The following is a 72,089-nucleotide window of genomic DNA, read 5'->3' as shown; positions in this document are numbered from 1 at the left end:
ATGTGTGCCAATGAGTGAATTCTTTCTCTGATGTAGAACTCAAAATGGTTTTGCTTCTATTAGGAGTTAGGAAATTAAGGCAACTGGTTGCTTCTCTTTTTTTGTTAATGTTTTCTAAGAACTGCCCACAGGCTGCCTGAGGCACTTTCCACTATCATCTTCTGCACCTTATATCGGAATGGTGGAGTCATGAGTTTTCTGGCTGCGTAACTTTTACAAGAATAGTTCTGAATTTTCTCACACTTGATTATCATCCAGAGTCTTCTCATTATTCCTGAATTATCTTCATTTACTTGAAAACCTGTGGACAGTTTTATTTTGCTTAGATCAGGCTTTATTCAATACAAAAACATATGTTTGTACTGTAATAACTCCAGGAGTCCCAGTCAAGATCAGCACCCCTCCATGCTGTTACCGTAAAAGGGTCCTTTCCCTAAAGAGCTTACGTTCTAAACTGACAACAGATAAAATAGTTGAAGCAGAATACAGTATATGAGAAAGGGATCAAGGTGATAGGAGGTGCACATCTTGTTAATTCAGTCTTTCCCTCCTTATCCTCTTCAAGAGAAGCAACATCTCAAATTAGAGGAGAGGGATATAAACAAAATATGCACAATTTTTCATACGCATATATATACTTAAGAAACATATTTTATGTACCTTGTATGGCTTTTTTGTTATCATATTTATCCAACAGTAGATCCAGGCGAATACATTAGTGGGGGGCAGGGGTGGTTTCCAGTGGACATTTTGAGGGGTGGGGGGGAGTTGGGAAATTCATTCAGATCAAACCAAATTTGAAAATTATGAAAAAAACTGGCAAATTGAAAAAGTCAGTTTCAGGTTGAAAGAAACGTTTTGTTTCACCTGAAACATTTTGTTTCCAGGTGTTTTTAAAGGCATAGATTCACAAAACAAGAAGTAGAAAGGAGAAGGTGGTGGTGATAGCTCCCTTTATAAGCTTTAGCCCTCATGATTAGGAGACACAGCTGGGATGTACAAGACAATGAGTTCAAATCCCCTTTCCCTCTCTTCTGCCCCTGCCCCCCTCGATGGAGAGAACTGATTTTAACTTGGGTTTCCCACATGTCAGAACAGTTCCCTTACCCCTTGGATACAGAGTAGTCTGAGGTTGGGCTTTCTCAGTCTCTCCTGTTTAAGTTATTCCACCCTGTATAAGTAATTAAAGAGTCAGAGAGACAGACCCTCAAAGAGAGGTTGTGTTTCCTGTCAACCTTTTCCCCCCTTTGAAATAGAGTTCTATAATGTGTATTTCCTGTTATAACTTTTTGTGTGTGTGCTGCCTACCATTTTGTATGTAAAGTGCATGTCTAAGGTGAAATCATTGGATTCTGAAGGTTTCTTCCAGTGACTTTTTTTTTTGAAAATCCAAGAAGGGTGAAGAAAGGCCTGTGATCTAATGAACTCCACATCCATTAATTACATGTAAAGTCCTCTGCACACCCAAGTTGCTGCAACTGATGCATTTATTCATTCCATCTTGAGTGCATCATTGCTCTATTTCTATTAGGTCTTTGGAGATTAAAGCAATTTAACTGTTCACTGATGTTGATGTTACCAAAGATCAGGTCCGGTCCCCAGCTACTACCATTGTCTCTGCTTTGTTACGATATTGGACCAAATACATGGAAACATCAGGAGCTCTTTTATCTCAGTAATCCCATGCCCTCTGGATGTAATCCTCTGTTCATACAGATGTCCATGAAGGAGCTTTGTGAATGGTTGTATAACATGAGCCAAATTGAATTATGAATTTTTCATGTACAGGATCGTTCCTACAATTTTCTGTACTCCTGAAATCTCTCAACACGCCTATCTTGACTACAGGAAGCTTAGTCCCATTCACAGTGATAATCTAATTTTTGCTCCTATCATGGCTCTGCCCTACCCAGGGATTGCTCATGGCAGGGGACTCCCCTTCTGCACCTTTAGGGATCTGACCTTTTCTGTAGTCTTATGGAAACCTGAAACTTTCTGTAAGTTTTGAAATCTTCCAGTCCAACCAATGCAGCTTTCTGCGTTTGTACAATTTAATTTCTATGGGGCTATTAGCAGGGATACCCTTGCCATAGATATTCCCCCCCCCTCATTCTCTGGGTCCTTTCCAAGTTTTGTTGTTGTAGTTGTAGTATCATCATAGGTCAGCTCTTGGAATGTTTCTTCTCTTTCCTGACTGCTCTGGAGATGCTCTCAGTATTCCCAGACTGCAGATGCACTTTGTTTCCTGTTTCCCCTTTGAGTCTTTTTTTTCCTTTTTCATTTGCTGCCTTTTGTTATCTCTTTGTGTAACTCATGCCTGCTCGGTGTGGCACTAATTCCCCTCTACTGACATCAAGACAAGCTAGAGATTGATGAGCCTGCTACAGCCTTGGTTAAAAGAGTAGAGGCTCATGCATTAACCTACAGAAGTCCCAGGTTTGATCCCAGCTGACAACAACCAGGGTTTGTCGGGATTACATTTGCTCTACCTTTTCTTGTGGGACAGGGAGGTACTTCTTGCCTTCTACATTCGCATGCATTTTGCGCTTAATTTTCTAAAGTGACTGGCTGCAGCACTCAGGTGCTTCAATCACACTCTGGCTCTCCCTTCCTACCCTCTCTCCTTTGACTCCTTTACTTCCATAGCTATCGGGTATTTTGTGAGTGGGCCCAGAAAATGGGGCTCTCACCCCTGCAAGATCAACTGGCTCCCCTATCATTCCCCACAAGCTGCACTGAGTCCCCTCCCCTGCTTGGTTTGAGGGTAGGTTCCAGCTCCTCATTCCACCTCTCACTCTTCCTCCCACACTTACGCAGGGCTCCCTCAGTCAGCTGCAGGCAACCACTATGCTTTGTGCACACAGCAAAGGAGCACTGAGCCCTGGCTTGGCACCTCCCCCTCTGCTCGTGCATATACATACTGGGGGAGGAAATAAAATCATGTGTCTCATTTTTGTTACCCCACAATTCCTCCTCCTCCTCCTCTTTGTTTTGAGGGAAGGGAATGAAGAATCTGTTTCTCTCCTAGCTGCCTGGAGGAGAGAGATGAGCGGGTTCCCTCATAACAAAAAGGAGGAGGAGGAATTGTGTGGTAACAAAAATGAGACTCATGATTTTATTCACCCTCATTCACCTCCATCTGGCACTCCTGCTGCCTGACAGAGGAGACTAGTGTTGCCCTCCCTGACACCTACACTCCACCTCCTGCTCTGAGGGAGAAAGGGTATGATTACTCCCTGTCACAGGCTGATTGCCCTTTTAAGGGGAGTTGGGGTCAAACTTGCAGTGACATAGAAGATATCCCCAAGCTGATCATGATCTGGACTCAATTACTGTTAGTGAGCCCAGCTGTAGAAGGGTCAGGGTGAACTGGACAGATGGAAGAGAACTCTGTGAGGGAAGAGACCTAGGAGGGAGGAACAAGGTAAGTCCCTGCGCTCTTTGAAAAGGATCTGGTGAAGGTAGGCTCGAGAGGACCACAGTAGGCTCTTATGGGAGGCCCTGAAAGAGGGCCTGTCAGAAGCAGGGAGATCCCTGTGGCCAACTGCCAAAGTCCATGCGGAGGGAAGGCAGAGAGGAAAACTGCTGGAAAGAAGCAGCATAGAAGAATTCTGAAGGACCCAAGAGTAAAGAGAGAGAGCAGAGAACTTCAGTATAGCCCAAGAGGGGCAGTAGAATTATTGGTCTGGGTATTTATTTGGATTTACAATTGAATTTTTGTCACCCCAGAAGAAGTCTGAACTTGGGGTGATCTGGCTGAAGGGCCAGGCCATGGAAGATGCAGAAAGAGATGGGAATTTGCAGAGCTAAAGAATTGGAGAGAGGTGGGTGCTAGAGACGGACCCCTGCAACATCATGGTCTGACTCCAGGGCTTGCTGTGGTGGTGAGTTCAACCACTTACACACTCTCTCCCAGATACACAATAGCACCTCCCAGCTCCTCACCGATTAGTGCCTGCAGGAGGGAAGTGACCATCATCACTCCATGCCTCTTTCCATTTCCTGAGGGGTGGGCAATGAAGGTTCCTCACCACCCTCTTCCTCCTTCTTGCCCCTTTCCCAGCTGGTAGGAAGGGAGTGATGGTTTCCCTGTCTCATTCTTTCCAGTCCCCTCCTTCCACTTCCCCGCAGTCTAGGGAACAAGATTAGTGATTTCCCTCTGCTGTCTCATCCCCTCACTGCTTCCTTGTGGAGACAAACATATTACCTTTTGCTTCCCCCAGCTTCCCTTATTATTTCACGGGGAAATGGGTAGAGATCCTCGCCGAGATGCCGTGCTTCTTCCCTGTTCTGGTTCTTACCACTTACTCTTCCATTTCCTCACTATTTGGAGAAGAGTGATATTTGCCTGCATGTTGCTCTCATTTTCTGCAGGTGGGCAGTAAAGATTCCCAGTACCAACCTTAGTGAAATTCCACCTATCTCCTTAGCCTCTCCTCCCTCTTTCTTATGGATAGGAGGGAGGAGTGAAGATTCAGTATCTGGTCCACTTCCCCGCATTCTCCCTGCAACCTTATAAAAGGGAGTGATTCCCTTCTCACTTAATCCTCTACTTTTTCTTGTCTAAACAATGATTCTCCCTCTTGCCACTTCCCATCTACTGAATCAGTGTATTGAAGTAGTGATGTGAAGATCCCCCTTGTCTTTTGATGCTGAGGGTTTAAGATTTCCCCCTCCCCTGATCTGTTCCTTCTATGAGCTGGGGGGAAACAGGATCCAGTGGCCTTCCCTCTGAAGAACATTAGCAAGTAGCCACTGTGGGTGGAAGTGGGACAGGAAAGTAGGGGGCAAAATTGGATGAATTGGAGAGTAGAAAGCCTGGGATATTGCTTTCTCCAGTTAACTAATAAATTGACGATACTCCTGCCCTTGAGCGGGGGGAGAAGATTCCTCACCCCCATTCTATGGACCATAGTGCCTTTGCAGTGATAGCGGTCTCTTACACTCCTTTTTTGACTGCACTTTTGTTTGCTAGACAGAAATGGGTTTTCTTGTTTTGTCCTTAATTTATTTTCTTCAGTTCTTAGTGGTTATGAACTCTAGTTTCCTGCTGCCAAATATATCTCCCCAGGCCAACATTCCACCTGGAGACCTACACAATCAGTTTTTGAAATGAAAGAGGACTTCTGGCCTCATCACTCTGATCTATGTAGGATTTTGTGGGTGTCTTGTGTTAACTTCCCTGAGGGGTGGAATATCTAATTATCCCAGTTCTTCCCAGGCTTCTGACTAGACCCTCAGCTTTCTACTATTTCACAATTTGATTTTGATTTGGATTGCCTTGGGACAGGAAATTTGGAATCTGAATCACCCATGCAGGTGACATTCAGAAATGGAATATAGAGGGTGGAGAAAGATATGGGGTGCTGTGTGCTGCAGTCATACAGATATTTTCAGGCAAGCACATGGCATCTAGGAAATAACTCTTGTGACAAATGGACTTAGGTTGTTGAGGATGTGACCTCTGCATTTTGTGGCCTCCGATCACAATAACCTCACTCATGAGAACTCACCTTCCTGCTTGAAAACCGAGCTTGCAGCAGAATCTATTCTGACGTCACTCAATTCCACTCCTGAAGTCTTGCCATGCCTGTTGCTATAGCAACATAACATTATATTTGTTTCTGATGTTACAAAGGTGCCACTGTTTTGAAATTAAGCGCAAACTGAATATTGTAAATTGTTGCACTAATATTTACATGTCTTTGATAGTACAATCCCCATTATTTTTAGAAACAAACTCTCTTGCAGAAAATGTATCTTTTGCTTTGTTGCATTTCTTAATCTTTTATACCTGTCATCCTCTTCTTTAGTCCCCATGTCTCTGGGTTTTAATGGCTCTCCAATGGAACTTTTAAAGGGCAATGACAGTTGGGCCAAATCTACTAGTGAGAACTCTTGATACACTAGTGGTCTATTCAGGCTGCTCCTATTCTATCATGTGAGTTAGCTCTAGAGGGAGGGTCATGATTTGTCGAATTCTCTCTGATATCACAATGCATTCAGTAAAGACCTGAACTGTTGACCTGGCCCTCCCTATAGTCTGTGTGATCATAACAATTAAATATAATTGCTAATAATGTAATTCTGTTGAAGTACGAAATGTCCAGGTTATTTCATTACTAATACCATTCAGGACAAAAAAAAATAATTACACCCAAACCCACAATTCTTAATTCATATTAATTCATAACTTAACTAATGGATTTACTTGTAAAGTCTCTGAAAATTCAGACTCAGAGTAAGTACTGTAATTATGAATATATGCACTCTATTATTCCTAAGTAACACTGAGAGTTTAAACTCTGCATTGACAGCAAAACTCAGCTCAGTCTTAACCAAAAAGTTCTGACCAGAATGCTTTTGAGAGAGTGAGTGCAATGATGAGTAACTGTTTAAGAAATAAATTAATTATAGTTATTATAGAGTGATGGAGACTCTGACTGGCTGGTCAAGAAGACTGGAACAAGGATTAGAAGCCTGAGGAGTGGAGACTGGGGGTAGGTAGGTAAGGAGAGTGGGATGGGATTGAGCAGTGAAGGGAAAAGACAAAATCTATCTACATAGAGGGATGCCACTGCTATCAGTTACTCCATTAGCTTAAGTGGCAGATATCTGCACACTGGATCTAAAGATTCCAAACTTACTGATGACATAAGTGGGTGTCAATATGATGCTATATAATAGAATTTCTGTTTTTGTTTTCAATTAGTTTTTTTAAAAGCATAGGAAACTTAAGTTTAAAGAATATTATTCAGTTTGCAAATTTAAGAAATGTCAGAATTAAGGTTGCAATGCCAGTACAAGTTTAATTCAGTCACTGCAAGCATGCATTATGATACAATCTTAATTTACTACTTCTCAGCAGATCCAGCACACTACTTTTGTCCTTCCTCCCTCAGAGCTACGAGTCCTGTGTTGCACTCCCCTAGGGTGGATTCTTTTCTGGTAGCAGACCAGAGGGGTGCTGAGGAGGATGGGAAGTGATGGGAGCTGGCTATAGCCTGAGTGGGAGGGAACATGACTCATTTTGCTGTATCAAGCCAGCCTTGAGCAACCTGGGAGGACTCCCACTTATGTTCCATCTATATTGATACAGAAGTCATCAGGGGGCTTCTCTTAGAGCCATCCTGTACTTTCATTGTCTTGTAGGTGTCACAAATGCTCCTTTTCCTCCTATGCACCTTCTGAAGGTGGACTAATGCTACATCCTGACCACAGGGCAAGTGTTTTAGCCATCAGAACAGAAAAGAATGTGTGATATGATTTGTGTTTAGGAAGATGCATCAGGAATTGTGCAACAGCCTTGATGTTACTTCCTCTTGCAGCAGAAACGGCCCTTCTTAAATTATTTAACTTTAAATTGCCTTGGTTTTAGAGATGCAAATGGTGTGAGCATGGCTCAGATATAATTTACAGTTGCAGCTTTGGGAAAGGCCCAATAGAATATTAGGAATGAGGTGTACTGGGAAAGCTGCTCAGTGAAGCTTTATGATTAATTTCTCCACACTACCGGAACAAAGCTCTCATATTAATAAGGGGGAAATGTCGTGTTAGTTCATGTGCAAAGTTAGAACTTTGAGAATGAAATAAATCAATTAAGCATCATAAAGTACTAGTTAACTTGCCAGATTTCTTTTCAACCTCATGAGATCTTCCTCCCCCCCCCCGCAACATCTGTGGTTTTAGAGAACTTGGGTTTTAGGATCATTAGGAAGATGGTTTTGCTTTCTGCTAAACATATACAAAGTGTTTGTGTGAAGGAGTGGACCATTAAGGGACAGGCAGGAGGTCACAAGTAAAACAGCCTGGATGTAATCAAGGAGACTACCTGCTCCGTTCTGGGGCTGGGCTACACAATGGGTGGTTGTCTCTCGCAGGCCCCAGGACATCTGCCTGACTGGGTCCAGAGACTTTGTGGATGTCAAATGTGGGGAGCTCTGAACCAGGTCATGAGGTGAAGGCTTTTTGGATAGCTCTTACAGCTGTTCCTTCCCTGAGACCTTACTAAAGGGGACATACTTAGTTTGCTTTTTGGTTTCTTCTTACTTGGATCCTTTACAGTTTGTGTAAATTTGTAGTGGAACTGTGTTTGAAATCCATGGGTAGAGAAGCACGAGTACCTGGGTCTCACAAAAGAAAATATCAGGTAGATTAGTTGATTGTAGGGAAAAAGTTATAGACTCAGAGTGAAAGCCAGGCTTATACAGTTAGTCACAACCTTGCATAATGAGGGATTTCCATCTCTTCATAAGAAGTTATCCATGGACTTTTCTGGTGATTAGGTAAAATAATACACACAGTACAGAACAATTAAAACTACAGGACATGGCTTAATGCACACTGAAATCAATAGGAAGGTTCAGATTGATTTTTACCAGGATGTGGATCAGGTCCAAAAATCCAAATGGGTTTATTTGGCTGTGATGTGTTGGAACTTAAGTTAGGAGAAGATGATCATCCTCTCCAACCTGTGGCAGTTTGGATATAAAGTTTGATGCTTTCATTTTCTTTTCTCACTCAAAAAGGTGTTTACAATTTCTTTACTGAAATCAATCCTCCTCAGGTGTACTTCTAAAGTAATTGGGAAGATCAATAGATTATACAGCTGCAACTGCTGCTAAAGAGAACTGTACTCTTTGAACAGCACTGATCATTGTTGTGTGTTTTCTTCTTCTGTTGTACAGAAAGAAACTGTACAATATTAGCTCAGAGTCAGACACACAAGATTGTCTACTAAAAAGGTAAAAGGATTAATGTATTTCCTGATTTATCTCAAACAACACAGAACAAAGACTGGATTGATTTACAAAGAAAAATAATTTTTTAAAAGCCTGAGCATGTTTCTATAGTCCATTACCTCTTCATGGGAGCTTTTATTGAGTAGGTGGTGTATGTCCATTTTAAAAAGATCATGATATCTGATTCCTTTTGTGTGAAACTCTGTTAAAATTGTATTTGTATAAAACTTCTGACTATGAAAGAGCTGGTGGAAAATGTAAATTTTTGTGAGTGTGGAGTTTATTGAATAAATATATTTTGTCAGATTGGAAGACCTGGGTTTAATAACTATTTAGGGGATAATTCATCAAGGAATATGTAATGTACTGAATAGCTCAGCATGGATTTTCAGCTTAATGAATATTCTCTGGTTGTGAGATTACCTTATTTCTAAACAAATCATCTCTGAAATACAGTAAATTCCTATTTCTTAACTCACCTTTGTATTAATATAGGAGACAATCATCACAAGAGATTTACATTAAATATGTAGGATTAGGTTGAATCTTTATCATGGTGTTTCCAGGTTATTTAAATGTATTTGCCATATAATAGTTTTATATGGAGTATGTGGACAACACAAATCTTTTCACAGAATGTAACAAATCCCGGCCCTGGGGAAAACTAACCTGTTTAGTAGGACAGCCTGAGACAGAAGGCTGTTAGAGCAAAAAAGGAAAAGAAAAGGAGTCTGTATTTGTCTAAAAGACGCAAATCCAACAGAAAGGTGGAGAACTTGTGTAAATGAGCTTCTCTACACCATAGCCCACAATGCTGAACAGGTGAAAATTGCAAACCTCCCAACTTTGGCTGTTCAGTTAATTTTAAAGATCTAAGAATTACTGAAACATGAGGCTGGTATCAGTCATCTACATTACTGCAAAAAAAGAGGACAATTTGTCTTACCAGTTTTTACAACAAAAATAATCCCCTATTTTTGTTTCAAAACAGTGGTTGGGTAAGGCAGTAGGATTGTGGAATCTCCTCACACATCTACAAATTTGGATTCATTATTTATTATTGTTTATTTATTTGTATTGAGGTAGCTTCTAGGAGCCCTAGTCATGGACCAGGAGCCCATTGTGTTAAGTGCTTTACAAACCCAGAAGAAAAAATGGTCCCCGCCCCAAAAAGTTAACAACCTAATTTAAAATATTAGATTAACTCAAAATGAACATAAGTTTAATGGTCCCAGTCTAGACTTCCATTTTTTCACTCTGAGGTTCAGATGTCTGGGCAGCACTTTGTGAGGAAGCTGGTATGGCTCCTATCTGTGCTGTAGGTGTGATTCTGCAATCACTTCTGCTGGATTTAGTGCTTACTACCATGAATAGTCCCACTGATGTTACAAAGCCCAGCTTTGGGGTAGCGTGGGGGACTAACCTACTTATTTTAAATATATCATAAATCTGACTTCAGAGCCAATGGTATTTAAGCACATTCTTAAAGTCAAGCATGTGCTTGAGTGGTATCCTGAACAGTGATGCTCTCCTGAATTGGGACATAATCCATATAAGAAGTGTTTGCAGGCATGTGCTTGAGTGGTGTCCTGAACAGTGATGCTTTCCTGAATTGGGACATAATCCATATAAGAAGTGTTTGCAGGCATGTGCTTGAGTGGTGTCCTGAACAGTGATGCTTTCCTGAATTGGGACATAATCCATATAAGAAGTGTTTGCAGGCCTGTGTCCATAGCACACATAGGAGTCATACCAGCTATCCCACAAAATGCTAACTAATCATCTCTAACCTAGTCTGAACAATGGAGAACAACTTGTTCAAATCACCAGCTGGACTACACGCTATTAAGCACTGCACTCTTAATCCTGGAAGGTGCTGGGAACATCAACCTGGATTGAGCAATTTTGTGCCCTTAAACATGTGCTTAACTTGAGGCATGTGAAGTTCCATTGGAGCCATGCCTCAGAGGAAGTGTTTGCAGAGTTAGGTTCTGTGTTTGCTCTAGATAGTGCCATTAATCTTCTGAAAGACAAGGGGAGTGAGGTAATCTTTTACTGGACCAAATTCTGTTGGTGAGAGAGGTAAGCTTTCGAGCTTACACAGAGTTGTTCTTCAGGTATGTGTAAACTCAAAAGCTTGCCTCTCTCACCAACAGAATCTGGTCCAGTAAAAGATATTACTTCACACACCTTTTCTCTCTAATATCCTGGGACCTACCCAGCTACAACAACACTCCATTCTATTAATCCTTTGTTATTTATTCACACAAAATTGATAGAAGATAAAAATAGTTGTAATGGAGGATCTATTGGAGGATTTCATGCTCATCAATAGGCAGGATTTTGTTTGTTTTTAGTCTTTTGGCTGTGGCCCCCTTTTTGTTCTGCCTTGAGTGAGTGGTCCCCTGTTTCTAACGTTCAGCAGAAGTAGTTGTGTGTAACAGGCCTTTCTTTCTACCTCCCCTCCTACACTAGAGAAGAGAGGTTGGCATCAGGAAAAGGTCCATGTCAGGACATCTGAGTTCTCCTTGAAATGCTTAGTGGGTCCCCTGACATTACTGTCAAGAGCCAGTTGCACAAAGAGGCTGACCTTGCTTTCCAAAGCTGCCAAAAAGGAGGCAATTAAAAAATTCCCCATGAAGAACTGGGATTAGCTTTCAGAGTTTTTGATCTGTTGTTGCCTAGAAACCATAGACGAGGCCAGTTATTAATCAAACCGTTAGATATAATAATTTTGTGAATATTAAATACCGCCCTCTTTAGATGTTGGGATGTGAGCTGACTGGTATTAGCAATTAAAGAAAAACACTTTGTGGCAGAAACAACAAGGAGTCCGGTGGCACCTTAAAGACTAACAGATTTATTTGAGCATAAGCTTTCGTGGGTAAAAACCCCACTTCTTCAGTGGCAGGTGTTCAATATGGCTATTTAAACTTCCAAGTGCCCTGCATCACAACAGTCTTATACAGCATTTCAGTGTCATTTATGATTGCCCCAATTTCTATTACTATACGAGGTAGTTAAATGGGAGTTAGTTCTACTGCCCTTGTTAGATTCCAATTGGAGTAATTTTTGTGTGGTTTCTCTATATAAATTGTTGTTGTATTTTCAATCTGGGACTAAATACTGCTCACCTTATTTAAGAAATTACTATAATTGAAATGGCCAAATGGAATGGCCAAATGGCCAAATCCTGGAGCTTCTGTTCCATTTTGAAATATTCATATTAATAATAAATTAAATCCATGCACAATGAAAAGTAATCTGCTATCAGTATGTTTGAGAGGCAACTTGAATCACTGATGTGTCCATCACTTTTCTTATTGATTGGCCTTTTTTTTTTTGTATAGTATATTTCTTTGTTTTCATTTCCATTGAATTCCATTTTCATATTGCACAGAAAATCCCTAGGAATATTATTCCTACTCTTTTTTTTCTAAAAGAGTGCACACAATACATGGTGCAATACTGTGTAATGAAGATAATTTTCTGAAGTAAATGTTCACTGTAATTTTCTTTTTTGTTCAGTTACTTTAAGAGGACTCTAGGCATCTTCTGACATGAAGTAAAGTTATGCGATCTGCCAACAGATACACTACATGTTTTCTTTAAAAAGGCTAGATATCTCTCCACTGACAGCTGCATTGACTTGAGGTATGTATATTTATGTCACATTTCAGAGTTTAAGATCCTAATTCTAATTATTATTTATTATTCTACAGCATCTCTGGTATTGGAGATGTACAACTGATTTTTCTCAAAGAAGGGCAAATGCATGACTTGTTGATGTGAAAAGTTATTTTGGGGATTTATGGTATATCATTGGATCTTACATCACAGCTAAATCTTATGACAATAAATGTATTTTGTAATCATAGTTAATTACAGAAACCAACAGAACACTGAGAATTGACATTTCTCCCCTTGGCTGTTAGAGAATCAAGATTTCCAACTCAGGGCACTATACAAAAAATGGTTTTGCTGATGAATTTGAGCAGAACTGCAGCAGAGTCCTGAAGCCAGTTAGGTTAATCAGAGAAAATGTTATTACTTTTTCCCCCCAGGATGCCATTAATTTAACATTGACAAACCATCATTAGAGCTGCGTGAAATTACTGATATTTCCTCATGAGGTGTTTGCATATGAGATGTGGGGTTTTCCACGAGCATTCACAAGCATATGTGAATCGTGGGTGACATTTTGGCTGACATTGCCAGCAAAAAGAGCTTCTTTTCTGTGAACTTTGAGATACTTCACTTTGTGTCAGAATTGTAGCCATAAAATTAAAGAAAAAGCAAACTGAACCAAACTTCTTTAAACCTCCATGAAGAGTAAGACCCATATGGTCTGAAGTATGCATACGCTTCTGTGCACCCTAAACTTCCACACCTGTAGCACACTGGTACTCACAAGCTGAAAATCTGGGCCTCGTTTAAGATTTGGTTCTAGTTGTGGCCAACTCTTTGGGTCAGTTCTCCTATTATCCAGATTGATTTCCAGGTCGAGTTCCCATTGTGAAGGGCTCTGAGTCTCCAAGGTGAACATTTGACCCCAGGTTTTCATCGTTGCCTTCCTGACGTACTGTTATATTCTGCAGAGCTCCCTCGCTCTACTGCATACAGCACCTTCTCTGAAGGACTCAACAGGACGGAGATTCAAGTGCTGTACCTGCACTAGCAGACTAGTGCCAGCAGGGGTAACCTAGAAGGAATTAAAGACCATTCTTTGGGGATTGGGGAAGAGCCTTCCTCTTTTAATGTATAAGTGGCAACTGGAAATAAATGGAGCAAAAACTTTCAGTACCTATGGGGAAGTTCCCTTCAAGCCCTATTTGAAAGCTTAAGGACTTATGTGACACACAAGCTTTGGTCTGATCCTCAGCCCAGAGGCTATCAAGAGCCATCTCAATAAAATTAAAATATCAAGGACAAATTAAAAAAATTACACCTTAATCTGTTTTTAAAGGATTTATGGGATTTTTCCCTTTAGGTGATAGCAGATTCTCCCAGCCTTCCAGGAGTCCTGTTGTAGGAATAAAGTACTACACAGTGTGAGTACAGCTGGCAGAATATGTTGCTTTTTGTTCTATGGGAGATATCCTGTTTCTATTGAAGTCAATGAGACTTTTGTCATAGATTTCAATAGAGTCAGGATTCCATCTTTCATATATTTCTGTAATTTAAAATCTGAAATAGTTTGTTTTTTAAAACATTGCTGCTAACCTTTAATTCTTCAAGCAAAGTAATACAATATTGAGATTTAATATTTATTATAAATAGTGACATAATACATTAACTGTTTAATTCAGAGTGGTTATTTTTCAAAGCTGTACATAAGGATTTATGTGCACAATTTTAATAATAAATTCCCAAGTGAAGCTTTAACAATGTACCCCCGAGCACTAGTTCAACACTGCAAATCTGTAATTTACTTAAGGTCTTAATTTCCTGGGATTCAAAATTGCTTGACATTTATATTGAAAAATAATTCTTCTTTTCATAACTTTGAGTTACTCCCACAGATGTATAACTTTAAAACACTTGTGCTTTTTTGATTAACAGAAAAAATAACATGGGTAACTACAGCACGATATGACAGAGGTAGTAATTACCTTATTAATCTAAGGAGAAAATGTTTTCTTGCTCCTGCTAAGCTCATAAAATTACAAAATAACCTCCTACTGTTAAATATGGTATGAAAGAAATCATCAATGCACACTGAATAATTAAACATACATTTTAGCTCATAAAATTATTTTACCCAGTAATAGATTATAGAACCAGCAATGAGTGAGTATTTTTATTTTAATACACTATATGGCTTTGCTAAATAATTATAGATTTTTTTAAAGTGACACAGAAAGAATTTTTTTCTTTTTGTGAAACTTCGGTACAATGTACGAATACTTGTCTTTGCAATTATGAATGTATCTATGGCATGACAAAGAAAGTACAGGTGTAAAAATTCAGTCTTGACCCAGTGGAGATTGGTTTCTAGTCATGGAAATCAAGATCTCTTAATGTATAAAACTATATGAAAGATGAGAATTAGGTCACTCAATGAAGCATTCTTTACTTGGGTACAGAATTTTGTGAAGTTTAGATAAACAACCAAATGTCTCCGAAGTCTAACTGAAATATTCATGTGTAACAGTCTCCACTTCAGATTGATAGCAAAGTTTAAATGTGAGACTTTGAGCACCAAAACACAAGCTGTTACCAATTCAGCTAAAGAAATGACTCCACGCCTGGCAGCAGCAGTAGGCTGTTATCTCTGTGTGGGTCAGCCACTAGAGGGAAAGGGAAACCACGCTTTTAATTTGGGGTTGCTACTCATATGAAACTTTGTCATGAAATATCAGGTGATCTGACCTCTGGCCGGGTTGAAGGTGCTGAGAGACATTAGCTATTCTTGTGGTATGGTGGCATTTGCCCCTCGGGAACCAGAAAGTTAAGACTCACTTAAGAATAAATTTTTGAAATGAGCAAAATGTTTCAGACAAACAATTTACTTGGGGAGGAGGGGGAAGTACAGTTTCAAGTTGACCAAAACGATTGGCAAATTAGACATGAATTCACCAAATAGTTTGGCCAAAAATTATCTTTCAAGCTAGATTTGTAAGGGGACTTAAGTGCCATTAAAAAAACAAAACAAAACACTTGAGGAGAGGGCAATGCTTTAACAGGAGAAACCCACCGCTGAATGCCCCATGGCCCAATAGTGAGTTCACTCACTTGCAATGTGAGTGAACCAAGTTCAAATTCTTGCTCTGCATCAGGCTGAGTGGGTGTTTGAACCCAGGTTGCCTTCATCCTAGGTGAGTGCTTAAACCACAGGCCTCCAGCATATAAGAGGGATACTATCAGCCCCTGTTTTGTGAATGACATTTCCAAATTTCCTTTGTTTTTAATTTTAAATATCAGTTGAACATGCCTGAAATCTTGACAAAATTATTTTTGTTTGCTTTGCCAAGAAAACAGAAGAATTTCTGTTTCCAGTTGATCCCAAACCATTTCCCCCCCGATTTGACCAGCAAACCAAAAAGTTGTTTGTTCACATAGCTCTACTGAATTATAATAGGGAAGAAAACATAAAATTTTCAAACTGAAAAGGTTCATTTTGGATTAGATTAAAGTTTAGGATGATTGTTCAGGCCATTTCTTACACTGTTTGCCCACCTCCCTAGAAGAATAGTAATAGATATTAATTTAAACTAAAAATAAAGAATATATATTTTCTGAAAAAAATCTAGGATGAAACAGTGAATCACTGGAATAAAATCCTGGTTAGTGTGCTTGGGATGAGACTGGTGGAGAAGGAGAAAGGACAGGAGTAAAACACAGAGGAGATGAGAAGAGGGAGGGGGAAATGATTTTTAGTCTTTCTCTTCCTCTCTCCTTAGCCGCTGACAACTTATTCTCCCTCCCACCTGAGGATTTCCTCTCCCTATCCTGTGGTCGCAGAGTCCTGATAAATTATCTTCCAGCTAGAGTAGGCAGGGAGAGAGTACCAAAGACATTTTCACCCTGTTTCAGAGTAACAGCCATGTTAGTCCGTATTCGCAAAAAGAAAAGGAGTACTTGTGGCACCTTAGAGACTAACCAATTTATTTGAGCATAAGCTTTCATGAGCTACAGCTCACTTCATCGGATGCATCCTGTGACTGTCTTGGGACAATGCAAGTAAATCTCTCCTTTCTTCCTCCCAGCAGTCCAGGTAATGATGCACAGAGGTTCCGTAACAGTAGGTCTTACTAGGTTAGGAAAGCACCCAACTTTCCCATTCTGTTGGACACACACATTCTGCGACTGATGTTCCTGAAGTATTTCACTGACCTGAAAATAATCTTGCAAAGGAATCTGAATTGGACTGACTCCTGGTTCTCTCTCTCCAGACTGGAAATTCATTCTGGTGATGACTGAGTTTTTGACCATACTTGTCACAGTTCTTGTGACTATATTAGTAGCTGCAACCAGTCTTCTGAGCAAGTAGAGTAGTTTTCAGAAACATGCATATATGTGTGTTTGCATGTGATATAAATGTCCTATTCAAATATCTCCATGCATAGCAGTTTGTGCACGAGTTTTGTTTTTTATATGTGGAAAGAGTATACAACATTGGAGGAATATAAGGCTATCACATTCTTTTGCCATGCAAGTTTTCCTTTTCTTTCTGTGATTATTTTGTCTTATTCTCTACACTTCCTCAGGATTCAGAGAATTAAACGAGGGTCATACCAATCACAGCAGTTCATTTAGACTTCCACAGTTTAACAAAAGAAAGGTAGGTATGGAAACCAGGATATTGTTCATCCCGTAAGTAAATTAAAAGAACTACATAAGTGTGATTAATGGGCTAGGTCCCTAAATATCATTGTTCTACAGCAGAAAGAGCCTTTATCTGGAAGTAAAAAATTGACTCATAGGAAGTAGTTTTGAATGTTAAGCACATCTCAGGATAGACCCTGAATTCTCAGACTCCCTTGTTAAAAATCATTCTTCATAAACAAACAGAAACACAGATGAAGCAGTTCATAGACTGAAACTGCAGAAAGAAAGAATTGTTACTCCTAATGTCAGTTTTTATACTAATAGTGGAATGGAATATGAGATCAAGTAACTCTCTAGTTACATGTGCAAGTTAATCTGATTCATTAGGTTAGTCTCCCTAGTATGAGTACTATACAAGGTACTATGAGCACTAAAAGTGTGGCATTCCAACAATAACACTGTCTACCAGAAAATATTTTTTCCTTAGGCAGAAGATAACATTTTAAAGATACATTTAAAAAATTCACCCAAAATTCACCTCTTATGAAATGTTATTGAAAAATGGTAAATAGTGTGGGAATGGGTAGACACCACACTGTAGAAACATTACCATTAATTTCACCTGATGGATGCCACGGTAGCTTGCCTCTTACCAACCACATGCAATGAAAGGATGTTGTTTGGTTTGGGGATAAACATTGCAGACCACAACAATATGTTATCTTAATTTAAACCTTAATCCATTTAAATAGTATCTGCACTGTAATAGTAGCGTTAAATCAAAGAAATGGGAATAGTGTTAACAGCAGGACATTATCTTTTATTGAGGGCAAGCAGCAGGGTGGCTGCTAATGAGGACATCATCAATTTATCTGTTAAAGGTCAGTCTAAACGGGTTCCTGCCCTCCCCCTTTTTGTGCACTGTACTCTGGCTGTCTGGACCCTGAATCATTTTTATCAATCATCCTGTGCTGTGACAGGAGACATCTTAATAGTATGTCTGCATAATGTTTCCCAGAAGTACAGTGTGTCAAGTGCAGTTCAGATTTGCCTAGCTGGGAAAGACTCCTTCCCCACTATTATTATACCTTACAGAGTTAATACATTATTTCTGGCCACCTTGTTATTTTAAATGTTGCAATTTAATATTTTCTGTCCACCTTGTCGCTGTTGTTTTTTGTTCTTGGCAGCCTTTAAATGTTAACAAGTAAAAAGTGTTCAGCAGTGTGAACTTCTTGGGGACTGATATATCTTTATTGAAAGTAAGCCATCTAGAGTTATAAATGGAAGCAGTTTGCTTTGCAGAGTATGCAACCCATCAAAGAGAACTGTTTCTTAATTGAATATTGAATGTTATTGGTTTAAATCTTTAGAATTCTGACTTCTAAAAACATAAAATAAAAATGGATAGGTTTAACACACTTTTCACAGGCCATTTAAAGATTACAGCAATTACACCTTGGCCTATTCCCACAGTAAGGCTGAATTTGAATTTTATCACTGAGAATTTAATTAGTTCTCCCGTCTCAAGTTTGTGCCACTTATTAACTGCAACATAGCAACAAGAAAGCAATATTATAATAATCCTTCTGTGGAGCCTTCAGACACATCTTTCTTTTTACGGTTCTTGCTCTGTCTGCTGGGGTTTTGCTCTTACCAAGGAAAGAGAACGTCAGAAAAAAAGAAGAAACAGTGCACTTTCTGTCACATTAGTAGAGTTGCAATGAACTAATTCGTGGTAATTTCAGGACCTCTGAACACAGGTCTGTTTAAGGGGGGGCTGCATGGCACAGTAGTGGTGATCATTTTTAAGATATACTTTTCCATTTATTATAATATGTTAGAAGATTGAATCTAAATTCTCATTCCTTGCCAGGTTTTTTGATCTTCATAACATATGGATGGATATTTGTTTATAATTTGAGTTGCTTATGAGTAAACTAAGTATTTTCCTTAGGACTGTTACCTATTTCTGCAACAGCTAGTTCAGATTTTACTTCTAGTAGTAAACAATTATCCTTTGCTTAATGGCCAAATGTGCACCCAGGAAATGCAGTATTTTATCCTGAAGTTTAAGAATAAGGTCTTGTTTAAACTTAAATATTTTCTGCTTGATGAGAAATTATTTAGTTTAAAAAGCTAGAGTCCTAGCCTCCAGTATGTCACATTTTTTTGAAAATAGTATTGCAGCTAAAATTGTGTGCTGATGTAATAATACTATAGGATATAGTATTACAAAGTAAATATGGGCTTAGCAGGCTAGATCTTGGTTGAGCAAAATATTGTCAGTCATTTCTCATCTGAAAACCAAAGTTGGGGGTGGGTGCTATGTAGGAGTTAAGGTCACAATGGATGTTCCAGTTTGGGTTTCCTCTCTGTTCTAAACACACAGAGAGAGATGGTTTATCTAAAGTTTGTGAGTAAAAAGACCTGTGCTATCACACAGTTATAATGTAAACATAAGGTTAATATATATACGGTATCTGCAGAGAGATGTGGATTGCTTGCTTAGGGTGTCTTGAATCTTTTCAAGCTACTAGAAATTCAGATATCTCAATCCTCAAATATAAAGGTCAAGTCAGAAGGAGAGACAAGATTGCTGAAGAATTAACCAATAGTTTAAATTTTCAAAGCTCTTTGAGATACCCAAATGTTAAACCATATGGGCAAAATCCTACTGTCAAAACCACACATGCCACTCTCTGAAAATTAATTTAAAGGAAATATACTGTGGGCCAAAATGTCTAATTGATGTTTTATGGGCTTTTTTCCATGTTCCAAAATGTGCTTTGCTTCAAATCTACAATCTTACCACAGATGGTCAAACTCCAAATGGGGGCTTGGTTTGGCCACAAGTGGTATGCTTACCATAATGCATCTTTCTTTCATTTTCTACCATGTGAAATTTCATTTCTGAAATCCATTTCAGAAGAGAACTATTTCTGACCTTCACTGTGCAGCCTTCTCTGAAGCAGTAGCTGAATAGCAACATGAGCTTTTATATATGCTTTGTATCTGCTAACAAAGAACCTGATTCTCCTTTCACTTACACCAGTTTGACTGTGGAGTAAGTAACTCGACTAATTTATGCTAGCATAAGTGACAGGAAAGTCAGGTCCAAGGAATAAATTTGAAAAAATCTGAAGAATAATTTGGCATCTTTTGAAAATTCAAATTTCAGCTCTAAGAAACAAAGGTACAGCTTTCTTCCAATTGTTTGTGAACATTACACATTCTAGTTCCGAATGCTCAATTTTTTATTGCTATATTTTGTGAAAAGATTCACTGATTTAACTCTTCTGCTGGACACTGAGTCAACATACTTCATGTATTTGTAATATGTAAAGTTTTTTTGAAAATATTGTCCAAAATCATGAGATATATATTTTAGATTAGTCTCTGGGAATCTGGTGTCTAAATTGGTTGTTCTGCACCTTATATACTAATTTACACTAGTGCAAAGTGAGTGTAAAATATGGTAGCACATTGTGCTTGCTTTGCACCCACATTACGTGAGTTCAAATGAGAACACGAGTTGTAGTTCATTATCTAATCAGGTCCTTGGTCTTTCAGTCAGGGCTTGAAGTGAGCCAGTAGGACTGGAATGGGGTACCTGGATTTTTCCCTCACTCTACCTGCTATTAGGGCCTTTTCATGAATAACAGGTGCCATGCACAACTTTTCCTCTGCCTATGCAGGATTGTTCTTTACAATACATTTTCTAGTGATTTTTATCTGGTTTAGTTTAAAAGTCCCAAGTTAGGGAGCAGTTGCCTTTTCCCTAAAAGGCTTGTTCATTAATATTAAACCTAAATTTGCCATCTCGATTTAGTCCCAGTACTCCTAGTTATACCCTAATCTTTCAGGCTAAATCATTCACTTTCTCCTGGGTGTTTATACCCTTAGTCATCATTTAGCCAAGTGTAATCCCTATTCTACCAGGTAGCAGTAGCTGACATGTATGAGGTGCATGAGTTTGCAGTTTGGAGTGGTGTTGACATAGTTTGTCGCATCATCTCTTTAATGACTACCAGATCTGTTGTGATCAGTGTCAATGCATTTCCAGCTCTTGTGAGGATTTGTACACAATGAATGTCTCTCTGAGAACTGTTCCATGTACAGTATAGGCAGAACTGTAAGGAATCAAGAAACCAGTCAGGATACAAACAGTGAGAACTCTACTGAACTCCACCTGTTCCAGACATGGAGCTCTCAGATTGGGGGCAGTCAGGATTGCATGGTTGAGAAGCAGGAGTTAGGGCAGTGAGATGTTGAGGGAAGGGATCAGTAATGGAACTGGGGGGTTGGAGCAGAGAGAAGCAGGCGCCACCTTAATGTGACAGCAGTGGGAGGGTCTAGGGGCAGGTCCGGAGGCAGATAATGTGCATGGGAGAGTGAGGAAAATTTCTGTGGAGGGAAGTTAAAGTTTTAATGCTGTGTAGGCATAACAAGTGGAGAGTCTCAGTGTCTATGGGAGTGAGAACTTTAGGAGTGAGGCATAAAAGTCTCCAGTACAGAAGAATTTTATTGCTATTGGTAAAATCTGTTTTGTTTGCATTCATGTCCAGCATCTACAGTTAGAGATGAGTGATCATAAAGGAACCAAATAACTAGAGTTGGATAAATCTTCAAAAAATTCCATGAGCTTTCCCTTGCTTGTGCTCTTTTTGTGTTTGTTTTCTGCTAATATTTGAGTTATTGAGTTTTTTACAAATCCAAAGTCAGAAACAGATTATTATGGGTACACATCTGAGTACTCACTCTGCAAATCGCATATCCTAGTTGGAATAGGAGACTGCTTCACAAAACAAGGGGAAAAGTTCTCAAGATATCTCATTAGAGGACATGAGCCAGGCAGGGTCAGACTGGGCCATCCCAAGCACTATTGTGTATGTGCAAATTCTTTGGGACAAATTCATCTGTGGGGTAATTTCAGTGATGTCATTAGGGTTATACCAGAATGAATTTAGCCTTTTGTGTCTGTAGACCTGCCCACACACACTTTTTGTTGCTTTAAATATATGAGTTTAGAAACAGATATAGTTGAAGTAGTACAACCCCTCCCCCACCAAAGTGTACATGTAGTTATACCACTATATAGATAATTATATCAGTAGAGTTTTTTTCTGTACAATAGCTGACAAAAGAATATTGATTTTGAGCTCTACACCCAGCCAATGTAATCTATAGTGGTCTGATTTTGATAGGTGTGGTTCATAAACCAGGGATTTTTAAATCTTTTCCTTTACCTCCTACCTCTTCCTGAATTATTCTCATCCAATCAGAGAAGAGAAATAATACTTTGGGATTTATATGACCAATGACCCTTAACTGATAAATTAATAATTTAAATTGCAAGTAGAGTAAACTGTTTATGATCAAACTATGGAGTATTAAAACCTGCTAAAATGATTTGACTAAAATTAAATAACAAATTAATTTGCTCAAGTAATGATTTGCTTGCAGCCATTCCGCCACTGGGAGAAGCGGGGCAAAGTGAAATTTTTGACTGCATTATTAGCTACAAATTATTCCCCAGCTCCATTTTATAATCCAACCTTCACAGCTGCCCAAAGCAACCCTTCAAGACTGATTTATTCTTGGACACATTTAAGAACCTGTCCTCTGGTGTCCGTGTCTTGTCATGGCAGGACATCTTGCGTGCTCTAATGATCCTCAGACTGTGTTGGCAGGGTTTTTTTGCTCCTGGTAGGTTCAGCTATGCTGGATTGGTCTGTGAGGGAGGGGCAAGACAAAACAGACACTCTGGTCCTCCAGGTTGGGGGTTAGGCACAGGGCTAACAACCCTGTCCCGTAAAAACCAAACTATGTTACGGAAACAGCAATGGAGAAATTGACCATTACTGCGTGTGATGGCCTACAGGAGTCAATGACCCGTGTGACTGCCAGTGGTGAAAGCCGAAAAGAAGCCACTGGCATGAAGACTGAAATGCTCAACACCAAGACAAAAACCAAACTTGTTTTTTCAAATGTACAGATAATTTACAAAACAGGGAAGCTAGCTCAAGTTACAGCAGAGATGAAACACTACAGTTCACACATCCTGGGTGTCAGCGAGAGCAGATGGAAGATAAACAACAGCCTTGGGAGAAACTTCGCTGTTTTCTGGATGGGATGATGGACTACATCATAAGGGTGTTCCCATCCTTTTGAAGAAGGGAGTGAAGCATTCCCTGCTTTAATGGAAGTCCATCAGCAGCAGACTTATGAGAGCCAAACTGAAAGGGAAACATAATAATATCATTCTGTTTCAGTGCTACTTCAACATCGTGAAATTCACAAACTGACATGGTGTTCTCCAAATGGCAGAGATAAGAACCAGATTGACCATATCATGATCAATGGCAAGTGGCGACGCTCACTGACAGATGTGAAAGTGAGAAGGGATGCAGATGTTAGCAGCCATCACCACCTTGTGACAACCATCATCAAGCTAAAACTGAGAAGTATGGGTCCACCAAACAAGGCACATACACATTATGACATTGACAAGCTAAAGTCCCCTGAAATAAAGAGAGCCTTTGTCATAAATATAAAGGGAAGGGTAAACCCCTTTGAAATCCCTCCTGGCCAGGGGAAAGCTCCTCTCACCTGTAAAGGGTTAAGAAGCTAAAGGTAACCTCGCTGGCACCTGACCAAAATGACCAATGAGGAGACAAGATACTTTCAAAAGCTGGGAGGAGGGAGAGAAACAAAGGGTCTGTGTCTGTCTGTAGTCGTCTTGGCCAGGGACAGAACAGGAATGGAGTCTTAGAACTTTTAATAAGTAATCTAGCTAGGTATGTGTTAGATTATGATTTCTTTAAATGGCTGAGAAAAGAATTGTGCTGAATAGAATAACTATTTCTGTCTGTGTATCTTTTTTGTAACTTAAGGTTTTGCCTAGAGGGGTTCTCTATGTTTTTGAATCTAATTACCCTGTAAGATATCTACCATCCTGATTTTACAGGGGGGATTTCTTTATTTCTATTTACTTCTATTTTTTATTAAAAGTCTTCTTGTAAAACACTGAATGCTTTTTCATTGTTCTCAGATCCAAGGGTTTGGGTCTGTGGTCACCTATGCAAATTGGTGAGGCTTTTTATCCAACATTTCCCAGGAAAGGGGGGGTGCAAGTGTTGGGAGGATTGTTCATTGTTCTTAAGATCCAAGGGTCTGGATCTGTAGTCACCTAAGCAAATTGGTGAGGCTTTTTACCAAACCTTGTCCAGGAAGTGGGGTGCAAGGTTTTGGGAAGTATTTTGGGGGGAAGGACGCGTCCAAACAGCTCTTCCCCAGTAACCAGTATTAGTTTGGTGGTGGTAGCGGCCAGTCCAAGGACAATGGGTGTAATATTTTGTACCTTGGGGAAGTTTTGACCTAAGCTGGTAAAGATAAGCTTAGGAGGTTTTTCATGCAGGTCCCCACATCGGTACCCTAGAGTTCAGAGTGGGGGAGGAACCTTGACAGCCTTCATTCTGCAATTAAAGAATAGGTTTCAAGCATTTGCAGACCTTGATGAAGAGGAGATCAACAAGAAGTGGGACAAAGTAACAGCAATTTATAAACAGCAGTGAAGCCTGTCTAGGCTACAGGCAGAAGAGAAGGAAGGAGTGGATTACACCCAGCACATGGAAGGCCATAGAAACCAGACAAGTCCTGAAGAAAAAAGTTTTAGAGACAAAATCCCAGAAGCTAAAGGACAAATACCGCAAGCAATATAGCAAGGCACACCAGGAGGTCAAATGCCTTGTGAGAGCAGACAAATGATATTATATTGATAATCTGGCAACACAAGCAGAGGATGTAGCTGCTCGTGGTGAACAAGGAACTGTCTACAAAATGATATGGCTTGTCAGTGGTAAACCGCAGACAGCAACAAACACTCTCATCAGGGACAATCAAGACCACCAACTAACAACCGAAAAAGAACAAGAAATGCGCTGGAAAAAGCATTTCAAAGAATTACTGAACAGGGAGCCACCTAAAGAGGAAGCAGACTCCCAAGAGGCAGAAGAAGGTCTTGATATGAACACAGATACCCCAACTAAGGAAGAGATCTGTCATAAATATAAAGGGAAGGGTAAACCCCTTTGAAATCCCTCCTGGCCAGGGGAAAGCTCCTCTCACCTGTAAAAGGTTAAGAAGCTAAAGGTAACCTCGCTGGCACCTGACCAAAATGACCAATGAGGAGACAAGATACTTTCAAAAGCTGGGAGGAGGGAGAGAAACAAAGGGTCTGTGTCTGTCTGTAGTCGTCTTGGCCAGGGACAGAACAGGAATGGAGTCTTAGAACTTTTAGTAAGTAATCTAGCTAGGTATGTGTTAGATTATGATTTCTTTAAATGGCTGAGAAAAGAATTGTGCTGAATAGAATAACTATTTCTGTCTGTGTATCTTTTTTGTAACTTAAGGTTTTGCCTAGAGGGGTTCTCTATGTTTTTGAATCTAATTACCCTGTAAGATATCTACCATCCTGATTTTACAGGGGGGGATTTCTTTATTTCTATTTACTTCTATTTTTTATTAAAAGTCTTCTTGTAAAAAACTGAATGCTTTTTCATTGTTCTCAGATCCAAGGGTTTGGGTCTGTGGTCACCTATGCAAATTGGTGAGGCTTTTTACCAAACCTTGTCCAGGAAGTGGGGTGCAAGGTTTTGGGAAATATTTTGGGGGGAAGTACGCGTCCAAACAGCTCTTCCCCAGTAACCAGTATTAGTTTGGTGGTGGTAGCGGCCAGTCCAAGGACAACGGGTGTAATATTTTGTACCTTGGGGAAGTTTTGACCTAAGCTGGTAAAGATAAGCTTAGGAGGTTTTTCATGCAGGTCCCCACATCTGTACCCTAGAGTTCAGAGTGGGGGAGGAACCGTGACATGGTGGCACAGTGGTGGGATTAACCTGAAATCATTTTGAGATCCAGTTGAGATTTTTTGAACTAGAAATACAGATTTTAAAAAGGAATTTTTAGGAAGTCCAGAAAGCAGCTTTGAAACTGAAAGCAGCTTGGTTTCTCTCTGCTTTGTGGCCAAGCAGAGACAAAAGGGGATTATCTTGTGAATTGCAGGTTTTCTTTGCCTGGAGGCAGGGTACTTAACTCCTGCAGGGAAATTCACAGTCTTCCAACCCAGAGGTTTTTTTTTTTCTTTTCTTCCTAAAAGTAAATAGGGGGTGTGTGCTCTACCCATTTGCCTGGAGACAAAAGTGGCAGGGTTTTTTTTAGGATTTTGATTTTTTTTTTTGTTTTACAAGGAGCACAGGTTTGAAAAGAAATTTTTTTTTCTTTGGGCTGGGTAAGCAGGTTTCCAAGTAGTTGGAGGTTTTTTGCTTTAATTTGGGCCCAGAGCAGAGACAAGGGAATTGTCTTTTTCTGTAGGCTGACAATCACTATCAGAGAATAGGTATTCTATTCCAGCACAGCAAAATTTTACAGCCAAGTTTTGTTTGTTTATTTCTAAACCTCGGGTGTAAAGTTAGTTAAAAACAGAGAGGTTAGAATGGCCAAATCCTTGGCTCGACTACAGCTGGAATTAGCCAAATTTCAGGCTGAGGAAAAACAAAGGGAACATGAAAGACAGATAGAACTCATGCGGCTGGAGAAGGAGGTACAGGAGGCTGCCCACAAGAGGGAAATGGAGGCAAGGAAGCATGTGGAGGAGATGGAGAGAATAAAGGCCCAGCAGAATATACCAACAAACCCTAGCAATCCTTCTCCAGGTACCACTTCCCATCCCAGAAAGTTCCCCACCTACAAGGCAGGTGATGATACTGGGGGCCTTCTTAGAAAACTTCGAAAGGGCCTGCCTTGGGTACAACATCTCTACTGACCAATACATGGTAGAGCTGAGGCCGCAGCTCAGTGGACCCTTAGCTGAGGTGGCAGCTGAAATGCCTAAAGAACACATGAACAAGTATGAACTGTTTAAATCCAAGGCGAGAGTCAGAATGGGGATAACACCCGAGCAGTCTCGTCGGAGGTTCCGAGCCCTAAGGTGGAAACCAGACATGTCATTTACCCGACATGCCTACCACATTGTGAAACATTGGGATGCCTGGATATCAGGAGCAAGTGTTGAATCTCCAGTAAATTTGCCCTTCCTAATGCAAATGGAACAATTCTTAGAGGGTGTTCCTGAGGAAATAGAAAGATACATCCTAGATGGGAAACCCAAAACTGTAATCGAGGCAGGAGAGATTGGAGCCAGATGGGTGGAGGTGGCAGAGAAGAAGAAAACTGGTCGCAGTTGGAGCGGAGACCAGAAGGGACCACCCCAGACCACACCCTATTACCAGGGGCCGCCCAAAGCCCCACCTACCTCCCAAAGAACCCTCCAGACCCCTTATCGTCCCACCACCCTGTTCTCCAGCAACCCACCTCACCCCAGTGACCCGTCAGCTGGACGATGTTTTAAATGTAACGAGCTGGGGCATGTAAAGGCCAACTGCCCCAAGAACCCCAACAGATTACAGTTCATTGCACCGGAATCACACCAGAGGTCCACAGGCCCAGATACCTCCCAGATACCCTTGGAGCGGAGGGAAACTGTGAGTGTGGGCGGGAAGAAGGTCACCGCGTGGAGGGACACCGGAGCACAAGTGTCAGCTATCCATGCTTCCTTAGTGGACCCCAATTTAATCAACCCAGAGATCCAAGTGACGATTCAACCCTTCAAGTCCAACTCTTTCAATTTGCCTACAGCCAAGTTGCCTGTCCAGTACAAGGGCTGGTCAGGAATGTGGACTTTTGCAGTCTATGATGATTATCCCATCCCCATGCTGTTGGGGGAAGACTCGGCCAATCATGTGAAGCAGGCCAAGAGGGTGGGAATGGTCACCCGCAGCCAGGCTAAACAAGCCGTGAGGCCTAGCTCTGTTCCGGAAACTTCTATCAGGACCCAGTCAGAGGTGATGGACCCGGACCCCAGGCCAATGTCTGCAACAGCAGTAGTGGATCCAGTCCCAGAGACCCAGATGGAACCAGTCCCAGAACCGGAACCAGCCAAACAACCAACACCAGACCCCGTGCCAGCACTGAATCCAGTACTTGCAACCTCAACACCAGAGGGCCCCACCGAACCTGAACTGGCAGCAGCCGATAACCCTACACAAGAGGCTCAGCCGGAGCCTGAATCCCAACATAGTGCACCAGCGGAGAGCGGTTCACAGTCAACAGAAACAGCTCCGTCCCCTATATCGCTTCCAGAGGGACCAAGCCTATGTCCCCAATCCAATGAGGAACTGATGTCTCCAGCATCAAGGGAACAGTTCCAGACCGAACAGGAAGCAGATGAAAGCCTCCAGAGAGCGTGGACGGCGGCACGGAGCAACCCACCGCCTCTCAGCTCTTCTAATCGATCCAGGTTTGTTGTAGAAAGAGGACTTTTATACAAGGAAACTCTTTCTGGGGGACACCAGGAAGACTGGCATCCTCAGAGACAGTTGGTAGTTCCAACTAAATACCGGGCCAAGCTCTTGAGCTTAGCCCATGATCACCCTAGTGGCCATGCTGGGGTGAACAGGACCAAAGACCGTTTGGGGGGGTCATTCCACTGGGAGGGAATGGGCAAGGATGTTTCTACCTATGTCCAGTCTTGTGAGGTGTGCCAAAGAGTGGGAAAACCCCAAGACCAGGTCAAAGCTCCTCTCCAGCCACTCCCCATCATTGAAGTTCCATTTCAGCGAGTAGCTGTGGATATTCTGGGTCCTTTTCCGAAAAAGACACCCAGAGGAAAGCAGTACATACTGACTTTCATGGATTTTGCCACCCGATGGCCGGAAGCAGTAGCTCTAAGCAACACCAGGGCTAAAAGTGTGTGCCAGGCACTAGCAGACATTTTTGCCAGGGTAGGTTGGCCCTCCGGCATCCTCACAGATGCAGGGACTAATTTCCTGGCAGGAACTATGAAAAACCTTTGGGAAGCTCATGGGGTAAATCACTTGGTTGCCACTCCTTACCACCATCAAACAAATGGCATGGTGGAGAAGTTTAATGGAACTTTGGGGGCCATGATACGTAAATTCGTAAATGAGCACTCCAATGATTGGGACCTAGTATTGCAGCAGTTGCTCTTTGCCTACAGAGCTGTACCACATCCCAGTTTAGGGTTTTCCCCATTTGAACTTGTATATGGCCGTGAGGTTAAGGGGCCATTGCAGTTGGTGAAGCAGCAATGGGAAGGATTTACACCTTCTCCAGGAACTAACATTCTGGACTTTGTAACCAACCTACAAAACACCCTCCGAACCTCTTTAGCCCTTGCTAGAGAAAACTTACAGGATGCTCAAAAAGAGCAAAAAGCCTGGTATGATAAACATGCCAGAGAGCGTTCCTTCAAAGTAGGAGACCAGGTCATGGTCTTAAAGGCGCTCCAGGCCCATAAAATGGAAGCATCGTGGGAAGGGCCATTCGTGGTCCAGGAGCGCCTGGGAGCTGTTAATTATCTCATAGCATTCCCCACCTCCAACCGAAAGCCTAAGGTGTATCATATTAATTCTCTAAAGCCCTTTTATTCCAGAGAATTAAAGGTTTGTCAGTTTACAGCCCAGGGAGGAGACGACGCTGAGTGGCCTGAAGGTGTCTATTACAAAGGGAAATGTGCTGGTGGTGTGGAAGAGGTGAACCTCTCCATGACCCTTGGGCGTATGCAGCGACAGCAGATCCAGGAGCTGTGCACTAGCTACGCGCCAACGTTCTCAGCCACCCCAGGACTGACTGAACGGGCATACCACTCCATTGACACAGGTAATGCTCACCCAATTAGGGTCCACCCTTACCGGGTGTCTCCTCAAGCTAAAACTGCTATAGAACGGGAGATCCAGGATATGTTACAGATGGGTGTAATCCACCCCTCTGAAAGTGCATGGGCATCTCCAGTGGTTCTAGTTCCCAAACCAGATGGGGAAATACGTTTTTGCGTGGACTACCGTAAGCTAAATGCTGTAACTCGCCCAGACAACTATCCAATGCCACGCACTGATGAACTATTAGAGAAACTGGGACGGGCCCAGTTCATCTCTACCTTGGACTTAACCAAGGGGTACTGGCAGGTACCGCTAGATGAATCTGCCAAGGAAAGGTCAGCCTTCATCACACATCTCGGGCTGTATGAATTTAATGTACTCCCTTTCGGGCTGCGAAATGCACCCGCCACTTTCCAAAGACTTGTAGATGGTCTCCTAGCGGGATTAGGAGAATATGCAGTCGCCTACCTTGACGATGTGGCCATATTTTCGGATTCCTGGGCAGACCACCTGGAACATCTCCAAAAAGTCCTTGAGCGCATAAGGGAGGCAGGACTAACTGTTAAGGCTAAGAAGTGTCAAATAGGCCTAAACAGAGTGACTTACCTTGGACACCAGGTGGGTCAAGGAACTATCAGCCCCCTACAGGCCAAAGTGGATGCTATCCAAAAGTGGCCTGTCCCAAAGTCAAAGAAACAGGTTCAATCCTTCTTAGGCTTGGCCGGTTATTACAGACGATTTGTACCGCACTACAGCCAAATCGCTGCCCCACTGACAGACCTAACCAAAAAGAAACAGCCAAATGCTGTTCAGTGGACCGGAAAGTGTCAGAAGGCCTTTAACAAGCTTAAAGCGACACTCATGTCTGACCCTGTCCTAAGGGCCCCAGACTTTGACAAACCGTTCCTAGTAACCACAGATGCATCCGAGCGTGGTGTGGGAGCAGTTTTAATGCAGAAAGGACCTGATCAAGAATTCCACCCTGTAGTGTTTCTCAGCAAAAAACTGTCTGAGAGGGAAAGCAACTGGTCAGTCACTGAAAAAGAATGTTATGCCATTGTCTACGCTCTGGAAAAGCTACGCCCATATGTTTGGGGACGGCGTTTCCACCTGCAAACCGACCATGCTGCACTAAAGTGGCTTCACACCGTCAAAGAAACTAACAAAAAACTTCTTTAGCTCTCCAAGATTTTGATTTCGACATCCAACACATCTCAGGAGCTTCTAACAAAGTGGCTGATGCACTCTCCCGTGAAAGTTTCCCAGAATCAACTGGTTAAAATCGTCCTTGAGATGTGGCAAATATTGTTAGTCTTTATGTACTTGGTAGTATATTTAGAGATGCATGTGTCTTATTAACTCTGTTTTCCTAGAGCTCCAGGAAGAAATCCCAGCCAGTGTTTCACCCTAGCTGAGATTTGGGGGGCGTGTCATAAATATAAAGGGAAGGGTAAACCCCTTTGAAATCCCTCCTGGCCAGGGGAAAGCTCCTCTCACCTGTAAAGGGTTAAGAAACTAAAGGTAACGTCGCTGGCACCTGACCAAAATGACCAATGAGGAGACAAGATACTTTCAAAAGCTGGGAGGAGGGAGAGAAACAAAGGGTCTGTGTCTGTCTGTAGTCGTCTTGGCCAGGGACAGAACAGGAATGGAGTCTTAGAACTTTTAGTAAGTAATCTAGCTAGGTATGTGTTAGATTATGATTTCTTTAAATGGCTGAGAAAAGAATTGTGCTGAATAGAATAACTATTTCTGTCTGTGTATCTTTTTTGTAACTTAAGGTTTTGCCTAGAGGGGTTCTCTGTTTTTGAATCTAATTACCCTGTAAGATATCTACCATCCTGATTTTACAGGGGGGGATTTCTTTATTTCTATTTACTTCTATTTTTTATTAAAAGTCTTCTTGTAAAAAATGGAATGCTTCTTCATTGTTCTCAGATCCAAGGGTTTGGGTCTGTGGTCACCTATGCAAATTGGTGAGGCTTTTTATCCAACATTTCCCAGGAAAGGGGGGGTGCAAGTGTTGGGAGGATTGTTCATTGTTCTTAAGATCCAAGGGTCTGGGTCTGTAGTCACCTAGGCAAATTGGTGAGGCTTTTTACCCAACCTTGTCCAGGAAGTGGGGTGCAAGGTTTTGGGAAGTATTTTGGGGGGAAGGACGCGTCCAAACAGCTCTTCCCCAGTAACCTGTATTAGTTTGGTGGTAGCGGCCAGTCCAAGGACAATGGGTGTAATATTTTGTACCTTGGGGAAGTTTTGACCTAAGCTGGTAAAGATAAGCTTAGGAGGTTTTTCATGCAGGTCCCCACATCTGTACCCTAGAGTTCAGAGTGGGGGAGGAACCTTGACAAGATCATTTAAGCCATTAGATCCTTAAAAGATGGGAAAGCTCCTGGCAAGGATAACTTGAAAGCAGAATTGTTCAAGGTAAATCCTAAATTAGCAGCATCTATCCTGGCCCCTCTATTTACATCAGTCTGGGAAGAGGAAAAAGTGCCAGATGAGTGAACCAATGGGGTTATAGTGAAGATACCAAAGAAAGGAACTCTCAGTGATTGTAATAACTGGTGTGGTATCACACTTACACAAGCAAAGTATTGTGTAAGATCATAGCCCAGCATATATCAAAGGCAGTCGATAGCATTCTCAGAAAAGAGCAAGCTGGTTTTCGGAAAGGATGTGGATATACAGACCAGATCTTCCCTCTACAAAACATAATAGAACAATGCTTAGAATGGCAATGGCAACTCTAAATAAATTTCATAGACGTTGAGAAGATTTTCGATAACATTCACAGGACCAGCCTATGACACATTCTGCGGGATATGGAATCCCTCTCCATATAATCAACATAATCCAAAAGCTTGTATTTCAACTTTATATGCAGTGCTGATCACCATAAGCTCCGTTTTGAAGTCAAAACAGGAGTACATCAGGGGTGTGTCATGTCTGCAATCCTCTTCAACATTGCCATTGACTGTGTACAAGAGAAGACATGCCAGGAGGCATTAAATGGACACTCTCTTCTCATCCCTTGAAGACCTGGACTTTGCAGATGATGTCGCTCTCCTATCACATACCCAACACTAAATACAAGAAAAAACAACTTGACGCAATGCATTCAGCCAGCAAATTGGACTGAAAATCAACCACAATAACATGGATATTCTGTAATATTACTTCACCATCAGCAGTACAGATAGAGGATTATGTTCTCACCAATATAGAAACATTCACATACTGGGGCAACGCCATCATCCAGGATGGTGGAACAAGCCAGGACATCTGGAAAAAAATCAGTAAAGCCAGGAACACCTTCAGGATCTTAAATATGCTATGGAAATCATCAACATACAAAACAAAAACCAAACTCAAGATTTATCAGAACTGCATACTTTCAACAGTACTTTCTGATGCAGAATGCTGGGGAGTGAGAAAGTGTGACATGTCCAAACTGTCTTCATTCCATACAATCTGCCTCAGAAAACTCCTCCGTATCTTTTGGCCCAGAACAATCTCAAACCAAGATCTATTGACACAGTGCAGCCAAGAAGATACACGCACCATCATTGTCAGGAGGCATTGGAGATGGATTGGCCATGTGCTTCGGATGAAAACTGATTCCATCACCAGAGTAGTAATAAGATGGACACCTAAAGGCAAGCGAAAATGAGGCTGCCCGAAAACAACATGGCAAAGAGCGGTGGAAACCAAGTTGAAAAACCTGGGGTACAGATGGGGAACCACTGAAAGACTTGCCAGAAACAGACAGGAGTGGAGGAGCTGCTTCACTGCCCTAAATGCCAGAGGCATAATGGGACCATGGTGACTATGACATTTAAGAACTGTCATGTTGCTGCATCTCTCACTGTAAGCATTAGTTCTAAACAGCAGAATTTCCAGAAATGTGCACAACAAAATCAGTCAATTCAGTCATGTCACTTTTAGGTAAAATATGTGGGTGGTGGGGGGAGGGTGGTAAAAAGGAAGGTGTACTTTTGGGACAGTGGGGACTGTAGTTTCCACAGGAAGGAGAGTAGATAGGAACACAGCAGGAGTTTGAACAACTCACCTTCTAACTGTCTGATCTGCTGACACCTCTTAACAGTTTCTTTGTTTTTTGTGGCACTAACATCTTGCAGTTGAGCTCATCTCTACTTCTGATACTATTGTTATTTATACAATGCCATAAGTGCTCATGACACTTCACAGACAGAAGATAAGACAAGGTCTGGCCCCAAGGAGCTTCCAACTTAATTGAATATTCTCCCAAAGTTCAAATCAAGGTCACCGTATGGCAAAGCTTTTATAAATTCTGAGCTAGTCAGTGTAAGCTGCAACTGCATTATATGTGTATTAAAGTTCAAATGGTCTTTGAGGTTTGTGCTCCAGGCTGAGATTGGTAAGTCAATATTTTGCTATCTCTAGAACAGAGCTTCAGAAGCAGTGCCGTCCGGATTTTAATATTGATTTCTCCATTGTATGAGAATTAACATATGTCTTGCTTCCTGAATCACAGATCTTATTTCCTGTGTATACTTTGCAGGAGAACTTTAGAAGAGCAGTGAGCAGTTCATTATTTTAACATTTTGTATCAGAGCTGGACATATGGCAAGTACATACAAAGTAGCAATGTATGGGTTCCCCTAAATTTATCATGGACTCACATTGCATGTTAGCTACTGGAATAAATAACATTTCTAAACCTGGCATAATGATGTGGGACAATTCAGTTGGGGGGCGGGGGAAATGTGGTGGGTTGAACAAGGTTCATTTGTTGCTTAATCTTAACTTTGAATGCCTTCATTTCTAAGGGGAAAAGAAAGATTAATTAATAATGGTTTAATATTTTGAGCTGTTTTAGTTCTGCTATAGGTTATTGATATGACTTGTGATTTTTAACCAGTTGGTTTGCTTCTGCTGTCAACCATAATACATTAGAAGGGTAGATTATGAAGCTTTTATCGTTATCCATTTGAGACTCGGGCTGTCCGTGGCAAGTTTCCACACTGGATATGGACTCAAACCAAAACTTAAGATCTAAACATCTTTGGGGGGAAAGCTTGAGTTCAGAATTCTGAACTCAGATCCAGATTCAGAGTTTACACATGGACCCTATATCCATAATGGTATAAATCAGAACTGTGGATCTGAACACTCCCAAGCTACAGGATTGTAGGTATCTCCATTTGAATATTCTGGCTTGTAATGTATCCATCCCAAAATAAGTTTTGCCCTATGAAACTCCATCCTTAACAGAACCTGGTAACAGTCTGGTCCCATAAAGCTTTATACTGTCTATAAGCAGGCAGCACATTGAAACTAAATTCTGCAGTTAAATTCTTGTGTTTTGTTTTATCTCACCATGCGTTAAATTGACGTGTCCCAATCTTCTCTCCACCCAGTCTACTCAGATGTTGTCATCTTATGGGTCAGTCAGGGTATCGATACACCTGCTCTGAGGAAGTGTGGGAGTCTCTAGCCCCCTGCAACATTTTGTTGCTTTGCTACTTTAAAAAGATAAACAAGATGGGGTGTCTGTCCCAGAATGCACTGGACACTATTGAAAGTCCACCTTCCATTCCAGTGAGAACAACTACTCTTCTAGGGATGAAGGGAAAGCAGATGGTAGAAATAAAATGAATTGTGCTAGGATCACCCCCTGGAGACACCATCTGAATGGTGCATGGGGAGCTAAATCCGTTTGGGAGCCTGGAAGACTCCCAAAGAGAAATAGTTTAGCATTTCAAACCACAACAAGCCTCACTCAAGTCACTTGTCAGAGATAATTCTTTTGTCAAAGCTGTAGATGTATTTCCCCTCAGCATTCCTCAATATAAACTTCGGAGTGATAACAGGATGGTAGCTTTCATTCAAGCCAAGAATGCCTTGGTTCTATAATTGGCACTACACATTAGATACTTTCAAACATACTTCTTTATTGTATCTCTTGTTTATTTTTCATTAGGTTGTCATGGAAATCAATGATTCATAATGATTTTCTTTCTGAAGCTTGGCAGGTATGTAAACAGAGGTTGAGAAGTATCCTGGTTATGATTGCTTCGACTATACTATACAATGCTACCCTCTATTTCTTTTACAGTACAATAGCACTCTGGTTTAATTCTTTGTTCGGGCTTAACATTTCAAACACCATATTTAATAGTCCTGGAGTAACTGTTGTAGTCTTCTCAGGGATTTTGGCTATTGAAGCTATGGACAAAATTCAGGCCTGCTCGATGCACCTTGCCAATGAAGGCAGTGTGCCCCAAGAGGGTTTGACCTTAAGATACAAATTATTGGCACCTACTGTGGGATGGCAGCTTTAAGTCGCTGTCAGGGTCTCACTGTCAGAGATTTCCTGAGGGGATGCACTGCCCCAAGCCAATGCAGCCACTTTAGGGACTGCAGAGCAGTGCTGAACTCTGGGTATCTTGCACCTCTGCAACCCCCCTCTCCTGTCTGACATTCTGATGCCAGGTCTCAGCAGAGGCCAGAGTAACCCAGGCTAAATCTAACTCCTCATCTAGATAGGAAGTTACTTGGAAAAATGTTGACACAGTTACCTAGGCTTGTAAGTGGGAAATGTGCAAACACAGCAATGTTTAGTTCTGTTTAATATAATCATAATATTGTTGTCAAGACTTATGACATAGGGCTCTATATATGGAGTGCTACCACTGGCATTATGACTAAATTATCTTGTGCCCCTGACCCGTGCTACTCCCTATCATGGTTCTACTTTGGTCTTATTCCCCTTTTGACACTAATTTATTTCCTCAGTGTCTCAGTACTGTGGCAAATAATGCAGCTTGAAATGTTAAGGGTGCACACCTCTGGAGTGGTCTTCCTGGTCAAAAGCTTGTGATTTCATTTTGTTCATAAACCAGAACTGATAGGATATATTAACAAACTTAGTTCAGAAGTACTATTTCCTGTTACAAAAACAGCAGAGCAAATATACGGCAATTACAATGAAACAATCACATTGGCTTATCCAGGCCCACACTCAATATATTGGTGTGTAGAAAATTGTGTGTGTACAGGTAGATCTTTGAAACACACATAACGGTGACCATTAAAATGTTAGCTTTTACTGTAAATACCATAGACATTTCCTATTCCAAGTAAAATGTAGTACTACATCTGAGATACCATTGTATGAAAACTGATAGCAAATGCTGACTGCCCTCTTTGGATATATACACATACTAATATCAGCAGTATTCCCAACAAGGTAAGCAATTTATTGCACATCTTCTATTCTATGAAATCTCAGACTTAAATGAGTATCATAAAATGCATTAATAATAATTCATTGAAATCATAAATAATAGTGATGGGTAAACCTCAATTTCAAGTTTGGTACAAAAGTTTACCTTAAGCTTATTCAAATTCTCTAAACCTCTTGGGACTGATCATTTTAAGAGACTTTGTTGTGAGATTTCCAGTGCTTCCTACATCTACCTGAACTGGAAATTGCATAAGAAAATCCTTTCAGGGGGATATTTCAGCATTCCAACTCCACTTCTGTCTGAACTCTGAAGAATGGAGATGGCTGCAGAATTAAACTGAATGAGAGAACTTAACTAGACGTTTATTTAACTTAATGTGACTTTGAATTTCAAAAATAGGTTGTTTCAGGTTTGGTTGGAGTTCTGGCTGAAGTTTCAGGGAAAGCTTTATTTGAACCAGTTCCCTCAGCTCTATGTTGCAATTCACCTGCTATTTCAGCATTAATAAACAGTGATTCCCAAAGCTGATCACATATATCAAATTTATATTTTGCCAGAAAATAGGAAAAAGTTAAGTGTTAACTACACTTTTTTAAGACAAGTGTACCTAATGCTACCTAAGTGTACCTTCAAAATCTGGTCTTCCAAAATTGTTAAAGTATGTGGAAAAAATGACTAAGTATCAGAGGGGTAGCCATGTTAGTCTGTGTCCACAAAAATGAGGAGTCCAGTGGCACCTTAAAGACTAAGATTTATTTGGGCATAAGCTTTTGTGGGTAAAAAAAATCTACTTCAGATGCATGGAGACTTGCATGCATCTGAAGAAGTGCATCCATACATCTGAAGAAGTAAATTTTTTTTACCCACGAAAGCTTATGCCCAAATAAATCTTAGTCTTTAAGGTGCCACCGGACTCCTCATTGTTTTTGCGGGAAAAAAAATAACTGTTTTTCATTTGTCAGGTTTTTGTCATTTTGGCATAGGGAGATTTACTGTGAAAGTAAACAGTCTTTATTGTATTACTGATATGTATGAATCTTCTCTACAGAAAAGCAGTAGTCAATCAAAAAATCAAAATCTCTTATTAAATTATTACAAATATTCACAGAAACATTAAGATGGGATTTTGGATCAGGACCTTTCTTTGCTTTTTGAATTGCATTTTATCCCCCATGGTTCCTTATCTAGTTGAATTGTAAATTCCTCAGAGCAGGGACCTTGTCACTTCATTTGTCTGCAAAACATCCAACACTTTGTGTGTTATGTAAACAATAATATAAGACTGTGATCTGAGTTTCCTCTGCAAAAATCCTTCTTTGCTAGTAAGGCTTTTTATTTTTTCTGAGCACTAGAATACAAAGATGCTTTCTAGACCATTGCTGGAGAGACTGGGTAGAAATATATTCCCAAAACAAACAAGCAAAAATATTGGAAAAAAACCCTTCCATCTTGTGACAACTTTATAAAACAAACTAAGGCCCCAATTTTGCTTAGCAGGAGTGAACCAGTAGAACAGGTAGAGCCCCATTAACTTCAGTGGGGCTCTGTGTGGACGTAGGGGTGGGCTCATGAAGAGTAAATTGCAGTATGCTGAATGCCGTGAGTCTAGAAATACTTACATATATGAGTAACTGGTTGCACATAGGTAATCCCACTGAGTTGATTAACCTATTTTTTTTGTTATGTTCAACTATTTATTTGCATACGTATTTGTAAATCAGGGCCTAAGATTACCGTAGAGGAAGATATGACACCATTATTAGGTGACTCTCTATGCCCTTTGAACTCATTATAGGTTTTTGTAAGTAAAGGTGAATCTGTTAACAAAGCATTTGACTCCTAACAAGGAGTAATTAGTGTGTCAGCCACCGATTCACTAAAGCAGTTATGCTGAAAGTTAAGTTTGTACGTGTGTGTAAGTCCTATTGAAGCTTTCTTAAAATGGGATGGATTTAAACACATGATTAAGTGTTCTCCTAAACTGGGGCCCATGTTAGAAAGTCAAACTTTTTTTTATAATAGGAGGTGGAGGACATTTCATCTCGATAAATTTACAACTGATCTATTTACAAAGAATAACACATTTTTAAAAACACAACAGGATTTGAAAAAGAATCATAGAAACGTAGGACTGGGAGGGACCTCAAGAGGTCATCTATTCCCTCCCCCTGCACTAAGACAGAATTAATTATGCCTAGGCCACCCCTGACAGATGTTTGTCTAACCTGTTCTTTGGAAGATATATGAGAATTCTTCAGAAACTGCTATCTGAGCATGTAGAGTTTCTTAGTATAAAAATTCTGCTAGAGCAATGGATCTTCAAAATAATTTGATTTATCACCACTAGAGCTTGTGAGATTGCTTCCAACTGAGAAATGATGAGATAACTCTGAGAACTATCATGGTAACTTGTAGTTCATTAGCAATAAAGAATAAGTGCCAAATTCTGGGGAAAGACTAATGCTCACATGGAAGGGTTTTGCTCAGTACTAACACACCACAGGGACAAAGGACAACATCATCAGCCCAAGCTGGCCAAGATGTTTGTGCAGTAGGGTTGCAGGTACTAGTATAAATTGTAAGAAGAAGTGGACACAGTCTTCTGGTCCACACATACCTACACGATTTTGACCAAGTAGATCTCTTCAGTGCATGGACTCGCTGGCCATGCTCCTGCTATACCCTTGGTCCATACATATTACCTCACTTCATATTATGAAGACCAGTGAGGACCTGTTGCTGAGTTCTTTTCCATAGCACTGAGGGTAATAAAGAGTGTCTGCACAGGGAAATTCAGAAATTGGAAATATTATTGTTTTGCATATGATCCACCCATAGTAAAGACTGAGTGTTTTCCTTTCATAATTATTTTATTAATTTATAGTGTGTGTGTGAGGGGGGGAGGGTTCAGTAACAGCTCCAACAGTTGTTACTTGAAAGAATGCTAGAGAAGAATCTTTTGACAGTGGATAAGAAATCAAAGGGGGAATCACAAAGGTGTGGGTACATATCTGCTTAGTTTAAATGAACAGACAAAGTATGACAGGTAGAAAATCCTGGGTTGGGGACAGGGGTGAGGAGGTTTTGTTGTTGTTGTTTTGTTAAATAGGCTCTTTTCCTTGAGCTGAAAGCTCCCACCTTATCCTCCTTTCAAGCCCACCTTAAAAACTATTTCTGTATGAGGCCCACAAATGACTGACTGGTGTTGGTTAAGTTGCATAACTTGACTTCATATTTTTCCTGCTAAACTTAGTTTATTTTGTTAACTTATCCTTCCACTTAACCCAAACCCCATTTACCTGTGCATGTAATACAACTGGGTCCTGATCCTTGGTTGAAATTCCTAGGCACTGTTCTAATAATATAGCATTTGTTTAAATACCACAGCTTGATTATAAAACCCACCTCCTCAGTATATAAGAAACTGATAATTACTGCCTTCAACAATTTTCCTCTCTCCCCAGCCCCCAAGTTATAAATAAATGTGATTAATTGTGGCAATTCTTGCTCACGTATAAATGGTTAAACAAGATCTCTACTATGGGGTCCAGAAAGAATTATTGCCTTTGGCATATTAGCAGGAACCTTTGGTTTTTTGGCTTCCTTTGGAGCACTGAGTGGGAATCAGATGGGCATATCTCCCATGATCACTTGCCTGTGATTGCAATGGGCAGACTCAGGCAGACCTACGTCAGTGAGGGTCTTTCCATTGACTTCAATGAATTTTTGATTAGGCTGTAGTTGAACAGTGACGTTTAACAGGTGGTCTCAGTTCCATGATATAATTTATTTAAATAATTTCAGACTTCTCTTATTAATTCTTCCATGTGGGGATCACTAAGATTTATAGACCTATCGGAAGAAAGGTGTTCTAAGGATGAATCTGAAGGAGAGGGTAGAGAGATGGTGGACAGGGTAATATATCGTAACATCAATAATACTTTACATGTAGTTCTAACATTCACTTATCTTAGTTTTTGTTTATAAAATCACTTCTTTACTGGGTGATATTCAATATGCCACATTCTGAAGCATTTCAAGAATCAGAATGTAAAAAACCAAGTGTCTGGCCTGAGAATGGATTGCAGGACTGGTCTTTACATCTAACTTTTGTATCTTGCACAAAGGTAAATACTTGTTGTTAATATCAACAATACTAATTGTAATGTTATGATGAATAAGGAGAAACCGCAGTATTCTGGACAATATCAATGCCTGCAAAGTTCAGATGACTTTGCAGCTTCATTTCTCTCTCTCTCAAATCTCTGCCATCTAGGCCTGCACTGACAGTACAGTATATCTCGTCTCAGTTTACTAGACAGCATCCTGGCATCTCAGCTTATTGGACAGTTGTGATATTTTGTATTCATTGGCACAATGGCTAGTGCCCAATTTCCATTTTTTTCATTAACAGTACAGACCAGACTGTTTCCTGACCCCTGGATTATTTTGTTACAAACTCCCCTTGAAGGTAATCAGAGTTTTGCCTGAGTAAAGACTGCATGATCAGGCATAATATGAGTAACTAATTGCACAATGTTTACCACATCCTGCCAAAAATATTTTTGAATTAAGACTTCACTGAGTAGGAGGCCCATAATTTTCCTCTGTTGGTGAAAAGTCTAACCCATAGTAGAACTGAATCAGGGAGTGAAGAAGTGGGCAGTGCTACCTCCACTACATTGTTCCCCAAACCCTGCTGTCACCCTTTTAAGGGTTTTTTGTGAATTCAGGCTTTGGATTGTGGAAGGGGATGGTCCAGTGCCAGGGATACAATTACTTTTCTCTGGCCCTATTCCTCCAAACTATAGTCAGTAAATTGATTATGACCTCAATATGGCTAAATCCTCTGAAATGTCTAACAGTTATGTTTTAAAATTTAAATAAAAACATTTGTCATTTTTATGAATCTTGATCATCAGATGTTCACTGGAGTGTACATAGGTCCAGATTCCAGTAAACGTGATGCCTTATCCACAGTCATAATGATTTCTATTTTATTCCCGTTTATCAGACTCTTGCAGATTATTAGGATTGAAAGTAAAGTGCTCTAGATAAAAGGTAATGATCCCTTAGGCATGGCTATATATATGGGCTCCTTTTAAAAATGTGCTAATTGCCAAAGAAGATTACCTCACTGTTTGTAGTAGTCCCTGAGTTTGGGAAGTACAGAAAATACTACAACTTCTGAGGCAACATTATCAGTGCATCTGAGACAATATTATTATATCGGTAAATGTGACCATTGGATGTGTGTGTACCTATAGCAAAATGCCATTTTAAAGTAAAGTTATCATTGGTACATCCCGTTTCCATACCTACAATATTGTAAATTGTTTCTTAAGCTAGTAGGTTCAACCACAAAACTGAACAGAAACAAAGATAATGTTTCTTCCTGTATTTAAAAATAAATCCAGACAATAAGTGTTTTTTTAATTGTATCTTAAACTGTGTGTGTTTTGCAGACAGTTTGCAAAGAACAGCTGGTCACTATTGAAAAAGATTGTAATCTCAATGTGTTTCTACCTGGATAAAAAAGATAGTAATCAATAAGTAGGTGTCTTAGGACAAAGCCTAAGTAACAGACTAGTTGATGAGGCAAACGTGAACAGAAGACACAAATTAACAATCTGTGAAAGGAGTTGAATTAGTTTGTATACTATTTGATCTATTCTAGTGTCAGCAGATTAGATTGTAGACTCAGGCCCTAAATGCTGACGGATAAAATGTGGGAGACTATTTATTGTGCCAAAATATTTTGATGCTGTGTTTGTCAGCAGGAAAAAATTAGAAGTTATAAGGCACTGCAGTCCTCATCTCTCCCAGTACCAAACACTAAGCAGAATTTTAAAGTTTCTTATGCCATTGGTAAGGGATGATTTCCTATCAATAGATGGAGCTGGCAGTCACTGAAATGCTCTAAAACCTCTTCTTCTAAAAAGTGAACACAGCCTATCCCTGGTCTCCTCTAGTTTTCTTTGCTTTATGTTGTTTACTCTGCTAGTTCGCCTGGAGCTATTTGTTCTGGTTGGCTTGTATTTGCTTTAATGGATGTTTAACAGAGAGTATAGTTCATGTTTGCTTTTCATATTCAAACATCATACTATTCTCATAGTTAAAAGTCATCATCAGTATCAAAACCTGAGACAACTCAAGCTGAAAATATTTCCTCTAGTTCTGAATAAAATAAAATGAGGTAGATGCAGAGTTGAAATTTAATAGATAAATTATAATTATCCTTACATATATTGCATCTATATATAAATATTTGCAGTGCAGTTTCTTTAAAAAAATCATGGTGTGAAATGCAGAATAATTGTTATTTATATAATTTTTACTGTGGATGTTTTGTCTGTTCTAGGGTATAAATAATTTTTATTTATTTTCTTTAGACTGACACACACATTCATTGAAATAGAATGCCTAACCCTTCCTTTAGGTACTCTTTTAGGTGCTCCTTGACAATTATTAAATAAATACACAATCATAAATGTGAGCACAAAATATCACATTTCTCAACTCTGCCCAGGCCCCAAGCAGACAATTTGGAGCTCTCCCTGAATTTTGTAATTCCTTGCAGTCTCATGCAGTCTGTCAAGGATGTCCCACAGCACTGATGTAGGGGTAATCAGACTGAACCCCTTCAATAGCAGACTTTTGTTTATGGTAAGCTCCCTGGAAATTGCCCAATATATAGGTTTTGACTTGGTCTGTTTTGTCCAGCCTTCTTTGCAGTGAATTATATCTTGGCTGAGTAATTAATCTGCCTCTTGCTTCTTTTCCAATTCTTTCAGGCAAAGTACTAAGTATTCCATCTACGAATACTTCTAAACAGTTTTTCCGCTATACACTCTTCCTGTGGTGTGTCTGGGATTGGAGCCCTGGAGGGTGTATCAGCTGTGTCACGATTCTTCCAACATACATGAGCAATCGAGCACTGAAACCTTATGAGTCTCATTTTAAAATGTTGTATCCTAGGTGGTAACTAGATGTTGTGATCCTAGAGGAGCAACTAACAATTTGTGGTCCGTTTCCACATGCAATTTTATGCCCACTAGAAAGTCTCTGAAATGTTCACAAGCTCATGTAGTGGATAAGGCTTCTCTTCCTATTTGTGAGTAGCACTGCTCTGCATTGGTGAGTGCTCTTGAGGTTACTGGGTGCCACAGTGATGATGTTTGTTCCTGAAGGACTGCTCCTATCCTGTAGAATGAGTCATCAGCTGGAACTGTTGGTTTTATTTGATTTATAAAGGACCAAAACTGGGGGAGAGAGCTCATGTCTTACTTTATTTTTCTGAGTGCCTGACTATTTAGTTCCCCTATACTCGGGATTTTGTGGACTCAGGAGATCTTCTAGTGGCTTTGACTTCTCTGCCAAGTGACGTAGGAATTTTCCCAGGTGTGTCATCATGACCATGAATCAACATACTTCACTGACAATCTGAGGCTCATCCATCTAGGTAATCACTTAGACTGTTTCTGGGTCTGGTCTGGCCCCTGCTCCATCAATGATCTGGACTAGCAACTTGATTCTATCTTTTGAAAATCCACACTGTTGTTAATTGCTAGGCCTGCTTTCTCCAGCCTTTCCAGGACTGCTAAGAGATGTTGGGTTTGAGTTGATCTGTAGATAAGGAGAACCCCTTCCAGGCCCTCTGTCACATTTTCCTCTGGAAGTGTTCAGGAGTAGATAATGTAGCTAATACTAGAATATTGAAACTAAACCTTACAAATTCTGTGATGAAGGTCATTAATAGAGGAGATTCTGCAGCAAGTGGTATCTGTCAAAACCCAGAGGGCATCCAATTTTGAGAAGACTTGTGCTTTGCTAAATTGTCCAAGGGGGGCACATGAAGTACATGTCATAGTCTACAGACATTCCCTCTGAGCTTGGTAAAGTCTATGCAGATCTGAATTTTGTCATTTAATTTTGGAAAAACTACCATTCCTGCACACCATTCAGCTGCAATGTCTATTCTGGAAATGAGACTCTTGCCCCATGAGGCTGAGCTCTGCTTTCACCCTGGGTAGTTATAGATCAAATGGCTTTGCATTTGATAAAGGTTGAATGTTATATTCTCCATCTAATTTCCCCATTCCTTGGAATAATTTTCAAGAGCCTCCTGATCTCAAGTTCTATGTCTATGATGACTGGTTCTACTATTATAATTGAGCCTAGGGCTGTGATTGGTGGGTGGGCAAGTAAAGCACTGTGTAAGCCATGTACAACATAGATCTCTTGGTATTTAGTCATCTTCACCAAATTTCAGAATGGGCAAAGACTTTCCTTAGACATTCATGGAGACTGTCCTGGCCTCTAAATATCCTTTTCAGCTCTTGAAGTGTTGGTACTTTCATCATTCTATAAAGTGATTCTGGAATCACTGTTACACCAGTGCCTGTATTTGTTTTGAAGTCTATTTTATATTTTTCCAAGGTCATTATGGTGACACATGGTGGTCCTTTTGGTCATCTCCTGTGGCTCCCAGGTGTGCAATCTCAGTGTCTTTTAGGGCCTCTTCTTGAAAGACATGTACTATGATACACTTAGACTGGGAGACTGCTGCATTGTCCAATTTTTAGACATTTTCTTCATGTAATGTCTGTTGCTGGACAAAGCCGTTTGCTGTGAGGGGTAGTTTGCCACATCATGGGTATTCTTTCATACTCCTGTTGTACTTCATTTTAGCATAGCCCTGTCTGGATCTCTTTGTACTGGTCTGGGTTGGTAACGTTTCTCGGCATCATGAGGTGCTTTCCTTCCCATGTCTATGGTTTCTACAGAGAGTTCCTCCTCGGAGTTATTCCTGAAAAGAATCTGTTGCTTCTTTACATAATGACTTTGGAGTTTTATGTTCTTGGCTGTCTTGTGTGAGTTGAGGATCATTTTGGAGACTTTCTGATAGTTGGCTGCCCCTAAAACAAACCTGTCTCTGCTAAATTCTTCACTCCTCTCCCCAGAGACAGTGTTGGATTAGGTTGTACAGAGTTATTATGAAATAATTTGCTGACTCACCCTTCTCTTGATTGTTAAGTGAAATCACATGTGCTCAAAAATCACTTTGGCATGATATTCTTATCCAGTTCTTCAACAGTATTGAACTGTTTCATTTGAGCAGCTGAGACTTCTGGAAAGGATAATGGCCTCTGTTGCAAAGAGCAAGGTATTAACTTATTTCTTCTCTGATCGCTGATCTAAACCAGAAGCCTGATGGAAGCTATAGAATCTGTTTACCTACAGTGGCCAACCTGCAGAGGGCTGGAAATCAAATTCTGATAAGGGCGGCATTAGCCAAAAGCCTGGGTCTCTTCTCTTTACCAGACTGTAGATCCCCTCCCCTTTGTTTCTGTCTGGAGTAATGAGGTGATGTGGTCCTTGCCTTTAGGGAATCAAACTGCTGTTGCTGTGGGCTTAGCTTTAGCTTCCATGACCCTTACTTTCCTACCCTCGCTACTTGTTAAAGCCTGGATTCACCATAGCAGTTCTTTCCGAGATTTCTGTGTTTTCAGGCCTTTTCTCTGCCTTTTTTGCTGCTTGCTCTGTGCAGCTTTTTGGCTGTTCTGGCTGGGCTGGAGGCTTGCTTTTCTGTTTTTCTTTCCCCCCTTTTCTGTTTTTTCATGGGTGTCCTATGATTGGCTATATCTTTATTCAATTCCACTCTGATACCATATAGAGATGAGACCCAGCACACCTTGGTTGGGGTTAATGCAAGGCTGGTTTTATTTCCTATCTACACTAGAAAATGAGGTTGGCATAATTATGTCACTAAGATGTGTGAAAAATCCACCCCTCTGAGCAGTGTTGTTAAGCTGACCTAAATCCCCACGTAGACAGCACTAGGTTGATGCAAGAATTCTTCCGTCAACCTGGCTACCGTCTCTCAGAGAGTTGATTACCTATGCCGCTGGGAGAATACCTCCCATCTACGTAGGTAGTGTCTACACTGAATCACTACAGTGGAGCAGTTGTGCTGCTGTATCATTTTAAGTGTAGACAAGCCCTCAGACTCTTACATCCTCACCCTATGTCACTTTGTGGCAGCTCTAAACATTCACAGCTAACACCACTGCACTCAGATGCCCCCATTGCACATAACTTTGGATCTTTGCTCTGTTCTTAGGTTATTGGTGCTCATTGCTTATGAACACAATACTCGCTGCTGTTTGTTTGAGGAAGAAACAGTGATTGGCTGGATCCTAGCTGAGGGGCACATACAAAATGGAGTGCCAGCTCCACCGTATCCTTCCCCCAAGCATGCTGAAGAAGAACCTTCAGTAGAATTATGCATGATTAGGTCTTCAGAGGGTTTTAGAGGTGATGGAGGAAGGGAGAGGAACGGTTGCAGTCTGTGGCATTTTCCCCTGAATTCCCAGCAGCTACCTGAATAACTATCCATGCTAAAGTCAGTGCAGCAAAAAGTATCTCCACAAACTGGCGAGGCATGGGGAACAGAGTTGCCTATAGATTTCTACTCTACACTGGGGAGTGCCAGAAGGGATTAAGCCGCTTGAGGCTGGCTACACATGACATTTTCCTGCTAACAATGAGGTGTTCTGGGCTATGGAGTAGTCATTCAAAGGAGGTAGTAGAATTTCTATAGACCGAGTCATTTGAAACTTTTAACAGGAGAAAACACTCTCCTGTTTAAAGTTAAATATACTAAAAGGGAAAAACCCTGCAGTATTAGGGTGTTGATCAATATGACTTAATAAATTGGCTTATGTTGTATTTCTCTGTCTTGGATTCTGTGTCGTTTTTCTGTAGAACTGTGTACTGTGTAGCTAATCAGCCTGTCTCCTCCATTGGAAAGACCAGCACAGCTAGTGGAATTGTCACAAGCCTCCCTTTATGGAGTTTCTTCTGGATTATCCCCTCAAAGGGTAGAGGTTATCTTCAGAAGAAAGTAGGGTGTTTTGCTTCCAAAACCCCACAGTCTTATGGGAACAAAGTGGTGATAATTTGCCTCTGCATTCCCTTCCAGCTTTTCCCTGTGGCTGTACAGAGGTTGGTTGTTCCTCCCTAATCTTGGAACACAATACCAGCCACTAGGTGGAATCCTCTTAGAATTGTCAGGAGATAATGCAGTGTGTCCAGCTTCCCAGCCACATCCTTCCTGTTGACTTGAGAATACTTCTGTGCAATCTAAGGGGAGTGGGCTGAACAATGTTGCAGAAATGACATGCTCCCCCAACTCCCTTATGCAGCCCCAGGTAGGACTCAGCTGGCTTTTAAATTGCAAAGTCTTTGAGAAACTGTCTTGCTATGTGTAAGTTTGTAAAGCACTGAATAAATGTATGGATTTTTTTTTATGAATAATAAACTTTCAGTCCTTTGACTGCCAAATTAAAGATATTCCGTTCAATTCATCTGAAGGACACAGTGGAATGAGATAGATAATGGGCCATCTGTGCATACAGATAACCCTTTTTTAAAATGAAAAAGTACATTTACTCCCTTAGGTTGAGTCATCAGTGGAGACATGTGTTACTCTGATGGTTAGAAAAGAGATTGATGAGGTCTCTAAATAAAGGAATTTGGGGATTAATATTTTTAAAGGCATGGAAATTATCTAATGAGTGAGGTATTATAAAACAATGGTTTGCAGCTACACCAGCTTTGGCTGTGATCCTGTCAGATCTTACAAGCCAAGCAGGGTCAAATTGTAGTAGTGTTTGGATGGGAGACCTCAGAGGAAAAATGTTATTACTAAAGTATGTGTTGATCATGTTTCAGTAGGTGGTACTGTTCTTTTGAGTCAATGCCTTGGTATGGTGTGGTTATCTAGTCAAAGATACCATGTTTTTTTTTTTTTTGCAAAATGAGAGATAAAACCAAGGACTTGACTACTTCTGATCCCTGAAGACCCCAGGGCACTTTTTCTAATGGTAATTCCTATGTGGTTAATTATATTTTGCTTACCTAAAATTGCCAATTTAATTTCATTTGGTTAAGCCATTCTTCACTTTCTTTCATAAACATTTGTGTAGTGTTGCTGTGCACTGTTGTTCCGTGTTTCATCCAAGAGGCAATTGTATTTAGTGGATCAAGGGATCCTTTTATTTATCTGTCAGTTCAGTTCGGGTAGCACTCTGATATTTTTTCCTGTTGAAAGGTGCTGCTGCATAAATGTAAGATGATATTACTATTGTATTTTTAATTAGTTTTTAAAAGGGAAGCACCATGAGCACCGTGAAGCACCGGATCTCAGGTTATTGTAGTGAAAAAATGAAGCAATTGATGGATGAGAAGACAGTAGAAAAATGTGGGTAAATTAATCCTGGATAAAATATACTCCTATGCAAGAGGACACCACCAGGCCTATGTATCATTTTTATTTCACATACCCCATGTTTTGAGGATTTAACTAGAACTTAAAATGGTACATACACCTTGTCCTGTCTGGAGCACCAGCAGAATTTCACCTTGCATAAATAAGTGAAGCTCTACTGACGTAAGTGTAGTTGCACCCACTTATGCCAACAGTGAATTTGACCTTATTGCTTGGATCCAGAATTTGTGGGTTCCCTTGTAAAATGTATTAGTTGAATTAGTCCAGTATAAGAGAACTATGTAGCCTGTGTTATGCAGAAAATTTTACTTCCAGAAAATTGCCACCAAGGATAGGTTAAGATTTAGCCCAGCTTTATGTGAATTTATATGTGGAACAAAGGGAAAGCACTTATTTCTGTGAACATGGAATCATTTCTACTCTAATTTGGTTTGGATCAAAGGTACAAACAATATTATTTTTTCTCAAAGAGAAGTCAAGATAGTCCAACCTGAATAGTTCATAGGTTATTTAAATAATATACATCAATCACATTTGCTATCTCATTGAATCCCACTGAAGCGAATTGTCTGGATTTAATACCAAGAAATGTATATGGACAAACTAAGTGTGAGAATATTCCTTAAAAAATCAGACAGGAACAATATTCTAAATGCTACTTCTTTTCACTCCAACCTACTAATTAATGGTCTGCCATTCAGCAGGTTTTTCAGGGTCAAGAGGATCATTAAGAATCCCCAAGAATGCCCATTAAAATTAAAGACAATGACAGATACTTTTTATCCTGAGGGGTTATACATAAAGGAGATTGTTAGAGCAGTAGTGAAACTAGAACATATAGCCTGAGAAACAGTAGCCCTAAAGAATCCATAGGAGAGAGAGGGGAATTCCCTTTTCCGACAGTAGCAACATTAACCCTTTTAACAAAACAAACGGAAGTAATTTCCAATAGCTGGCATTCTGACATAAGGATTGAGGATGCCATACTTTCTATGATGACGTAATACAGGTATCTTGCCTTGTTTAAACTGCTACAGACTTAACAATATGCTGAAAGAGGGTGTTTTCCCTTATCCACACAGGGACATAAACAGTGGATGACATTGAAAGATATTTGTCATATATTTTATTAAATGTCAATGCTGATTTGACTATGTGAGAGACACTGAGACTTCTGAAGATGAAGACTACACAGTCTAGCAAAAGAATGTGGCAAGGAAAGGGAAGTCCAAACGCAAGCATAAAAGGGGGAAAAGGCAGTACATCTCATCCTTTTTAATTTTGTCTCCTTGCTTGTACCTTTATGTATACATAATGGAATCCACCTATGATAAACTTAAATAGAGTGAAACTCTGAAGCTGAGACATTTTTTATTTTATATATTGCAATGCAGTATATAATACAATTCCAATGACAGAGATCCTTCTTTTACAGTGACATTTTTCTGTGCAAATGCCTTCACTATGGCTCCTCTGCCCCTAAATCTGTGTCAAATAGCTAGACCCAAGCATGGGTGATGTGGAGAAATGCACTGGAACCAAGTTGTTCCCAGAGCCTGTTCCTACCTAATGGCTTCCATAAGCCATGCAGTGGCTGCTACAGCTTACCCTGGCATGCTTGAAATAATACATGCTCTGTCTCCTGGAAGTCACTGCCTGGGAGAGTCTGGGAGAGATTTACCGGATAGAGTGCATATGCACTAGAAAAATGATTGTACATTCTGGAAACTAGAGTCAACAGTATATGAAGTTGAATATGTAAGTAGGGGGAAAGGAACACTTTGTAACAGCACTAATTAATTTGGGTATTTGCTTTATAGTCTGAAATGACAAATTATAACACAGAGGAAGTATATCATCAACTCTTTCTGACGGAAATGACATAGCATGAATGAAATATTAATTTTGGATTTCTGTAGCATATGCTACGAGGACTGCAAGTTGGACAATAGGGAGAGTTCAAGCAACAAAAGGTGAGGAACTAGAAGTCCCATCTAGGAGAGCCATCTGGGATGTTAGGAAAAGACCCAAGTGATACTGTAAGGTAAATTAAGGATCTCTCATTATTTCTTAAGGGGAGAAACTTTGGTGTCCTTCACATTAGATGGATTTTATATTATAATATATGAGTGTGTGTGTTATAGTTTGGGGAACCATGTACAAATCTGAAAAGTACCATATTTTCAGCTTTGCATCTGTACTCTTCTTAGTGGTCTCAGTTTGAGTTCTATGTTAGTCCTGTTTTCTTTTCATTCTTACATGTGTAGTATCTGAATGTCTGAATATAGCTTGTTGAACCTTTCCCTGTTTTAGACCCTCTCTGTACCTCCATTTTTGGCTGTGACCCCTATACTTTTCATATGGATTGGCAATGTGTGACCTGCTTTTGGATAAAATAAGAACTGACTAAACAACATTGCCTATCATTAGAATTGTATAAATTTCTATAATTAAAAAAGGGTTGGCTAACTTTTTTCCTCATTATTTTTACTTTAATTCTCCTTAGCATTCCTGGTTCTGCTTGTGGCTGGAACTGAAACCTCGGAAATACCATAAGGGAGGCTGGTCTTGTGGTGTGTATTTATAATCTGACTAGAAGTAGGAAGATATAGATAGATATACTTATATTGATATAACCTCCTAATGTGGACACTCTTATTTCAGTGTAAAAGTGGCTTCTTTGGTTTAGTTTAAACTGCCTCCCAAATAACAATGTTGCAGATTTTTTGTTTTGTTTTTTAAAGTCATTCACATCACAGGAAAAGTGTCTACACAGGGGTTCTACTAGTATAATTATATTTGTTTCAAATCACACCTTAGCTTATACTGAAAAAAAAATCCATGTACACAAGACTTAATTCTCTCTCCCAGATGATAAAAATATCTCCTAGTTAAGTATGTTCTGTGACTCTCATTTAAATACTAAGGTTCGGTTGAAATATAGTATGGTAATCCACTTATTGACAGAATTTTTGTAAACTGAAATGCCTCCTTGAGTCACATGTGATTATGCCCCCTCAGGTTGAATTATACCCCTGGATAACAATGGTAAGCAGATTTATCAACTGAATGAATGATTTTACAAGGGCCACATTAATAGAATCATAGAATATCAGGGTTGGAAGGGACCTCAGGAGGTCATCTAGTCCAACCCCCTGCTCAAAGCAGGACCAAGTTTTGCCCCAGATCCCAAAATGGCCCCCTCAAGTATTGAACTCACAACCTTGGGTTTAGCAGGCCAATGCTCAAACCACTGAGCTATCCCTCCCCCGTCTTTTCATAGCCCCTTTAAAGACAGCCACCTTGCAGTGTGGCCTGGCATTCTCTTTACTATCTGGGTTGCAAGTTCCTTGAAAATGTCCAGCCTTTCCAAAGCCTGTTCATATCTCTTCACTATACTGTCATCTTGGGAATTAGGAAGCCATAATTTTCAGAGCCTCCTGTCTGGGTTTCTGTGATAAGGTATTTAGCCCACGTGTGTCATGGAAGGTTTTGTATGGGCCTGTAAAGCCAATTAACCTGTCTGCTTGCACCTGGAGGGTGGAGCAGACCTAATTAGAGATGAAGCCTGGCTGGGGGAAAGCCCCACCACACACATCTTCACAATAAAGAGCTGGGTGAGCTAGCTATGAGATGGAACCTGATGGAAGATAGGGGTCCTGAGGATCTGTAACCTGCCTGAACCACTGTGTGAGGAAAGGAGAGAGGGTGGTACAGTATGCCAGCCCCTGGGACCTAGCACAGAAGCCAAGGGTTAGACAGGAGGGGCAGTTTAGAGCAGCAGAGGCACATGTGTGATGAGGTGGCTGCCAGCTGAGCCCAGATGGTTGAAGGTTGTGTACACATTTCTGTTGGACTTTGGTAGAGGACTCTGGGATCCCCAGAAAGGGGAAGGACTTTGTAAAGTGGTCTGGCTTGGGGACCAGGACTCTCCTGTAGCTGGAGTAGGCCAAAGAACAATGGGGGACATGGAGACAAGGGTGCTGCAATGCCACAGCTAGCCAGAGAGAGGGTGAGTTGGGTTGGGAACTTGGTTACACTTTCCTACTGAGGTTTCGCTGCTGACTCACTGAACGCTTTTGAGGCCTCCTGGAGTTTTGGGGAAATTGGGCATGAACAGGTGTGTTTCCTTTATACTAGAATAGAACTGGTTATTGTAAAGCATTTTTCATATTTAGAGCATTCGGATGGTCAATTACTTCAAAGTTATAATAAGATTATAGATTATAATAGTATATTGCTCATGTGTTAACTAAGTATTTATGGATATGGAAAGTGGTGGGACTGACTGGAGGAAATCGTCTACCTTTTTTTTTTTTTTTTTTTTTACTGCTCCACATCATTAAATTGTGGTTTGGCCACTCTGTCTCAGAGTCACAGTCTATCTCCCCTTTTTCTATCTGCTCGAAGTGGCATGTACTATGTGTCAGCCTTCTACACAGACAAAGCCTACATCCCCCAGCCAATGCAACCACACTGAATGGTACATTGAGGAGGTGGAGTCACTGCTCTGCCCACTCCTCACCTACCTGGACAGGAGGCAGAGTAACATCTCTGGTGAAGGGACATATGAAGAGGTACGTAATGCTCCTGTATGGACATGCCATAATCTGACCGCAGGTAACAGATGGTATTTTTGGAAGATTTTCTTAGGAGGTTTATATAGGACTTTTTTCAAGAAAAGCTAGGAAAAAACAAGCTTTTTATTAAACAGCAGGAAGAGAAGACACTGTACTTTCTGCATTTATCATTTGGTTGTGTGCAGACTTGTTCAATGTGCAGGTAAACAGAGTCACGTTAAATTTGCTGTGAGTTCAACCTTCTCAGCCTGTAACAGTGCTCATTTTATCAACAAAGACAAATGAAGGGGCAGAAATTGTAGCCTGGCCCCTACCATTTCATCATTGTCAGCCTTAAATAAAATCATTCACTGCAGATAGGTATTTTGGTTTGTGTGTGGGTTTTTTTTTCCCCCTTCACCCACCAACACTAAACTGTCAGGCTCTCTCCTGATACGGTGAAGAGCTCCAGCAGCAGTAATTTAAAAAAAAAAGACTGAAATTAGCTTTTTAACGTCATTCTCCATAAATATTCTATTCTCACAGAAGCAGCTCTGAAATTTTCTGGGTATTTCCTGTTAAAGGAAATTGGGGAGGTTTTCCATTTTTAATGGAAGAAAGATGGAGTTTCTATTAAAAATAGCTCACTATTTTTAAAGATAGTGAATACTAGACTGTTGAAGCTCATCTATAAGTAGAAATAATTTTCTCTATGGCTTTACACATGCAACCCAATTCATACAGTTATGAAGGGCCAGACTTTGACCAGCCTCGCTGACCCATTGGCTTCAATGGGATTACTCATAGAAAAGCTCCCCAGTGTGAGTAAGGGGGTTGCACTCTGATACTAAACAAAAGTGTTTAAACAAAACTTTAAAATATTCTTTGTTAGAATGTCAGGGATTGCACATGAAATAACCACATTCTTATTCCGCATTTGTGAGTACGGTTTGTTGAGTGGTGATCTTAAGGATAAAAAGTACACTGTTTGCCAGATCAGCCCATAAAACTGCTTCAAATATTTACATGATCTGAACAACAATTAAGCATTGCAATTTGATACTTAGTTGCATAAAGAAGGTTTGATTAGGTCAAATTTGAGATGAGGCAGATTAAATGAGGTCAGGCAGATTTCAGAGATACCTGCCTTTCTTATCCTTGCAAAATAGGATTAGATTACCCATCAAATTGCTCTTGTCTTTTATGAAATGACTAATATACAACCCAAGGAGCATGATTTATGTAAGTAAAGCAATTTATAACAGAATAAAATATGCACAGTGAGATACAATGAATGTTTGAAAATGTGCACACATTTTGCAAATCTGAGGAAAGGTCAAAGGAACATCCACTGGAAGGACAGTAAGATTGCTGGGGTAAGCTACTATATCCCATAAATTATGATTTAGTAACTCAGTATCAAAATACAATATAATTTAACTCATCAATCATTACTGAGACTATTTGGAGGATTTTTCCTTCACAAATTACCAGATGTTGGTATAAAATGGATTTCTGCAAATGGCATATTACTCAAGTTTGTAATCTATTTGATTAAGATTAAATACAGCATTATTTCAGTTGTTAATGTTTAATTTATAGTAGTTTCAAAAATACAAGACAAAGGGAATAGTAGTGATGCAATGCAGATACATTACAGTTACGTACTGCCTTTTAGTAGTGTAATCCACCATAGTTTTATAGAGCAGAGGAGTCCTGGCAAACTTTGCTGTAACTATTTCACTAGAGAGTAGAACTAATAAAGTTACAGTAACTCTTTCCTTTAAAGACTTACAGAAATTAAACAAATTCAGGATGACATTCACCCCTTGTGCAGAAGACCCATAAGGTTGCACACCAAATAAATCCCACTTAAACTTTCTCAGGTTTAAGTGGCATACAGGCCTTGTACAGGCCCAGTGCACTGACATGGATTTCACTTTAAGGACCTGATTCTCAGTGGAATCTCACTATAGAAATATTGGTGTAACAGAGTGAAGAACCAATCCCAGGGTCATAGTTACAGTGAATCAATGCTTATGTAAGCAGGGTCTGAATGAATGTTCCCCTGACAGCTAGCCGGGATGGGGAGAGACTTTGGGTGTGTTTATGTAAATACAGTTTGTCCCTGCTCTGCTTAGATATTCAGCACATAGAGCAGTGTCAAAGTAATCAATTTTGGCTGGTGTTGGGTACAAATCACATTAGTACTGAATGCAGGGTTAGTGAAATGCTGTTACCAAAATGTTGTAATTATTGTAGGAATACAAGGAAGCAGGACTGTGCATAATCTGTCCCAAATGAGGGGGGTCACTTTCAGCAACCTTGTTAAGCCAGGGGCTCAAATGCCAGAGCCCTGTGAAAGTAAGAGGGATGGGGACAGATGTCCCAGCCAGGAGATGTGTGGATTCTCCCTAGGAGTCCCCAGACTGGTTTGACCTGTTCCTCCCCACTGTTCAAAGAATAGAGCTAAATAGTCTTCCTTAGGAGCCTCTTTGCTATTTTAAATGATCAATTCGAGCTAAAAATCAGATGTAGTTGGACTGTTTCTGCCCAGAGCTGACAATCCTTGAGAGCTGAAAACACTTGAAATGGGGCAGTGTTTTTGCCCAGCCTACAAAGAGCTGAAAATCACTAAGACTGATGTGCAAAAGTCACAGCAGAGAGAGGCAGGTGGCAGCATAAGCTGACTGACAGTTGGCTGACAAATGAGGGGCTGGTGACGCAGAGAGGTGCAGCGAGCAGCGGGGCGAGTAAAGTACCTCCTTACCTCCACACAAGGTGGTAGGTGAACTCTGCAGCTGGACCTTTGAACTCTGGGGCTCCAATAACCAAGGACAGCAACTGTGAGTGGGGTGCAGAGAAGGGATGGGCATGCTAATGGGACTTTTGGGTTGCTGGACTTAAGAACCTGGTGGGAAAAGGGCACTGCCCAACTTACTTGGGGGTGGGTCTTGCTCATGTTTTTTGTTTATGAACCCTGTTTGTGGTGTTTTCCTAAATTAATGCCTAGTTACTTCCCTCCTTTTATTAAAGTTTATTTTCTACATTCAAACTCTGTGCTTGTGAGAGGGGAAGTATTGCCTCTCAGAAGCACCCATGTGGTGTGTAATTTTCCCAGGTTACTGGGTGGGGGCTCGAGCTGGTTCTGTGTTGTATTGATGGAAAGGAACCCTTAGATTTTGAACCCGGCCCTGGTTGCTGCTGGCTCCACCTGGCAGAAGGGTTACACTTTTATTATTTAAACAGTTGTAATATGACCACACAGCAATAAACTGTAGTTATGTAAAAAGGTTTTAAGGGAATTTACAAAAGCATGAAGCTCATCTAATTTCAGGTTTCACAAATAACTCAAACTTAAAATCCTATTTGACAATATGAATCTGTTTCCCATCTTAAACAAACCTAGGCTAACATACAGTTGTACATCAACATCATGTAAAAATGATATTCTCACATGGCTTGGACATGTCAGTTCAGTTTCAGTTTTTTGGATTATCAGAACATAAAATGTAAAGCCTTTACAGGGCAAATTCCTCAACTGTTGTAAATACTACAGTAATTTCTTCATTTAAATCAGAGCTGTTGATTTACACCAACTGATAAACTGGCTCAGAGGGTGTAAACCCACGTGAATCAAAGCTGAATAAAATGTTCCCATGTAGCCATGTAAAGTGACGCTGCTGAGTTTTACCCAAATTAATTTGGATTTGTTAGGTCAGATAAACACTGAAGTGAAACCAATCCATTTGCCATATCTGAAATTCATCTACTAATAGTATATTACTAGTTTCTGAATATTTTTACACAAGGCATCACCAGAATCTGATCTGCTTTTTCTTCCCATTTCCCTCTGGTAGTAATTCTCAAAGCCGGTCCGCTGCTTATTCAGGGAGAGCCCCTGGCGGGCCAGGCTGGTTTGTTTACCTGCTGCATCCGCAGGTTCAGCCAATTGCAGCTCCCACTGGCCATGGTTTTCCAGCACATCCCTCGGCCCACGCCGCTTCCTGCAGCCCCCATTGGCCTGGAGTGGCAAACCGCAGCCAGTAGGAGCCACGATCGGCCGAACCTGTGGACGTGGCAAGTAAACAAACCGGCCTGGCCTGCCAAGTGCTTTCTCTGAACAAACGGTGGACTGTCTTTGAGAATCATTGGCCTAAGGGAATAATTGATCAAAGGCAAAGTGTCAAACTGAATAAAGGATCAAAGGTGTGGCTTCTGCTGAAAAGAGTGATGCAGTTGTTCAAGAAAAGTGTCTGTCTGTCTGATTTTAGTCAAGATCTGAGAGGACAGGACTTTTTCTGGCCTGTGATTGGCTAATGGGAGCCTTTGCATACTGATCCAGTGATTCCACTGGAAGTATGGTCATTAAGTAGAATCATGATTGTAACTACCAACAATGGACATGAAATCATTTGTGTAATTGTAGCCTGGGGTAAATGAGTTGTATGTGCTGAATTCAGCACACCAGCCCATAAATCTTTATGGGCTGATATCAAATTTTGCATATGCAGTGCAGACTTTGGCCTGATTCCGAGTGTAACCACCATCCTAATTAAACATAGAGAGGATAGTTAGAAAATGTTAAAATAGGGTGTCTTTGATCACTGTAAACCTTTTGGAATTACTTGAGTTCTAAAGAATTTTAGCCATTACTATATGTCTAGGTTTGTATTAAGGGCAATGAATAGATAACACTATTCAAAGTGTCCCAAAGAAAATTAAAGTGAGATGCATGCTTGGAGAGACAAGGGTTAGCAAGGTGTAAGAAGGAACAACTAAGGTATTTGGGCATTTGAGGATGTATTGACTCAGACTGTTTCCCTTTCAAAGCAAGAAGATTTAGTAGCACAGCTCCACATTAATAGATGTACATCATGCATAACATTACAATAATTCTGCAGCTTGATTTGACATTGCACAATATTACACATTATCAAAATGATCGACATTTTTTTGTCAGACCCCAGATTTTCATTAAACCGTCTACTGAAAACTGGGTTTTCTGTAAATGAAAATTGTATATGATCATTCTGAGAACGTTTGATCCAAAGTTCACAAAATCATTTTTAATCTGCCCATATTGATGCTTTCACAAAAAAAGAAAAGAAAAAAAAAAAGAAAACTTCAACTTTGTGAAATTGTTTTTCCATTTTCTAACCTCCTGTAAAACAATGGGCCAGATTCTCGGGCTTTGAGCTGTGACTGGTGCAGGATCCAAAATGGGTAGGAAGAGAGGTGTCCCAAAGTCATCTTTCCAGTCCATTCTTCAGTTCTATTGGACATCAACCAACATTGGCATAATTTAGACTAGATAGGTTATGCCCTACGAGTCAGGGCTATAATACAATGGCAATTGGCTCTAGCATCTCCCTCCTCCTCCCAGCCCAGCTGTGTCTGGTTGAACAACCCATTTGTGTGGGTTAGGGAGTCAAATGACTATGTTAGCTTTACGTTTCCTGGGGATTTCTCCTACATGAAGGATTTCCTCATTAATGGAAGCTTTGTTTCTCCTTTTTTTGCTGCCAGAAAGCACCCGGGCTAATTCTCCGTTACCTTGTACTTTGTGTAGCCATTTTCACCTGTGCTAAGTGCAAGCAAAGTTGTTGTGCACTCTGTCTGATTTGGCAGCATTTTATACCTACTTAACCCTGGTATAAATCACTACATGAGGTGCAAAGCAATGGAGAATCAGATACACTGTGTGTTATGCATTTGGATAGTCCAAATAACCTCTTAAGTCTGGCCAGAAATGTGGCACGTTTCCTCATTCTTTCTATTGTTTTGGGGCCAGATTCTGCACAATCTTTATGTACGGAAAATCTAACTCACTTCAAACCCATGCTCGCTACCAAATAGTGCAACTCACCTAAGTCAGGGCAATGTGTGAATTGCTTTGTTTGTTGTATAGTTTTCACAGACTCTATTGACAAGAAAACCTTTTTGCTGTATCTACCTCCAGCACTGAAAGAAAGTCAATACAAGCAATTTAACATTTTCATCTTATGTCTCAGGGTATTATTTCTTGCTTAAAAAAGAAAATGAATGTGTAACAAATCCCCATTCAACTGTTCTGTGGGGAGGAAAAAAGTGACAAACTGTCTAGTACTTGCAGCTAGAAATGTTGTGGTCATGACTTAAAAGCTGTAAACTCAGATACTGTTGCACTTAGGGTGACCAGATAGCAAGTGTGAAAAATCAGGATGGGGGTGGGGAATAATAGGCACCTATGTAAGAAACAGCCCCCAGTAGCGGGACTGTTCCTATAAAATTGGGACATCTCGTCACTCTAGTTGCACTCCATAATGGTGATAAACTGGGGATGTTGAAAATGGAGTTCCTCAACTGACTCTGGCTTCAAATGGGACCTGCGTGCTCTAATATCTTTTGTTATATTAAATACAGGACAAGATGTTCAGCTAGTGTAAACTGACAAAGCTTCGCTGATACCAACAGAGCTATGCCAGTTTGCACCAACTGAGGATCTGGCCTGTGCTATACATTGTAAAGATCAGACAAATTTTCATATTTCAAGCCTTTTCACCCCCTCCATAACCAACTCATAATCTATCTATTTCTCCCTTTCTATTATTACAATATATATTGTAGGGTTTGGGGTTTGTTTTTTGGTACATGTAAAACTCCAGCAAAAACAACGTAAAGCGAGCCCATGAAAATAAATACACCTCTATAATGTAACCCCCCTCTCCCCCATGAGATTATTTTTGATTTGTCAGACTGTTTGTCTTGGAGAGGACCTTCAGGGTCATCTTCCTAGTGTCAGAGCAGAAGTTATCTCCACTCCCCTAGCTGAAGGACACTCGCAAGAAGAGGCAGGAGGCATAGGTGCTGAAACTAAGGGTGTGGGGGTGCTGCAGCACCCCCTGGCTTGAAGTGGTTTCCATTATATACAGGGTTTTACAATTTGGTTCAATGGCTCTCAGCACCCCCACTATAAAAATTGTTCCAGCACCCCTGGTGGGAGGAAGTGTCTGGGACATGGGCCTCTCATCAGGTGAGGACTGGGATGGAAGGCAGCAATGCAAGGGACAGAGGATAGCACATGCAAATGAAATTGAGCTGAGAGATTAGCCAGCATGGAAGCAAGGGCACCAGGAGCAGAGCCCAGATGATAAATGGGAGGCAGAAGCATTAGGAAGTGGGAAGGGCAAGTGTTATATGAGATGCACAACACTTAGTTGGTCTGAATGGGGATCTGAAACATCCAGAAGGGAGTTAGGGAAGGGATGGATTGAGTGGGACCTGCAGGCTAGGGGGAAGGAATCAGCAGTGGGTTGGAGGGCAGAGAAGGAGGACTTGAGTCGTTACCTGGAGTGGTGGGGAGTGAAAGAGCAGAAATGAATAGGAAGGCACTGGGATTCTGTCCAGGGAGAACGGGGCTTTAGGAAGGACAGTTGTGAGAGGAAGCAAGATAAGAACCTGGACCTAGGAACATGGGGAAAAGAAGTGACAACAGAAAGAAGTGAGGCGGTGATGGGGTAGAACTAAAGCACTCAAAGCCTAGATGGAGGAGAGGAAGGGAATGCATTAGCTGGGAGCAGTGGCTGGCGGCATGACAGTGGTGAGCAATAGGCATAGGCAGTGGCACTTCCGGATGCAAGTTGGAGTGCTGCCACCTTTGCCAGCTCTTGGTTCCATGCAAAGCTACCTACCTCCCATGGCATGGTGCAGTATTCAGGGGCCTGATTAGATCCATACTGGGTTTTATCAGAACACCCTGATTTTCAGATGTACCCATAGTCTTGTAAAATCTGCATATGCTCCCTTATGATCATGACTAGCCACTTAAACATCAAACCCACAATCCCTGGGGGTTCAGAAATTATAAGTGTGCATTATACAGGTCAGGCTAGATGACGATTGGGATTCTTTCTTATAAATCTATGCAACTGCTGTTACTAGAAAAGAAAGAGAAGTGGCTTGGTGAATGTATGCAGTGTGTTGGGAAACCACAAGTACGATGGCCCAGTATAAGCTCTGCTTTGGGCCAGCAAAGCATGTTTACAATAGGGGTTTGTACTAGGATAGCCCCGTCTGTGTAGTTACACCAATATGAATTGCCATCATGTAGGCAGAGCCTCAACCTCTTCTAAATAGGAAGAAGGAGATTAAAGACATATGTGGGTAATGACACAGGCTGATTAGACACAAACATTTTCTCATAAGTGTGTGTAACACGTTAATCAGTAGGGGTTGTGTCTCCCTCTCTGTGTCCATTCCCAGAAGATACAAGTCTGTGACAGGTGTTAGCTTGAGAAGCTGTCTTTTTAGCTTTTTCATAAGATTATTTCCTTTTTATGAACCAAAGAAATCATCCATACAAAAATACACAGAATACAAATTTAAAGGACTTTGCAAATACCACTGAATATACAAGGCTTTTTTGAATGCTTGTGTGCAGATTTTTTTATTTTGGAGGAACTTTCCCATTTCCACTGGGGGGAGACTTTGGTCTCATTTACACAAGATTTTGAAAGAAGGGTAGAAAAGTTGAATTGTTTGGATCAATATGCTTTCACCATCAAGAAGAGAAATAGAACTTCCCTTCACAATATATCAGGTGGAAGCAGGAAAATTTAGCGATTCTTATTAGCTGGAATTATTTGCTGCTGCTTTATTACACCACAAAATGTTTCAGCTTGAAAGAGAATAAGTGCCACTCTCTTCAAATCACTCTGGCTTTTTATCTAATGATCCAATAAATTAGTGATTGTTTGATGTGTATGTATTGTGTTTCAGGACTTAGTGGGAAGTTGCCAAGACTTTTATTTAGTGGCAATATTTTCTTCTGGCTCTGTGTTTCTCAGCCGGATCAGCAGTTAATATAGCATTTTGTGTTACAATTAAATTAAAGTGCTGGAGATATGTTTCTTTCTACCTTCAATCTTTTTAAATTGCGTAATGTCTTAAAAGACCATTTTAATATAGTAAGTGCACTACTTGTATGAATGAGGCTTCACAGGTTAAATGATGTGTGGATTTCCACTATTAGGGCTTCTAAAAAGGCTTATTATTGTAACATTTACATATTGACAAAAGAAATATATTTTTAAAAAAATCTATTTTGGAGTGAATTATATTGTTTGCTGTTCAGCAGAAATAGTCTTGCTGACATCAAAGCTCTTAAAATCATCCCAATAATGAAAGAAAGCTTGCTCTTGTAACCTCAGTTAACCCGATTCTCAGCTGATATAAACTGGTATATCTCTACTTCAGTTAATGGAACTATGGAGATTTACACCAGCTAAGGTGTCACAGTGTTCTATGCAAATGATTGTTTCAACTTCAGTCTTCCTGGATTCTATTTCAACCTGTGAATAAATCCTAACATTCAAAACAAAACTCATTTGTAACCTGCTTTTACATCTAGGACACTGGCAGAGTAGGTGTCAGATGGGAACTGACAAACTTACAGCTGGAAGCCAGGCCAATTCACTTGTGTATTAGTGTAGGTCAAAGTGATTGTTAAATGTGTAAGACTACATTTGGTGTTTAATCTTAATGAAACTAATGGGATGCTATAAGCATTGTTTTCATATATCTGTATCCTGGTAGAATGTAATAGCAAACATTTTCATTCTGTACACCCCTGTACCTAAATAACCCATCAAACAAGAAAGAAGCCTTATGTAATGCAGATGAAGAACGTTAGCAAGTCCTAGAGGAAGTTTCATTTGTATTCATTTGTTTTATTTAAGTAATGGGCATTTTCTGGCGCATCTAAGAAGATTGAAGAAAGGGAGGGAAAAAACAAAGGCACAATACTCCAGCTACCCATGTAGACTCCATTAGAATTTCACTATTCCTGAGATAAACCATGATCCATATTTTCCCCTTCCTGTGGAGAAACTCATATAAGGGGGACAGAAGGTCAGGGAAACGTTACAATCTTCTGACTAATTCTCCTACAAAACATCTTCCTAGGATGAGAGCTTTGCCTCGTGGCAATTTCCACAGTGCAACTCCCAACAGCTTAGATACTGAGGAGCCACAGAGGCAGAAACTGGCTGTATGATGGGTGTTTCTTCATAGGCTTCACTGCACCTTTCTCCATGGTAACTCTATGGAGCTCTGCTGCCATGGGCAGGGTCTGTCTTTGTTTGTCCAGTAGCAGCCATAGAGCGGAGAATTAATAGGGACCCCAGTTTAAATTCCTGTCCCAAAAAATCAGACCGACCGCTGATGGGTGGTGCCAGCCATGCTGGCATCACTTACAAAACCCTGCAGCCCAAAAGGTTCCGGTAACGGTGGGAGGGCAATACCATTGAGATGAAAATTCCCAGTCCTTCCATGTAAATCAACATGCTTCCGCTTAAGTGAACAGATTTAGGGTTAGGGAACAGACTTATGCTGAGTTATACCATCTGAAGATCTGGCCTTTATACTGTAAAAGGATATTAAGCAAATAAAGAATTTCATGGCTGATTCTAAGGGGAATCTGCTTAAAATGTTATATGTTTAGAATTATACACTAAAAATAATATAATAGTTTAAAACCTCCTCCCAAGTTTAGGAAAAACTTGTCACTACAAGCCTTCTGGATATTTTTCATGTAATTTAGCTGAGCTGGATGGGGCTATTGTAAGTGACACCCAGATATTTTATTCCATCTGATGCCCATCTTATATTAATGAAGTAAACAGACTTGAGTGGTAGTATTTCATATTTTTGTCACATTATATTGCAACTTGGAGACTGAGAAATCATCTTTAAGTGAAAGACATCTGAAGGATATTGTTTTCAAGATAAACAAGAAAGCGTCTTCAGCATAAGGCTAAATCTTATAGCATCTATTACCGCTATTAATACTCTGTAGCAGATTTCTGCTCCTCCCAGCAATAGCCAGAGGTTCAGTAGTTATAATAAACTGTAGAGAAGGTGGGCACACCCGTTAAAACAAATGGATAGCAACCTTCTTTAGTACATCTGCTGAGAAGGGACCAGGAGCATATAACACCATTTATGTATAATTTAGTAACCAGATTGGAGAAAAGTAGGGAAAAAATTCGATTAATTTAGAGCTAAGCCGTTTTAGTATTAAAAAAATACACAGCCACTAACTATGCCTTGACAGCACTAAGTGATATCACAGTAGCAGGAGGGATACTGCTGTTTGATGCCTGATGAATAGCATTACAGAAGCTGTGAGTGTTATCAGTTGAAAATAATAAAAGTCTTGATCTATAGGTTAAGTTTCCTGTAAGCCGCGTGGCCACGCAGCAGCCTATTTAGTGCTGCGTAGGCACTCAAAGAACCCACCCTGGGACCTGCCACAGCCAGGGGAGGGGCGCCTATCCTCCTGCCCCAGAGCTGCCGCAGTGCGGAGAGGCGCCTCTCCCCACCAACCCAGATGCTGCTGTGGGGAGAGAGAGCTGGGGGGAGTTGTCTCTCCCCACTGTAGCCCCTGAGCACCCTTCTGCACCCCAAACCCCTCAGCCCTGGCCCCACCCCAGATCCCGCATCCCCAGCCGGAGCCCTCACACCCCTGTACCCCAACCATCTACCTGAGCCCCTCAGCCCTGGCCCCACCACAGAGCCCACAACCCCAGCAGGAGCCCTCATACCCCTGCACACCAACCCTCTGCCCCAGCCCTGAGCCCCCTCCCACACTCTGAACCCCTCAGCCCCACCCCCACCACATGAATTTTGTTATGTGCACAATATGAAGGTGATGTGTCACACATCACTTCCATATTGGTGCACATAACAAAATTCATTCCACAGATGTGTGGGAAACATTACAGGGAACACTGTCTGTAGGGATTATTTCTGGGATTGCCTCAAAATCAGATGAGGCTTTTCCATTTCGGAAAAGGAAGCAATAAGAAAGGCATTGTGAAGGAGAGTTGGGGAGGTGCTGGAGCATAAGATTTCCAGAAAGCGGGGAGATTCCACATTTCTGTTATGCTCTAGAGGTAGTCTTTGGGTCACTTACTGATGGGGCCAGAAAGAAAGAAGCTGACTCATATTCCATTTGTGGTCCATATAACTCCCAGATTCTTTTCAGCAGTTCTATCCTCATTTTGTAGCTGTGCATTTGATTTTTCCTACCTAACCTATCGCTGAAGCTTTTAAAAACAATTTGGACAAACACTTGTCCAGAGTGGTCTAGATTTACTTGGTCCTGCCACAGTTCAGGGGACTGTACAGATGACTTTTCAAGGTCCCTTCCAGACATACATTTCTGTGATTCAAGTCCAGCGCAGGGGAGTTGCAGGCTACAGCTACACAGAACAGTAGGTCATTTTGTTATTTCATTGCTATACATAGTTATCTCTTCATAATAAAAGGTTTATCTTGGATCGGGCCTACTTGTCAGTAAGGTACTATGTGCTATGAAGAGTGTCAGATATGGTGTTCTGGAAGACCCAAAGAGAAGTGACATTGAATTGGCTGCTACAGAGCTGGTGCAACTGCATATAACTCCCCCCTCCCAACCCCTGAGAATCAGGGGAAATGCTGCAGGTCCCTAGAAACAGTTCAAATGACAATTTGAGCTGTATATAAATTCCAAAAGGACAAATAAACTGGAGGGTGACCAAAAGATTGCTCTGCTCTTAACAGTGGCAGGCACAGAAGCCCTAGATGGGTACAATGCATTTCACACAGGCTGGGAGCAAAGGTGGGGGGGAGAGAGAGAGAGAGAGGGGAAAGCTTTGCAGATATAATGAATATATTTGCGGAGCATTATATTTCTAGAAAAAAAGTTCCTTTTTGAAAGATACATGTTCAGGATGAGAACACAGACGGCAGGGAAAACAACAGAAGCGTTTGTCAGAGACTTAAAAAATAAAAAGTCAGTCCTGTAAATATGGAATATTAAAAGACTCTCATTAAAGACCAGATTGTCCTGGAGTAACAATAAAACAGTCTCTGAATGATTGCTAAGGGAGATGGAGTGGATGCTAGAAAGGGCAATATGCATATGCCAAGCAGCAGCCCAAATAGAAAATAAATAAAACACCTAGAAAAATGTACAAAGCACATTACTGTGAATACTATAGCTAAACTAGCAAGGGAAAAGTTAATGGAAATTACATTGGCCAAGTTCAGAAACATGAAAAGCAGGGAACAATGCCAGCAATGTGGCAACCAGCATGAGTATAGGAAATGTGCAGCACTCAGGGAAATATGTGGAAAATGTAATAAACCCAATCATTATGTTGAAATATGCAGAGAAGCAGGAAAGTGCATGTATTACGTTCAGAAAGGGATTCCTCAGGTGAAGAGGACGAGCCGTTCTTAAGTCCAATAATGGAGGAGGTGGAAAATAAAAAAAAATTGCTAATTAAAATGTGTACAAATGTCATTTACATGACATAAAAAATAGACACAGGGGCACAAGTAGATGTAATAACAGAGATTCGAAGAAACTCATTTCACTCCATGCATCTGAAGAAGTGGGGTTTTTACCCATGAAAGCTTATGCTCAAATAAATCAGTTAGCCTTGGTCTACACTCGGAGTTCAGGTCAAATTTAGCAGCATTTAATCGATTTAACCCTGCACCCATCCACACGACAAAGCCCTTTTTTTCAACTTAAAGGGCTTTTAAAATCAATTTCCTTACTCTACCACTGACAAGGAGATTAGTGCTGAAATTGGCCTTGCCGAATTTGGGGTAGTGTGGATGCAATTCGACGGTACTGGGCTCCGGGAGCTATCCCAGAGTGCTCCACTGTGACCGCTCTGGACAGCAATCTCAACTCAGATGCACTGGCCAGGTAGACAGGAAAAGGCCCACAAACTTTTGAATTTCAATTTTCTGTTTGGCCAGCATGGCAAGCTGCAGGTGAGTGGAGAGCTCATCAGCAGAGGTGACCGTGATGGAGTCCCAGAATCGCAAAAGAGCTCCAGCATGGACCGAACGGGAGGTACGGAATCTGATCGCTGTATGGGGAGAGGAATCCATGCTATCAGAACTTTTGAAATTTTTTTGAAATGCCAGTTTTTGAAATGCCAAAACATTTATCAAAATCTCCCAAGGCATGAAGGACAGAGACCATAACAGGGACCCGAAGCAGTGTCGTGTGAAACTTAAGGAGCTGAGGCAAGCCTACCAGAAAACCAGTGAGGCTGGTCAGAGCCCAAAACATGCCGTTTCCATGATGAGCTGCATGCCATTTTAGGGGGTTCAGCCACCACTACCCCAGCCATGTTGTTTGACTCCTTCAATGGAGATGGAGGCAACGCGGAAGCAAGTTTTGGGGACAAGGAAGAAGATGATGGTGAGGTTGTAGATAGCTCACAGCAAGCAAGCGGAGAAACCAGTTTTCCCAACAGCCAGGAACTGTTTCTCACCCTGGACCTGGAGCCAGTACCCCCTGAACCCACCCAAGGCTGCCTCCTGGACCCGCCAGGAGGAGAAGGGACCTCTGGTGAGTGTACCTTTTAAAATACTATACATGGTTTAAAAGCAAGCATGTTTAATGATTAATTTTCCCTGGCATTCGTGGCTCTCCTGGATGTACTCCCAAAGCCTTTGCAGAAGGTTTCTGCAGAGGGCAGCCTTATTCCGTCCACCATGGTAGGACACTTTACCACTCCAGGCCAGTAGCACATACTCGGGAATCACTGTAGAGCAAAGCATTGCAGTGCATGTTTGCTGGCATTCAAACAACATCCGTTCTTTATCTCTCTGTATTATCCTCAGGAGAGTGATATCATTCATGGTCACCTGGCTGAAATAGGGTGCTTTTCTTAAGGGGACATTCAGAGGTGCCCATTCCTGCTGGGCTGTTTGCCTGTAGCTGAACAGAAATGTTCCCCGCTGTTAGCCATGGGGAGGGATGAGGGGCTAGCCACGCAGTGGGGGGGAGGCAAAATGCGACCTTGGAACAAAAGCACATGTGCTATCTATGTAATGTTAACAGCAAGGTTTACCGTGAAAGAGTGTACCCATTGTTCTATAAAATGTGTCTTTTTAAATACCACTGTCCCTTTTTTTCTCCACCAGCTGCATGTATTTCAAGGATCAGAGGATCTTCTCCGTCCAAGAGGCTAGTGAAGATTAGAAGGCGAAAAAAACATACTTGCGATGAAATGTTCTCTGAGCTCATGCTGTCCTCCCACACTGACAGAGCACAGACGAATGCTTGGAGGCACACAATGTCAGAGTGCAGGAAAGCACAAAATGACTGGGACAAGAGGTGACGGGCTGAAGCGAGTAAGTGGTGGGCTGAAGAGAGAGCTGAAGCTGAAAGGTGGCAGCAGCGTGATGAGAGGAGACAGGATTCAATGCTGAGGCTGCTGGAGGATCAAACTAATATGCTCCAGCATATGGTTGAGCTGCAGGAAAGGCAGCTGGAGCACAGACCACTGCTACAGCTCCTATGTAAACAACTGCCCTCCTCCCCAAGTTCCATAGCCTCCTCACCCAGATGCCCAAGAATGCGGTGGGGGGGCCTCCAGCCACCCAGCCACTCCACCCGAGAGGATTGCCCAAGCAACAGAAGGCTGGCATTCAATAAGTTTTAAAGCTTTAAACTTTTAAAGTGCTGTGTGGCCTTGTCCTTCCCTCCTCCACCACCCCTCCTGGTGCTTCTCTCCTCCACCACCCCTCCTGGGCTACCTTGGTAGTTATCCCCCTATTTGTGTGATGAATTAATAAAGAATGCATGAATGTGAAACAACAATGACTTCATTGCCTCTGCAAGCAGTGATCGAAGGGAGGCGGGGAGGGTGGTTAGCTTACAGGGAAGTAGAGTGAACCAAGGGGCGGGGAGTTTCATCAAGGAGAAACAAACAGAACTTTCACACCGTAGCCTGTCCAGTCATGAAACTGGTTTTCAAAGCTTCTCTGATGCGCACCGTGCCCTCCTGTGCTCTTCTAACCACCCTGGTGTCTGGCTGTGCGTAACCAGCGGCCAGGCGATTTGCCTCAACCTCCCACCCCACCATAAACGTCTCCCCCTTACTCTCAGAGATATTGTGGAGCACACAGCAAGCAGTAATAACAGTGGGAATATTGGTTTCGCTGACATCTAAATGAGTCAGTAAACTGCGCCAGCGCGCCTTTAAACATCCAATGCACATTCTACCACCATTCAGCACTTGCTCAGCCTGTAGTTGAACAACTCCTGACTACTGTCCAGGCTGCCTGTGTATGTCTTCATGAGCCATGGCATTAAGGGGTAGGCTGGGTCCTCAAGGATAACTATAGGCATTTCAACATCCCCAACGGTTATTTTCTGGCCTGGGAATAAAGTCCCTTCCTGCAGCTTTTGTAACAGACCAGAGTTCCTGAAGATGCAAGCGTCATGTACCTTTCCCGGCCATCCCACGTTGATGTTGGTGAAACATCCCCTGTGATCCACCAGTGCTTGCAGCACTATTGAAAAGTACTCCTTGCGGTTTATGTACTCGCCGGCTTGGTGCTCCAGTGCCAAGATAGGGATATGGATTCCGTCTATGGCCCCACCACAGTTAGGGAATCCCATTGCAGCAAAGCCATCCACTATGACCTGCACATTTCCCAGGGTCACTACCCTTGATATCAGCAGATCTTTGATTGAGTGGGCTACTTGCATCACAGCAGCCCCTACAGTAGATTTGCCGACTCCAAATTGATTCCTGACTGACCAGTAGCTGTCTGGCATTGCAAGCTTCCACAGGACAATCACCACTTGCTTCTCAACTGTGAGGGCTGCTCTCATCTTGGTATTCTTGCGCCTCAGGGCAGGGGAAAGCAAGTCACAAAGTTCCATGAAAGTGCCCTTATGCATGTGAAAGTTTCGTAGCCACTGGGAATCATCCCAGACCTGCAACACTATGCTGTCCCATCAGTCTGTGCTTGTTTCCCAAGCCCAGAATCGGTGTTCCACTGCATGAACCTGCCCCGTTAGCACCATGATGCCCACATTGCCAGGGCCCACACTTTGAGAGAAGTCTGTGTCCATGTCCTCATCACTTACGTCACCGTGCTGACATCGCCTACTCGCATGGTATCACTTTGCCAGGTTCCGGTGCTGCATATACTGCCTGATAATGCGTGTGGTGTTTAATGTGCTCCTAATTGCCAAAGTGATCTGAGCGGGCTCCATGCTTGCCATGGTATGGCATCTGCACAGAAAAAAGGCACGGAACGATTGTCTGCTGTTGCTCTGACAGAGGGAGGGGTGACTGATGACATGGCTTACAGGGTTGGCTTACAGGGAATTAAAATCAACAAAGGGGGTGGTTTTATGAGAAACAGACTGGCCCCCTCAAGGATAGAACTCAAAACCTCAAGGATAGAACTCAAAACTGGGTTTAGCAGGCCGTTGATTTCACGGAGGGAGGGAGGAGAAAATGAATACAAAACAAATCTGGTCTATTTCTTGTTTTGATCCACTTTATCTATCTTTATACATTTTTCTGGCAGCAGACTGTGCAGTATGACTGCTAGCTATCGTCCTCTCCTGGGTGCTCAGCAGAAGGCGGTCTGGTCGTGACTGCTGGCCGTCGTCTTCTGAATCATCATAAAATGAAACTTAAAAGGGAAATGACTTGGCTGAGTCACTCCCATGTTTGCCCAGGAGCCCCGACCTCATCAAGATAGATTAAAAGAGCACCCTGGACTACGTCAATGACGGCTACCGGTCTTACTGCACTGTCTGCTATCAAAAGGCTATAAACTGTTGCTGTGTAGCAATGCAGTATTGCATCTGCCAGCACCCAGGAGACATACAGTGATGGTTAGCTGAGCGGGCTCCATGCTTGCCGTGGTATGGCATCTGCACAAGTATCTCAAGAAAAAAGGCACAAAACGATTGTCTGCCCTTGCTTTCATGGAGGGAGGGAGGGGCCTGACGATACGTACCCAGAACCACCCGCGACAATGTTTTAGCCCCATCAGGCACTGGGATTTCTACCCAGAATTCAAATGGGTGGCGGAGACTGCGGGAACTTTGGGATAGCTACCCACAGTGCAACAATCCGGAAGTCGATGGTTGCCTCGGTACTGTACACTCCGCCGACTACATGCACTTAGAGCATTTGTGTGGGGACACATACAATCGACTGTATAAAAACACTTTCTACAAAACCGACTTCTATAAATTCAACCTAATTTCATAGTGTAGACATAGGGTTAGTCTTTAAGGTGCCACCGGACTCCTTGTTGTTTTTGTAAAAGAGAAAGAGTCAAAAATGTCTTTGAAAGACTAGAATGGAGAGACAATTCCTGAGTTGGAAGAGTGCATAGTGACACTGAAATACAAAAGGCACATGATAAAAGAAGAGTTTGTCGTG

Source organism: Lepidochelys kempii, chromosome 1 (genome assembly GCF_965140265.1).
Source record: "Lepidochelys kempii isolate rLepKem1 chromosome 1, rLepKem1.hap2, whole genome shotgun sequence".
Taxonomy (NCBI): domain Eukaryota; kingdom Metazoa; phylum Chordata; order Testudines; family Cheloniidae; genus Lepidochelys; species Lepidochelys kempii.
This window is presented reverse-complemented; position numbering follows the sequence as displayed.